The 60,948-nt window shown below is 49.2% G+C and overlaps 1 protein-coding gene across 2 annotated transcripts; it reads right to left on the bottom strand.

Annotated features, from left to right (window-relative positions):
• Positions 1 to 7,474: 7,474 nt before the first annotated feature.
• PCDH19 (protocadherin 19) lies at positions 7,475 to 60,670 on the bottom strand. 2 transcript variants are annotated; one of them, XM_062502816.1, is made up of 5 exons: positions 58,530 to 60,670; positions 55,267 to 55,594; positions 34,577 to 34,635; positions 31,004 to 31,173; positions 7,475 to 8,055 (listed from the first exon to the last, which is right to left on the bottom strand). In XM_062502816.1, the coding sequence occupies exons 1-5, from the start codon at positions 60,668 to 60,670 to the stop codon at positions 7,475 to 7,477; spliced, it is 3,279 nt and encodes a 1,092-aa protein (XP_062358800.1). The 2 variants fall into 2 exon arrangements, with proteins under 2 accessions (XP_062358800.1, XP_062358798.1); XM_062502814.1 differs by having other exon boundaries at positions 31,004 to 31,176.
• Between the last annotated feature and the right edge of the window lie 278 nt (positions 60,671 to 60,948).

Consider the following 60,948-nt stretch of genomic DNA (forward strand, 5'->3'; position numbering starts at 1 on the left):
CTGAAAACTCTTACACCAAGCTTCTCTCTTGGAGGTTTTATTATCATAATTCCTTTTTATTTTTGCCTTGGAAGACTATTCATCACCCTCAGGCAGCATAGATTGGCCTCTGCCAAGGCTGATGATCTGCTTCTGTGCTGTTTTCCCCTAAAGCACAGGACCAACTCGGTAATTCTTATGTCCTAAAGCTTTGCAAGGGAGCGGCCTGGTGTTTGACCTTCTGCTGCCATCCCAGCCACCTTCCCTTGCCCTGGCCAGGAGCACCTGCCAGCACCATGGCAGAGGCTTCTGCAGGCAGCCACCACCCTGCCCATTATTTAACTGCAATCCAGAGACAATTTTTCTTGGGAAAAGCTTTTAAGCTTGATCAGTGATGGGGTTAATATTGTTTGCCCTGTGTCTCAATTTTTTATCTGTATTAATGGAAACTGCCACTGCAGGGTTTTCCACAGCAGCACCACAGTGACGCTTTTTTGGGTTATTTTCCAGGCTGGGTTGCAGTGACTGATCACTCTGCAGCACAACAGATCTCAGCAATGTCCCCACAGAAGCTGCCCAGACACCCCCACCAGTGGCGTGGTGTCTATGCTAAGCCCAGAGTTTGTCCCCAAAGAGCCACCCATCCTGCACAGCCCATTCCATCAGCAAGGGCCGGGGAGGAGGGAGCTGAGCAGGGCTGCGTGCAGCAGCAGAGGTGAGCTCTATAATTGTGCACCTGCCTGTGTTTGTTCTGCCACGGCTCTTTGGGGACGCTCACTTACATCACATTCAGAAGGAAAGGACAACACCACAAAACAGAAAGCAGCTGCAAGTTAAACAAGTGGAAGGCCTCTGGGGCTTCTGGGGAAGTTGGACTCTGGTTCCTGCCCAAAGCAAGCAGGCAGCTGGTCCAGCACCTTCCTCACCAACACCAGACACAGGAGCAGAACCTGGACCCAGACTACAGAAAAGCAGAGCAGGGACCACCATTGCCCCTCTGGGCCTGCAACAAGCCCTTAGCAGAGCCCTGCTTCTGATAGATATTACATATATTTTTGCTCTACTTTGATTTCTCCAATTCATTTGTTCTTGTCTTTGTGGGCTTAACAGTCAGGATATACAATAAGTCATTGCTTCTTAATCCGATTTGGCTCTATTTAGATATTCCAGTTTAACATCAAATGCAATATAGATTAATGTGCAGAATAAACAGGAACGAGATCCATGTCTCTGAACCTTGCCCAGTGAGGGCTGCCTGCTTTCTTTGCTAATTTATTCCCTCACGGAGCTGGTCCTCACACTGAGCCCCTCACTGCGGCCAGAAGCACAGCAGGGTGGGGGTTCCGTACAGCACCCCTGGAAACTTTCTCCCATGGGAGAGGAAGAGCCAGCCACCAGTCCAACCCCCAGGAACCCTCTCCTAGGGAGGGTGGAGAGCTCAAGGGAACAGCGATGGAGTCTCACAGGTCCCTGGGGAGTGCAGCCCACCAGAGCTCTCCCGTTATCAGCAGTGCCACAGAGCAGCATCTGCATTCCAGCAGGATCACAGCCAGCCCTGCCTGGCCAAAGACCCCGGCCCAGGGACTCGCTGCATCCCGGGATGCTTCCATCGGCACCCAGCCAAGCACCGAGCTCCAGCACATCCCCAGGGGCCAGCAGTATTTCCAGGCAGAAGCGATCCCGCTAAAAAACGGGATAAAGCGTTCCCCCGACACAAGCGATCCCGTTTTTATCAGCAGCAGCCGCTCGGTCCCTGCCCCGGTGATGGATGCAGAGCCAGCGCCGCCGTGTCGGCACAGGAGATGCTGCGGCTCCTTGGGGTTTGCCGGGGGGACGGGGGACAGTGACAACTGGCCGGGGAGCACAGCAGGGACACGTCTCCCAGCTGACATCTCCAATCCCGCAGCCAGCGCGGCGAGCGGATGGGTCTTGGAGCGGAGGGAGGGGATTAAATCAGGAGCAAACTCGGCACACACAAGGCTCCGGCAGGTTGTGGATGGGGCTGGGATGTCACAAGAAAAATCCTCCGTCCCAGGGGCTTTCAGCCCTATCTCATCTCTCAGCCGGCCGGCAGCCCACACCTAGCCCTGGGGGGCTAGGGGGGCTCTGCACTGCCCCACCCCCCAGTGACCCCAGCACAGCCTGGGCAGCCCCCAGACACTGCCCCAGGACACCTCACCTGGGCAACTCCTCCCCACACAAGCTCAGTTCTTATCTGGCAGTCAAGTCCACGGTGCCGGCAGGGTCACAGTTCCAGCTCCTCGGGGCAGGTAGGGTCACAGCTTAGGAATGCTGCAATATCCCAGTGCCTCCCCAGACATTGGAGCTGCTCTGCTGTAGCACTGCTGCTCCCCAGACCTGCTACAAACCACCACCTCGAACAAGCACCAACCCCCCTTCCCCCAGCCTCGATTGATCTCCTTTTACCCACCTGCCAAATGACCCACTCATGAGGGAGCAAACAGGCTGCAGGTGCTGGCTGTGAACCATCACCTGTGGTCCCCGTGCCTCACACCTGTGACAAAGCTGACCCCAGGCCACACAATCAGACCCTGCTGGTTTAACGTGATGGGGCCTCACCCAGGTGTGGTTACCTGCAGCTGGCCTCTGTCCCTCTGTGTCCCTGTCAGGCAGGATGATGCTCGGCGTGCAGCTCAAGCATGTTCCCACGCCAGGGAAAGGGCTTCCCACATCACTGCTCTTGTTCAGTTCCACCTTGGTGTCACCCCGACTGAGCCACTGTGAGCAGAGACCTTGTGCTCTCATTTAGCTCTGTAGCCACAAAGTGCTCAGATGCTCCATGTGTAAACATGGTCCACGAACCACTGTTAATTCAGAGGCAGAAGATGCTCCTTGCCATCTCCTGAAAAACTACAGAAATCAAGGCTTCTCTGCCATGCCTCAGTGGAGAAGTGTGTGTTGGAGGCATTTCCTACCTGAGCTCATCATTCTCCTCTCATGTCTGCATTTCCCTTGCAGGTGAACATGGCAGTGCCAGGGATCAGCACCATGCCCAGTTTCATGGGGGCTCAGAGCCTGCCTGTCCCAGCTGATCACAGATGGGGATGGTGATGATCCCTCCTCAGCACCAGGAAAGTTCTGCCTGAGGTTTGCAGCCTCTTGGGTGCCAAAGCTGACCAGCCATGGGACAGGAACAGGGCTGGGGTGGCACCCAGCCGTGCACTGGTTTCTGCAGGAGCAGCACCTGGAGCCATCAAAGCAAACCCACTGAGGCGTATTTAACCAAACACTTACTTTCCATTTTATTCAATAATTGCTTTAATACTAAAATGCATTAGATGCTCAAAGCAGAGAAAAGAAAATCACATTTAGGTGGAAAACAAAGTTCTCATCAGATGAAAAAATCCCAATGTGGCAGGTACACCATTTGGAAACAGAATCATAATAATTTAATAAAGCTGCTTTATCATCTTCATAAAATAGACAGAATGGTGATTCTTTTTTTTTTTTCCTTTTTCCATTTTGTTGCTTACAATGATTCAATCACTGTGAAAATGTACATAACATACATATCAGCATATACAACAATTTATTCTTCATATACTCGGCAACGGAGACACCATGACGAGACGTACCACGCTCGGTCCCGCGGCCGCCGGGCTGCCGGGGGTGGCTGCTGCTGAGAGCCACTTTGGGAGGGGTGTCTGGAGCCTCTTCCCCAGCTTAGATCAGCTGAACATCAGCTGACGCCGGCGGAGGCTCCGTCTCAGTCTCAGCACAGCTCGCAGCGGGGGCGGCTGCACTTCTCCCCGGCGGGTACCACAGCTCACAGGTTGGATCAGAGATTACCCCGAGCTGCAACAGCAGCTGTAGCAACAAGACCATCATTTTTCCCCAATGACAGACAAATGTGTTTCCATTCAAAATTAGATTTTTTTTTTTTCTCTCCCCACCACCCCCCCCAACCCCCCAAGAATAATTTCAACATATTCATCAGACAGTGTGTTCTTCACAAAAGCAACTCGTTTCCTATTTGGAAAAATAAAGATTAAAAAGAAGAAAGGAATTCACTTTTGCACAAAGTGTGATCCACAGCCCACCTCCAGCTCACAACAAACAGGGAACAGCAACAACCTCAACAGACAGTGCTTGGGGGGGTGGGATTTTTCCGGCCATTACTTGTGCCCCCCCAGCCCTCCACCATCCCTCCTGGCCCAGCCCTGCAGCCTCAAGGCTGGGAAAGGCCAGGGGCTCCCAGGGGAGCAAGAAGAGCTCAGGCCCTGGCCCCCAGCCCCAAAGCTGCTCCAGATGGGGTCCTCGTCATGCTTGGGGGAGAATCGTCGGTGCTTGCTGCTCTCCTGGATAAACAGGGAAGCAGAGCAAGTCTGCCTGAAGGAAACCAACAGATCCCAGCGATTTTTCCTAAACCAAATCTGAGGACAGGTTTAAGTTATTAAAAAGCACAATAATTACATCTGGAACCCTTCCAAAAAGCCTTCCGGCCTGCCCTGCAACTCAGAACATTTTTTGCATGGCCAGTTTCGATGCAAGTAGGAGAAAAACAAGAGACTACGACTTGCCCAGGAGCCTGAACTCATGTCGAGTGACACAGAGGGACAGTGACAGGAGTACCAAAGTATTCTGGAGAGGGCCAAGGCAGCAAAACCAGGGCTGCTCTCTGGGTCTCCCCTTGGCCCTGTGCAGCAAGGCTGTACCAGGGAAGGGCCCCTTGCTCACATCCCCCACTGCAGCCTGGGTCAACCCAGAAAACTGGTGTTTAAATGATTTTCTTGGAGGCATAAGGGTTTACTGACCTCTTTAATGCCCCCTTTTAATACAGAATTATTTCACATTCTTTCTCAGCTGTGCTTTTATTCAGAGTGGCAAGGAACGTTTCCTCTGGGTAAATTAGAGAAATGTTTCTATTTTTTCTTTTTTTTTTTCCTCTCTTCCTTTTCAGTTAGCATCTATTTTTCATCCAAAGCACAAGGCTGGTGGTGGCAGCTCCGCAGGCAGGGGGCAGGAATTAAGGGCCGGTGATTTTCCAGGCAGCTGGGGATGATGATGGTGATGATGGTGATGATGGGGCACCTGGGGGGGACCCACACTCCCCACCCCTCCATGGGCCATGGGGAAGCTGGTTTCCCTCCTGGCAGAGGGGTGGGTGATGATGGGGTCACATGGAGTTGTTGCCCTCTGAAGCCAAGAGCATCTGACAGACAGGGCATTGAAGGCTCTGTCTCTCAGCAAACAGGAGAAATTTCTCCCCACAAAAAAAACCACCCAGGGCTGACAAAACCAGGTAACATCAGAATAAACTCATCTTAACAGTTACAGAACACCCAGTCACTCCAACAGCCCCGAGCCAGCCCCTCTCCTCTTTGCTTGTGTTATAATAAAACAGTCGGGCAAAAGAAAAACAGAAATAAATGACAGCAGTAACAGTACATAGGCAGGAAACACAGTGGGAACAGAAACAACACATCCCTGAAAAATGGGCTCAGAATCCAGAGGAGGGGAGAAAACCCCAGTTTGCTTTCCGGAGGAATGCAGGACATCGTGTTAATGTGTGGGATGGGAGCTGTATGAGGTAGTTATCACACCAGTGAGGGAAGCATCACAAATTTCATTTGACAACTGTTTTCTCCTGTTGATTCTTTCCCAATTCCTGGCCCTAGCAAGCGGCAGGGGGAACAGGCTGACTCTGGACCCATCTTGGACCAGCTGTGGCTTCAGGCAAGATCAGTCTGCCCTGAAGAAATAAATGGCTGGAGTTTAATTTTATTTTGAGGGTAATAACAACTGGAACTTGTTTTCTTGTTGTTTTTCATTTAAATAAATCAAGTAACAAATACTTTATCATGATATATAGACCTAGAAAGACTCTTTCTCTACAAACCACTAATTTCAACTTGCTGGTACAGCAAACATTGGCAAGAGCTATATATTTTTCCTTCCATAATCAATTTTAAATTCTAGGAAACATTACTGAGGGTAGGAAAAATCTGTTCAGTGAAGGGTTAATAATAATAGCAATAATAATAATAATCATAATCATAATAAAAATACACTAACTGAAATCCTCCAACCTTACTCATACCTCACTGAGGAATCATCACTGCAAGAGAGCAGAGAGCTGTGGAATCCCTTCCCTCTCTCCCTTCTACAAAATGGCTATTCAAGTAGCTCAATTTTCAAATCAATTTTATATGAGTAGATTTGTACCCACACAAAAAAGTCCTTAATTATGAGAAAAAATAAAGAATTGCTTTAATTTTTTCTCCATTAAGAAGGCACATTAATTGAATTAGTAGCGTTGTTACATATCACCTGTCTGCCCCTAAATTAACATCACTATTGCTCATTCCATACTTATTTATGATGCAGGGATAGAAAGAAATTGAACAGTCTCAAATCCATGCCATGATGTCATACCTACACACACACTCTTGGCATAATCATGGCTAGGAAACGCTGACTTGGAAGTGTGTGTGTCTAATTGAGAAGGTAATTTAGATCTCTTAAAATAATTCCATCTCTTTGACTTGGAAATGACTGGAGGCGATGGATATCTAAATCTGGGAACTGGAAAAAAACCAAAATATCCAACTTCTGGGAAAAAGCCTTTCCATGCATTGCCTTGAAATTATGCAAAAGAAACGAGTAAGGGGAAAAGTTCAGCACAGTGCATCCAACAATTGCAATCCAGGCAGGATTTTCCCAAAAACAACTTCCCACAATGCCCTGTCATTTTCCTGCAGGAGCCAGGGGAGGCTGCAGGCAATGGTGGGGGCTGGAAGAAGCACTTGCTCCACCAGGGTGCAAACTGCAGGTTCCCCAAAGTTTAAGTAAGATGATTGTGACTTCTTGGTTTTTTTTTTTATTCTTTTTTTTTTTTAAGCCTGAAAGCCTTTTGCCATCACTAGACATACAGTAATTTGCAATATCAAATACAATAATAGTACAGATAAGTATGTGACAGCAAAAGGATTCATAAACGCAGGGGTGTCCATAGCAAAACACCAACACCTTAAAATACAAAGAACCTTGTGCTGGGTGAATTTGAGCTGAAACTCACCCGACTGTCACTCTGAACAGTCCCACACAGGAAACAGCCGCTACTTTGTCCAGACTACAAAACCGCCGGGGTGGTTACTAAAGACGTCCGAATAAGGAATTTGCCACTCAATTCTTTCCAGGAACGGAAATTTATCTTCGTTTTGAGATATAAAAATATATAAACTCCAAGGAGGGGATACCGAGCGCTCCTGAGGACTGGGGGGGTCTGGCCTCTGCCCCCACCACCCGCCGCCTCCCGGCAAAAGCAAAACACCGGCTCTGGCCGCACACCCCTGCCGCCTGTCAGACACGTGGGATTGTCACATTAACGATAGCTTCATTTATAAACAATACATTTAGGGAAAGCTTTTAAATACAGCAATCTGTGAACCATTGGTAAGCGATAAAAACAATCTGCGCTGGGAGTCGTGCGGTCCCTCATCCATATCCTCGTCCTCCTCCTGCCGAGTGCCCCTCAGAGGACGATGTCCTTTAGTCTCCGGGCGTTGGGCGAGTCCTTTTCGCGGCGTTCCTGCAGGAGCGGGTTACCCTCCTGCCCGCCGCTCTCGCTGTCCGCGCCCCGGGGCTCTGCCTCGGTGGGCCGGGAAGGGCCACTGTTCCCAAAGGGCTCCCGTTCCCGGCAGTGCCCGGCACCGTAGGGCGCCGCCGGCTTGCCGGCCAAGGGGCTCTTCAGGTGTAGGGGCGAGGTGACGGGGCTGACGGCCTCGCAGCCATTGCCGGCCTCGCGCACGGCGCCGCTCACCTTGGGGCTGCAGGCGGCCGAGTCCACCGTTCTTTTGGCCTTGGGGTTGGCGAGCCGCTCCTCGGCCGGGGGCTCGCCGCCCTCCTTGCCGAAGGTGGCGAAGGTCCTTTTTGTGCTGCAGTCTGCGTAAGGCTCTGCATCCACCGCCGTGGCCTCGATGGACAGGGCGATGACGTTCCTGCCGTGCTCGGGGGACTTGGCCCGGCTGGGCACGGCGCCGCGGGGCATCCAGCATCTGTCCGAGTGGCCCAGGATGCGGCACTCCTCCCGGCAGTGGAAGCCCTCGCTCTGCTCTGCAGGGAGGAAACGCAAGGCATGGTGAACGGGGCAGTGCCCACACCCACCCACCCCGGGCTGGGGGACACCGCGCTGAGTTGGGTGCTGTGCTCTTCCACCCCTCCCCAGAAGAGGGGATCCTACCCCGAGCAGCAGCGACTGTACCTTATACAGCCATCGGTTTAAAGGCTCTAGAGACTGGAGTTTAATTTCCAATAGGTTGCGTGTCACCTGTCACCACCAGAACAGCAGCCTGGAGAAGGAGTGACGGCAGCAAATCCATCACAACAGGGCTGTGCATGTGTCAAGCCCTCAGAGCCAGTGGTTCCTGGGTTTAGTGACCAGTGTTAAAAGCCACCATGTTTTAAGCTTGCTTTGACGTGACATTTAAGCTCGACTTTTTGCAGAGAAGGGTAAGGAACAGAGGGAGGAAAGAAAAGGGGGAGGAAGGAAGGCTCTTTGTGGTTCTGCAGTATATGTGTGTTTTTAAACTTGTTGCTTAATCCCCACTGACCTCTCACACAACAGAAGCTTTATAAATCTCTAAGATTGTCCACTCCACCGAAGATTAAATGTGTCATTTCCAGTGCTGGGGCTTTATTCATACAGGAGCAATAAAGATTCCTTCTCCTGACTTAGGGCTGTCCTCCCAACACCACTTTACAGTGCTGAAATATGGACTGGTGGTTTAACTCTTTCCAAAGACCCTCCATGATGAGGTCCAAGAGATCCCAGGCAAGTCCAAACCCTCGTGCCCGGGGCCTGGGTGCATTCCTGCACTGTCAGTTAATCCCAGAGGACAGCACAGCTTCTCCCCCACATCGCAGATGGACAAACTGGGACTCAGGGAAGCAGCCAGGCTCAGCCAAGTGCAAAGCTGGAAATCAAATTCGGCACTTTCACCATGACCAGCCTTTGCTGAGCATGCGACCATGGCTCCTGCCGAACACTGCAGGATCCTGGCTGCTTTTCAGTCTCGGCTTTTCCTTCATTTGATAAGAGCTTGTAATTGCAGCTGGCCCTCATAAAGCACAACCTTTCCCCACGCAAAGACGTGGCTCCTTCCTGCCATAACCTGCACACACTGGGAGCAGCAGTAAAGCTCTAATGCCATTAGCCACACGAGCCCACGCTCGGCCAGGGACGCTTTGATGGATTGAAGGCGGCCAAGGTGCAGACTCAGCCTGGGTTTCCTTCCCACCCGTCTGCAAACCATTCATTCTGATGCTCTGTACATCTGTGTGCATAACCTCTGCTCCTCAGACACATTGGTATTTCCACCACATGCGAGCACTAGGGCGGCTGATAAAAATTCTCAGCACATAACACAATGCACCAAAATATGAGCAGCTTAACACTTACAGAGAATGAGTAAAAGGCAGACCGAAAAAAAAAAAAAACAAAAAGGAAAAAAACACACTAAGACAGGTTTTTAAAAAAAAAAAAAATAAAAAGAGAAGAAGCCAATTAATTTAAAAATATATGGGTAAAACATCAGCTTTTTCTCCACATCAGAGCAGCAACCCAGTGATGTGGAGCACAGGGCTGGGTGGAGAGGAGGAGGTCTGGGTTTTGGCAGCTGCCTTTACAGCAGTTTGAGAGAAGGATGCCCTGAGCCCTACACACAGAACAACCAGCACCAAGCTCTAAAAGCCCACGATCTTATACTTTGTTTCTGTTAATTTCAAGTACTTGAGCAAAACAGAAAGAAAAAAAAAAGAAAAATTGCCCAGAAAATGTTGCTGTCTCCCTATTTATCCACAGCTTAACTTCAAAAGGGTGCTACAGGCATACAAAGTTGTGTAGTCTGGCTGTGATAGCAGAGGACTTGGTGATGGCTGGAGGGGCTACAGAAATATCTTGGCTTCTCATCCCCGATGAGACACTGATTTATTGTGCTGTGTGACCTTGGGCGTGTTGCTGGAGCACACATCACTTCAGTCTCTCCACAAACATGAAAGGCTGGATCTGGGAGTGTGCTGGGCTGGCTGGTCCAGCACAGGAAGGCACAGGGGAGCTGCTTCTCCTCACCTTCCCTGCCCAGCAGCACAGCTCAGCCCCAAATCCATGGGACTGCAACAGCCAAGGCAAACCTCACCCCAGAGGGAGCACAGCCAGGTTCGTCTTGTCTTGACCCATTTATTCCAAAGTGGCACATTTTACAGCTAAAAACAATTGCAGGGTTTCCCTCATTACTGCAGGTGGATAGCCCTCAAAGCCTGGAAAGGCACCTGTGCTTTAAGAGCAGTTCATTAAAGAGCACTGGCTTCTCTGCCAGGGAGATGATGAGCTTTGGACATCAGGATGCCTGTCTAGAACCTGCAGCAGCTGAAATGCAGTGAGGAAAGGAGCTGAAAAGCATTACACTAAACTAAATTGCACTGTTTCAATCTTTTGTTTTAGGAAGGGAATGTTAAAAATCTCAAAGAGGCTGACAGGCACAGGGGCACAAGTCACCATCATCCACAGACCGGAGACAACATGCAGTTCCATGGCACATTCTGTCACTCATCTCAGCTTTGAGACCATGCCCTGCAGTCAGAAACCATCCTGCTCTCGGGGACAACACGTGTCTAGGCTGCCCAGAACAGCCTTGACCTGGCAGCAGACACAAGGACCAGCACAGAGCCCCAAGCAGCAGCCTCTTCTCCAAGGCAGAAGGGGGATGTTCAGCGACACACCCACCCACCCACCCATTACCATCTCAGCCCTGTAGCTGATACAAAATACTCTTTTAATGCCTCAAGCAAGGCCTGTTGGTACACAGAAACACCATTCCCTGCTATCCCAGATCCAAAGGAAGGCACAGCAGGGTCTGAGCCTCTCCAGTGGGTGCCCCCAGGGCAGATCCCTGCATCCTCCTGCCCCAAGCAGAGGTAAGGCAGGGAGCTGCTGGGCATGCTCCTGGCACTGCCCTTTGCAGCTCAGTCTGAGTCACCCAGCCTCGATGGCACCCAGGACAGTCATTCACGTTCACATTCCCATTACTGCACTGTTCTGTCTTGTTCTTTACTACTTTAACAATCAGAAATAGGACAACAGGAAATTCGCTTACAGCCCTAAACCTGCCCTAGTCAATACAACTGTTACTGTCTGCACTGACAAAATGTTCTTGATGCACAGAGGAAAGCCCAGGTAATAACCACCACACACACATGACATGGTGAGTGCCTGGCAGCCAAAGCAGGGGTGGAGACCACCATGGCCCAAGCACTGAGAGTGCCACAGCCCTGGGATGGAGACCACCATGGCCCAGGCTGTGACCTGGGCTGTGCTTTCTAAGGAGCTGAGGACACTGCACACACCGAGGGGATAGTTCTGTTGCCAGTCAGGCTGTGGGAGCACTCAGTGGCACCCAGGTTGCCCAGAGATGCTGAGCAGCTTGCCTGAGGGCAAGTGCCCTACATAGGAGCTGCTTTACCAGAGATGTGCAGGTCTCACTGCAGCAGTATCAGTATTTCAGCCAGACTGCCCTCACCCAACACAAATCCAGAACCTTGTTTTAGAGCACCTTAGGGTAGGGTCACTTTTAAAACACTGCCCAGGTATAAAACATCCTGGCAAAAGTATTTTCGTCAAGAGCAGTTATCCTGAAGTCAGACTTGGCAGGAAAAAATATGTCATTTACTAAACATAAGCTCTTGCATAGCAAATACAAAATAACATAAAACCCACAGCCACCTCTGGAATAAATACATTCCTCAACAAGTAAAGCAAAATCCATATTAAGCTCCAAATTTCAAATCAGAGCTCTACCTGCAACTCAGAAGACCAGCACAAAGGCAACTGCTGTGGGTCTCAGCTGCAGGAAGACCTGGTGGGAGAGAGAAAAATCGCCCATCCAGCCAAGACCCTCAGCACTTCCCAGTCCCACTGTGCAAGCTCCTGGTCAGAAGAGCAGGGACACAGGATGGACTCCTGTGGTGGTTTGTAAAGGTTTCCTGAAATGTTTACCTGCTGAGACCTGGGCAGTCTCCTTTGTATTTGACAAAGGCGAGTTGAAGTTGAGCCTGTTTTGCCTTCCTCCTAATCCTATCTCACAGCAGGAAAATTTCAAATTGCTGAACCAAAACCACTACACTAAATTGGTGTTTCTGCCAGGTTTGGAAATGAAACCAGGAAAACACCCAAAAGCCAGAGGCCAGGAGGAGGACATGTGGTGGGCACTGCAGCAAGAGCCTCCAGCTCCACCCAGCAGGGCTCTTCCCTCCTTACAGGGGAGGACTGAGGAGTGTCCATGGTGTACAAATGCTCCAGTCTCCTGTCCAACACCCACATACCTGCAGCACAGCAACCTGGAGCAGGTGCACGAGGTGCTCTCAGAGCAACTGAATTATCTCCAGTGGAACTGCAGCGCTGGCCAAAGAGACAAAGTTAAATCGTAGCAAGGTGCAAGTGCCTGGGAATGTAATATTCCTGATAAATGGCCAGACGACATGTGTTGTTATACAATCTAAGGTGCAATTTGGGCAATGACAGTAGTCCCTGGAGTTTCCATTTCCAAACAGCCACTCAGTTCAATCCAATCCATGTCAGAGCAGCTTTACTGAGGTAAGGAGAGCTCATTTGTACTATTACACAGGGAGTAAGGAAGAGGAGAGGAGGAGCTGCTTGAAAACGAAGAAAAAAAATGGGAGAAAAAGAGTGACTAGAGGAATCCCAGACTGCTGGGACCTGCACAGGGTGGGTGAGGGTTGTGCTGATTGGCCCCATCCCAAAACTTCCAGCCCTGCAGCAGTGCCAGTCACAGTATCTGTACCTGGGCAGTGTCTGTACCTTGGCAGTGCCTGTACCTGGGCAATGTCTGTACCTGAGCAGTGCCTGTACCTGGGCAGTGCCTGTACCTGGGCAGTGTCTGTACCTGGGCAGTGCCTGTACCTGGGCAGTTTCTGTACCTGGGCAGTATCCATACCTGGGCAGTGTCTGTACCTGGGCAGTGCCTGTACCTGGGCAGTTTCTGTACCTGGGCAGTTTCTGTACCTGGGCAGTGTCTGTACCTGGGCAGTTTCTGTACCTGGGCAGTGCCTGTACCTGGGCAGTGCCTGTACCTGGGCAGTTTCTGTACCTGGGCAGTGTCTGTACCTGGGCAGTGCCTGTACCTGGGCAGTTTCTGTACCTGGGCAGTGTCTGTACCTGAGCAGTGCCCGTATACCTGGGCCGTGCCACAGGTTCCCTGGTGCAGGAGCCTGGCTCTAGCTCCACATTTGGGTGTTTCTTCAGCAACCAAATGATTATACTGTAATCACGATGACACTGCTCCTGGGTACAGCAAACAGCACGATCATTAAAAAATTCATTTCAAAATCTTCCTGGAAGCTAATAAATTTTACAGCAGTTTCAGTCCTTTCTCATTGCAACAAAGAAAAGCTTAGTTCCAGACAAATTAGAAGTAAATTGATTGCCTTAGGGGAATCTATTCAAATATCACTTTTCCATGTTAGAAATCTCTTCCTGAAACAAGAAGAGGAGAACCAGGGAGAGCCAGCACGGGAGCAATGTGGAAAAGCAAATCATTAAATCTCAGTTCATGAAACTGAGGGGCGGGGGGGGATCAAACTTAAAATAAAATGCAAATGTCTCACTGGGGAGTGGGTGCAACATTTGTGACAGAATTTATGAATAATAAATATGAATAAATAGTAAACACGAAGGGATCAAACACTGTTGTGGATGTTTACTCATGGTTAGCCATCTTTCATGGACAATGCACAACTGCATTATTTAACACTCCTCTTCCAGCTACTTGGGGGTTTCTTTTCAACTCCAGCACCTTCATTTTCTCAGGAGTGTATGCACAAGTTGCAAGGCTTGTCCCCCCAGTCCCTGTGCAGCACCCAGCACCCAGTGGAGCCACACAGGAGTGGCTGCTCCCAGCTCCAGGGGCAGTGATCCACCACATTACGCTCCAGATAAAATAATAAGCTCCAGCAAAATACAAACAGTCCCCAGCCATGGTTCATCATTCGCTTGTAAATTAAGAACACTGCTCCTCTCCCTTATCTCCTCTAATAGCATAACATCAGGAAACAAGAGGTGGGGAACAGTGTATTATATTTTTGACCTATGGGCTTTACAGAGCCTTCCTCACCTTTCCTAATAAGAAATCTCCAGTCAATGAAGCAATGTAATACTGCCGTTGCTTCCCCTGCACAATGCTCAGAGGATACTAATAACCAGGGACAGTGACAAATGCTCTTTACTACAAGAAGAAGCCTTTCTTTTCCTCCCTTTCACCATTATTCGGGATTTATGCACGCTAAAAATGCTGTATTTTTAATCCTGGATTGTCTGTCCCAACACAGAAGGTCAACAGTGCTTGGACAAAACACTGGAATTATTTTAATGAAACAAGGGCTGTGATTTAGATTAATTTATTGGGCAATTGTGATAAGGCCCCATGCAGCTCATGGGCAGTGCTTCTGGAATGGTCAGCAGAGGACTCCAACTGATTAATACCAGCCAAGAGCTGGCCCATTCACCTCTCCCCTTGCTCTGCATCACCATTAATAATTCCCTCTCTTCTCCAGAACTGTTCCTGTTTCATGAATGAGGACTGAGGGACAGACAGACCTGGGTGCCTGCACAGCTGCAAGCCAGACAAAAAGGACAGCCTTGATGCAATGGATTTTCTCTAGGGATGCTGACACCTTTGGGATGAGAAGCAGGCTATGGGAAGGAGGTGATCACCAGAAGCAGAAGGAGCTGGAGTGTGGCTATGCCACACACTACAGCAGAGTCAGACCCAGAATGTATTATGGGCTGGAATGCAATTTAATGCTGGCTGCTCCCCTTTATCCAGGACCGCAGGCCAATCCCCACCTCATTCACAAGGAAAAATTAATTCCCTTTCAGAAGGCTGTGGAACACACCATTTAAACGCCAATTAATCCTTTTCCTAAGTGGTCTGTGGAGCTCATGCTGGCCCCTGAGCAGCGGGGATTTCACCTCCGAAACTCCACCACTCCTGCGTCCACCCAGGGCTCATTAGCATCCTAACTGGTGTGGGATGTGGGATCCTGGGAGAGGAGAGCACTCTGGGCTCTGATGGAGCTCTTCATCTTGATCCATTACTGCTCCACAACTCATGGGCACCACTCCCATTAATGCTTACGGCACGGGCGCAGAATACAACCCCTGACTTCATTACTGGAATTCAATTTCATTAGCACTGGATACAGAGGGATTGTCCTAAATACACTCTTCCTTATACTTTTTTCATGTTAATGCAACCATTTGAGTATATTATACCCTGCAGAGATGGAAACATTTCTATTCTGTTTAAACACATTTCCCACAATTGGGAATAAAACTTTGTGTCAGTTTATGCCTCTGACACCAGCTGCCTTCCATTTAATGGGACTTTAGTCACTAAAACAAATTAATCCAAAGGTTACTGTTCTCTACTATTGTCATAGATGAAGCAAATTCACATATTCTGTCAGGGTAAGGCAGGACCAGCCAGGCAGCCACATTCCAACAGCAGCAATAAATCAAATTATTATTCTGTCCTATTCAAAATCAGGCATCGGTCAGAAAAAAAAAAAAAAAAAAACAACTCCACAATTCTGATAAAAATCCAGCAAAGTAGGAATTGCAGTTGTGGGAGATAAGAAGCAATTCCTGGATGCCTGTACTGGGCCAACTCCTGGCCCAGCACCTGCCAGAGCACATCCCTGCCCTCTCCTCGGGGGGATCATGTCTTACTTCAACCAGCACCTCCCTTGGCCAGGACAAAACAGAACAACCCATCCTGATCCTCTTCCCGCAGGGATGGGAAGGCCAGGGTGCTGCAGGGAGGGTGCCTGTCCCCTCCTCCTGCCCCCCACCCAGCACGCTCCCCCTTCCCTGCGAGGTTTCTGGTGGCTCTACACAACAACTGAGAAATAAAGGAGCTGAGGTTATAAATGCTGATACATAATTTACTCCTATTATCAAGATTAAACACATCTTTGCATGCTTAGCATAAAACAACCGCCTTTCCCCAGATTTCTCAAGGACATGCATAAACTTCATTATTATCTAAATAATCAAAAGAATATTTCAATAGAATATTTAACTGTCTGCCTACTGGAAACTCACAGCCTTAATCTAACACTGATCCTCTGTTGTCCTTCATGTAAATATTGTTGGGACGTCAGCCAAAGCCTAGGGAAGCGAGCTTCATCTTGGTGGATGGGAATCTCTCGTGTCAGATACAGTCAGCCTGACTAATGAGACCTACAGCTTGCCAAAACCTACAGCCTCGCTGTCTGTTCCAGCCATTGAACGCGCTCAGAAACCCAGTGGCACCAGCCCAGCAGTCTACAGATCCCAATCAACTATCAATAGCTTAAGTGTAAGTGATTGTGTATGAAGTACGAGCCAAATGTGTTTCCTTTTTCAGTTTCAGGACCTTCAGTATTGTTATTGCACCAGTAATGCTTGCACAGAATTAATCGTAGACGTACCCACAAGGCAAAACATTATGAGAGGCTCTTTGTACTTCCTAAAAGTGTGCAGCTCTGAAGAGTGGAGGGAGCTGGAAGGCTTCCCAGTACAATGGGGCGTTTTCCATCATCGAGAGAGAGCTGGGGAATTTTACGCCTTTTCTTAAGAAACCAAAATGTTGGTTGCTGGCCATCTCTCATCATGACATTGACCTCTCATGCCTCCACCCTGGAGCTCAGCACTATCCCCTCCCTGGTGCTCTACTTAAGTCTTTTTCAGATGACCACGGGGGTTTTTCCATGCTGGTGGATCTTCACTCTGAAGTACAGGCATGCACCACGATTAGATGTTTGCCTGGGGGGAGGTACATCAGAAAGTCCCACAGGGAACTGGGACAGCCACAGGGACAGGTCTGCAAAAGCTGCTCTACATTGTCCAGCACCCAAGAGTGCCTGAGCCAGCACCATGACTCACAGAGACACTCCCGTTCTCTCTTACAGAGAGGGCTCAAAGCAGGCTCCAGCTCCACACCAACAAGGGACAATGGCAATGCCAGGGAAATGCCAGCTGTGAGTTACACTGGCCCCAGGGCCAACAGAAGAGGTGACAGAATTGCCAATGTCTGAGAATCAGATCCATTTAATTAGACAAAACTTCATTCTGGCAATTAAGTTTACCTTCATTAATCCAGAGGGCAGATAAACATGCATGTAAAACTACTACAAGGTCAGTAGTTAAATCTAAAACCTCATTATAAGCTTGGGGAAATGACTTTACCTGTGAGTCATGGACAATCTCAATTGCAGCAACCCAGCTGGGACCCCATCCTGACCTACCCCATCCCGTTCTGTTGGCCCCACAACAAGTGAGATGGAGAATGAGCCCTGGTGTATGGCTGGGGCTGCTGCAGAACCACAGAGAGACTGCTGAACAACAGGAATGGAAAATAACTGTATTCTCCTTGCTTGCACAAGCACCACACAAAAGCAGTCGGCTCCACAGCTCCAGCCCTCCCAGCCAAGCTGCTGCCAACCCATGGGCACCTGGGCAGTGACTCTGAGTCCTACCTGGGGGCTACACACCACTGGGATGTCCCACACACCTTTTGCTGTGGTTCCAGTGCAGAGGTGGGAGGTCCCTGCTCCCCAGGATGGGCTGTTCCAGTTCTGCCCTAGCTTCTGCCAGCAAAGTCTCCCAGGATTTCTGGTTTCCCGAGGCACATTCCTGCAGCACTGCCGCGAGGTCAGGCTGGATTGTGTTGGCTCCTGGCCCCAGTTCACAGGGCTGTCAGCTAAATTGCACCACAGCATCCTTACTCCCAGTGAGTGTGTTACAGACAGACAGAGCCCAGCTGGATTTTCAAAACCTAAGCACTTTGCAACACTGACAGGCAGGAAAAAAAACCAACCACCAACCCACAACCCTCTTAGTCTGAGCAGGCTTTATCTGGAAATACCCAAAGCTAGTCAGTGTAAGACCCCACAAAGTCATTTCTCCTGAACCACTTTCCTGACCGAACCTTTTAAGTGTCACTGGGAAATAAAGAGCGAGAGGTACCTGATTAGTTTAGTTCCCACCGCATCCTCAACACCGCCCTCCTTCAGAGGCATGCAGCAAGGCTGAAAGGACTGATGGAATTGGTGCTTTCAGACAGAGTTAGCACAAGGAGAAGAGTCAAGTTCACTACCCTGGAGTTCAGCACGGGGCTGCAGCTGCAGAGAAGACGGGGCTGAGCTGCCAGCCAGGCCCCTGTTCCACAGGGATACACCACGAATGAGTGGGTTCACCCCAAAACCAGCCTGGAATTACCCTGATTTTCCCCTTGAGCACAAGGAGGAGGATGCAGAGGGAAGGCAGGCAGCACAGTCCTGCAGCAATTCTGCTGGAGCCTCTCCACAGGGACCCACCCTGGCTGTCTGCAGCACACGGATGTAATGCTGCCTCTCTGCCACTGCACGCTCGCCTCATTGCTAAAACACTTACACATGCAGCATGCACTAGAATTAAAAAACCATTAAACCTCGGAAAGGAAAAACTTTGACAGGATGCGTAATATACTAAGTATAATTAATTAAATTGGATGAGGCACTGGGGGACCAGAGAAGAGCGGATGGAGAATGTTCTTGGAAAAGGGATGGTAATGCACTAATGTTCAGTGTGTACCATTAAAAACCAGCCTTGGAAGAGGTGAGAATGAGTGACAGGGACTTCGAGAGATGGCACCAGCCAGTTGGGCACCTTGGATGAGCAGCAAAATATAGAGATAGTGTGAAATGTGGCCAATTAGAGCCCTAAAAAAATTACAATGAGGGTGGAAAAGGCACAAGAGAGATGGAAAATCAGAAATGGCTGCAGGCTGGTAAATAGCTGTGTCCTACCAGTGATAGCCTCCTCCTGAGAGCTGTTCTCACCCACCCCACCAGGGTGATAGACACCAGACCATCTTCACCAACCAGCTCCAGGCTTCTTGGGGCTGGCACAGGAGAGAGGGGATTCATCCTGGAAAGTATCTGGCTCTCTGTGGGATTATTCTTCAGCTATCTGTAACTTCAGGTGCAGCTCCTTAGCGTGGGTAGCACCCTGCTGCATCCATCCATCCCCTCGGCAGCACCCCAGGTGGGTGGGAAGCAGCAACCAAAGATGGGGCCGGGGGGGGAGCATCAAAGGCGGCCCCAGCCAGCACAGCAGGCACAACATGATGAGACAGGCACAGTCTGGCTGTTCAGCAGGACAAAGTTTTAACAGGCTTAACAGCAGCATCAGCACTGATCATTAGGCAATTACAACTGCTGAAAGTTGACAAAGCACCAGGACCAAATGAATTATCTCCCCAAATCCTGCAGGCAGGAGCATGGAAAAGAGGAAAGTCATTGTCAACAGCCTCTGATAGCTCACTGGGTGCAGAGCAGTAACTAAAAACCAAAGGGCTGTTCATTTACTTGCTGTTTTGAGAGATTAAAGGGAAAGGCCAGGAAATGAGATCTTCAAAAATATTCTCATCACTCAGGGAGTGGTGGGAGGGAAGGTCCTGGAAACACTGATACAGCCAGGATTGCTCAGCGCCTGGGGACATCTGATTCAGAGGAAAGGACTGCATGTGTTTGGAAAGAGAAGGCAGATTTTGGCTGGGGGAGTTGGCTCCTGAATCATCCCCAGCCGTTACTTGCTCAGTTCTGCACATTCCTGCACAGCCCCGGCCAAGGGACAGTCGTGAGCTCTTCTCCAGGACGTGCCAAACCCCACTGCCCCAGGGATGTGCAGAGCTCAGCCCATGCAGGACCCCGGTGATCCCTGCTCTGCTCCCCTGCACAGCCCAGGATGCTCAGCCCTGCCACACTGAGCTTCTCGAGCACAGCCCTCCACTCTGAGTGACTAGGCACGCTTTTCCGAAAAACATGCAAATGTGATTTAAAGACTCTAAGTGATACAGAATATATCACATCCCTTGGGAACCTGTTCCAGGGGGTAATTATTCTAATTCCTAAAATCATGCATCTCATTTGCAGCTGGAATTTTCCAATGCAAACCTCCATCTCCCAAGGCTCTGTCCTGTTCACTGAATTAGGGGAGATGCTCAGCAGCAGAGATCTCTTCCCTCAGGTCACTTCTGAGCACAGGCTTAGATGACCAATGTCTCCAGCAAGGTTCAGAGCACATTCCCTGAGGATGCCATCTCTCTTGGGTCCTATTTCAAGCCCAGCTGAAAGAATCCTGGTGGATTCAAAAGGTTTTGAGTGAGATCCTAAATCTCCAGACACACGTTTGGAGGGTGAAAGCCAATTTGTTCACCTATACCCAGAAGCTCCTGAACAGTGTCCAGAATGCCAGGGGAAATGTTTGCACTGACAAGGTATCTCCTCTCCATCTGCTTGCCATAGCTTGGTGGTCCCTGCAAGGCAAGGCTGCCCAAAGAAGGGCTTGTGTGGATTTTTACAGTGAGTTAGTTTAACATACCCACCTAGTAACAACGGAGGAAGACTGACAAAGCAGAGGTCAGGCAATGAGGGAATTGCAGGTAGAATTGTTAATTTTAATTACTTGTCTTCATTAAGATGAGGTTTCTGGATCCTGCAGTGATGACTAATGGGTCAAAATATTTGCATGAGTAGATGTACTTCTGCTAAAGGGTGGAACAGACACTGATTTTTTTTATTCATTATTTTACAGGAGCTTTTGCACCACATGATGCAGAGAATCCCCAGAACCCAGCAGCGTACCAGAGGGGAGCAATCCATAGGTGCAAGATAAACATTTTTATGAGGCACAGAAGTGCCCAGAAAAAGCATGACAAGGTGGAAGTGACAAATGAGGTAAAACATGGGTTATACTCGAGTTGCTTGTGTCTCCTTGGCACTTGAATGAGTTGCAGTACAAGCAACAGGGCTACCTGTGCTCCTGACAGCACTGAAATGAAACAAAAGTTTGGAACAAGCCAAACACATTCAATTTGCCTGAATAATTTAGGCTGCTGAGTTATCATGTGCTTCATGGCCTGTCACAGAGAAAAGCTGTACTGCACAGGAAAGGTCTGTAAATCAATGCATCTGAGGGACCAAAACTCATCAGAGAGCAGCTGCAAAAGCACTGCCTGTCAGAAGAGATGCAGGACATGGAAGTCACCTGGAGAGCACTGCGAGGCACTTGGAATTCCTGGGTTCCAGGTGGGAGCCTGCCACAGGACACACAGAGGGACACCTTGCACACACAGCTCCCACTGAAATGTGCTGGTGAACAGCAGTGTCAGGGGCACAAATAACAACTAAAGGGGCTACAGGAGAGTCAGAAGGGACTTTTGACAAGGGTGTGAAGTGACAGGGCTAGGGGGAATAGCTTTAGACTCACAGGTTAGATAAGGCATTAGGAATTCTTTACTGTGAGGGTGGTGAGACCCTGGCACAGGTTGCCCAGAGAAGCTGAGGGTGCCTCATTCCTGAAAGCATTCAAAGCCAGGCTGGATGGGGCTCTGAGAAACAGAAGGTGTCCCTGCCCATAGTAGGGGGGTTGGAAGGAGATGATCCTTAAGGCCCTGTCCAACCCACTCGATGATGACGATGATGATGATGGACTGACAAACACAGAGAGTAAAATACAAATCAAAGTCCAGGGTACACACAGTAACCTTCCAGGACATACCTGAGCGTGCCTGACCCTCCTCAAAGCTATTTATACCCTCCAATAACACAGCTACTGTTCCCACAAAACACTTGCTCTGGCAGTTCCCGAATTACTACTATGCACAATTTTAACTTCAGGTTTCTCACCGAATTCCTCTTCCCACACAAGAGCTGCCCCTTTATAACTTCTCACCAATCTGTACCTAATTCAGGATTGCAGGTAGTTGAGACAGTTCCTCTCCCGGGGCAAATCCCAAGGCTCCTCACCTGTTTTGGGAGCTCTCTGCCATCTGAAGGAGCTGACTGGGAATGTGCCCAAGCAGCGCCGTGCACTGAGCTCACACCAGTTCCTCTTCTGCCTCATCTCTTCACTGAAGCCAACACTTCCAAAGCAGTCAGAGGAAATCAAGTGCTCGACCTATTTTGGTTTGCAAGAGATGAGGACACCCACCTCCCTTGGCTTCTCACAGAGATTTCCAACCGACGCTCTTCGCTCTTTCATTTTTCACATAAAGCAGTGCAGAACAACCACAAAACCTGCTCTCTCTCCAGCACCCAGCAGAGCCAAGTCTTCTCCCCAGGAAGTGCCAGAAGCTCCTTGCCTTTCACCCCCACCAGCTGCAGGTGCTCAGCACCACCTAGGACATGGCACCCTGTGTCCCTGTCCCTGCTGTGACTGTCCCCACACCCCCAGCCCTGTGCAGGGCAGCTCTGTGGTGCTTCCCCAGGGTGCAAGGGAGCATCTGTGGTGAAATCTCACCAAATGATCCAAGATAGTTTGCTCCAGCTGGGACTGATTGAATATAGCCTGGGCACCGGATGATGTGGGAAATCAGTCGTAGCAGAGCACAAATTGCATACATAGAGGTAATTACTGCAGCACAAGGTTGGTAGCACCACTACCCACATGACAGTGTATCTCAGCAATTTTCATTTCCTATTGCTTCAATTCAGAGATGGGGCTTTTCATCTCTTTTTCTCCTTTTTTTTCCCCTGTGGTTCAATTTATATTCCTTTTCCTGCAGGGACTGATGCTAACCCAGGATTTCTTTGGGATAAAGCTCTGGTTTCACTACAACCAGTCATTCCACACACCCAAATACCCCCCTATTTGTGACACTCAGATCTCCAGGCTGAGCCATCTCGACCCAGCTGCACTGCCCTGCCCCAGGTTTGACTGTCACTGCCCAAAGGTGAGGTGACACAGCCTGTCACCTGCTGCCATGTGCCAGCACCCCCAGCCAGCTGTGGTTGTTGGTAATGAAACACAACGTGCTGGTAGCCAATGAAGCCAGTTACAAAGCAAGTTGCTCTTCATACCTGAAAAAGGGTGAAATGCAATAATGAAAATGGAAGAAAAAAGTGGTTTCTGCTGCAAAATAAAAACATTAAGAGAGCTAATGCTGAGAGTGGGGAAACTGATCCCTACCATTACAGATACTCAGCAAAAATAGGGGCCACATTATGAGTACTGTGATTATACACATCGTGACTAACATAGATCTATAATAATATAAAGAACTGCTATAAAGAACTTATTTTCCAAACAGACACAGGGGTTAAATGCAGGATGGAAGGGGAAATGACTGTGCAAAGGCAACACAGAGCCAGCCAGAGCCTGGCACAGCCGGTGCTCCTGCTCCCCACATACCTGTGTGCACTGGGAGGAAAGGCTGCCAAACCTCTTAATAATTCTGTGACCCATTTAAAGCCATCTAGTCTTACATTCATATATGCTGTAAGAGAAATAAAATATAACACTCACGAGTTTTGAGTGGCAGCACTTCCCTCAAGACAGATAAAAGCTGTGAGTTCTCTTTGCTGTTTGGTGCCAATTATTACAGAGTTTTGACTTATATATTATTACATAGATCATTTAGTAAAACAACCTACATACAAACCCAGTGGTGTTTCTCCCTTCAGCAGATACCTGCAGGAACTGGAGCAGTTCAGACACTTATCCACATTCCCACATTTTGGAGATGGGTGGGCTCCTTCCCCTGCACCCAGGGGAGACACAGCCCCTGCCCTCCAGCTCTCTGCAGCCTAATTAACAGAGGTCCAAATGACTTATTGTTATCACACACAGAAATGTAACTGCACCACGTTTTGGAGGGAAAAACAACAGGCACCCAGCTCGTGGCAGCCCCTCTGGAGGTTCTGGTTCACACCTGAACCCCTGGTACCAGGGCAGGGTTTCACCCCTGCCCCTGCAGAGCTGGGGGTCACTGCACTGCTTGTGCTGATTATTCCTTTAATAAAGGGCCCTGTATTTTCCAGAGGCTGAAGAATTGATGCGGGTTGCCATGGTAAGCACACACTTTCCCATTTAGCAGAATAATAGGCAGCTTTGTATAATTCACTGATTTCAGATGATTTCTCACCCCAAGTGCAAGTCACTCAAGTTACGTAAGTCACCTGTTGTTTAGTCAATCTGGCAATTTTAATTAGAATAATTTTTATGATTCCTCTTTGCAACACTTAGAGCAGCTCTGGTACCAGAATGCCGAAATGTCTGTAAATTATACGGGCCCCAATCACATCTTTTCTTGCTGTTTTAATTACAGTAACATTGCAGCATTAATCATGTAAGCCTCTGTTAAACAAGTAACAGTCATCCTCTATCATAATTAAAAAGAAAGGCCAAGCAAACAGGAGCTCTGGAGTTTACCATATTTTCTCTGAAAATTATATTTTAACTTAAAGAGTTTCACAAACAGTAGTTTTATTTGGCTCTAATTAGTGTTGTGAAGGAAACACGGAAAGGTTAATAAGAGATGGTTAGTTTGTAATGCAAGTTTCCCGGTGCCAGCCCCAGCAGTTCAGTCTGTTTTCAGAGTCATTAACGATGTAGATTGATTACAGGAGGAGATTGGGAAGTGCTGGCTTGCTGTGTTAGCAGAAGGTTTGGTTTTATTCATATACCTTCCCTACTGTTAAATCTGATGGCCATTACCTTGACCACTTTGCCAGTCTTAACTGCTATGAGAAGGAAAGTGTTAAAGGTTTCCTTAGAAGTTACTGGCAAAGGGGGAAAAGAGGCCATGTAAGCCTTTTTTTTGACTTGTTTATAAAGCAAAAGGAAGCTGCAAACTTGCCTGAACTGTTTATTTATCTTAAAATATCTTAAAATACCTTAAAATCCAAGTATTGGGTGGTGGTTCTGGGAAAGCAGGCTTTGGAAGAGCCAGGGTTAGAACAATCCCATCTTCAGCTGAACCCTGAGACAAAGATCTTCTCTGCAAAGCTTCTCCTCGGGCTGGAGTTTAGGAACAGTTAACAAAACCAAGCAGAAAGAGAAGCTGAAATTCTCTAATCTGAAATACCTCTTCTTCATATCTCCTATAAATTGCTCTCCAGTCACCCAGCAAAAATATGGGTAAGCAATGACTGAATTTGACAAAATCTCATTAAAAAGTTCAATGAAACAGTAGAAACTCTCAAAATTTCTGGGCTGATCATTCATCCATTACAAACCTACACAACAGGGCATGGATTCAAGTTTTAATTTTCCTCTCCAAGTTGCCAAAATGTTCACATCTGGTGAGTGTTCTCTGTGCTAAGGGGGAAAAATTTGAGGATCTAAAGGCTGTAACTCCTGTGACCCTGAGTGGAGTAACTTCAGTGATGAAGATTCTGCAAGAACTATCTTTGAAGGAACCTGAAAACTGAAGGAAGAGTGCCAGGAATGTGGGATATAGGACAATGCTTCTTACGCAAACAAAGGAGGTTGCACATCTGTTTGTTATTTAGTTCTGCTAAATAACAGAAGGGGGATTGGCTTCACTTATTGCTACGGAGATGACTTCACTGTCACCCCTGCCCCCCAGCACTTTCCAGCAAGGACTTCTCCAAGCTGTGCTCAGGGTTAGTGAGAAACTAAGGGAGAGCAGCACAAGGGATGTGTTCGTGCCAACCAGCAAATCCATGCATGGATTAGAGCTCCTGACGTGCCCCTGCCCTGCCCTGCTGCGACGTGGAGCCAAAGGGAGCTCAAAGGTGGGGCCACCTCTCCCTCTGCCCAGCTCTGCCTGTCCACAGCATCCCCTGAAGAAGGAGCTGAGTTACATTCAGTGATCTCACAGAGAAGATATTCTGTCCCTCCACAATCCCAGTGAGGAAACGTCAGCAGGAGCTTGGGGAGGATGGAGAGAGCGCAGAAGAAGCATCAGTAACCTCCACACGGAGCTGACTTAGCTGCTCAACACACAATCATTTCCAAGTGTGGGAATCATGAGACAATCAACTCCTCTTCCCAAAGACCAGCTTATCCACTCGTCAGAAAAATCCTTCTCAGGGCTTCCAAAGTACTGTGAGAAGCTGATTGTTCCCTCCAAGCTGGCCACTGCAGGAGCACCACTGAGCTCACTGAGGCTGCTTTAGCACAGCAATAACACAGAAATCAGAGGAGCTGTAATAATTGACACTGCCCTGTAAAGAAAGCTTACAGCATTTATCCATCTTAAGGGATGTGCTGTCACTCACATATGAATGTTATACTTTACATCTTGTGCTGCATATATGAATACAAGAAAGTAGGTACTTTTATTAATTTGTGGAAACTTCCAGAGAAATGCAGCCTCCAAAACCCTAGAATATGTCACTTAGGTCTTTATGTACATGCAGCTCTACAGAAAGGCTTTCCTCCAGAGTGAAAGGGGGCTGTAGACAGAACGACTTCTGGAAATCAGCTTACAAAAAATCAACACTTTCTAATACCTGTGTTTGCCTCCAGTTAATACCATTAGTCATGTTCTCAATTCACAACTGAAATACACCCAGATACTATGGAGATGAGCATAAGAACCAATTGGAATATTCCAGATAAAACCTGATCCCCTAAATGATGATACCTCTGAATAATGTGGGATGCAACCAGCAAGAAAAGTTTCAGTGAATATCATGGGCCCATTTCTGCTTTACATCCAAATCTTATTTCTATACTGTGTGATAGTAGAAAGAAGACTTAACATAACTATATAAATATAACCCATTTCTATTCAAAGAACCCTTCATCTCACTGGAGTTTATGGGACTCAGACACAATTAAATCTCCCCTGTGAGCTAAGTTACACAGATGTGGATATGTATGCAGGATCAGGTCTTTCCAGATGACATTTCACGTGAACCTTTACTGCTGATCTGGCACCAGAATAGTGGAAGTGATGCTTTCAGAAGCAATTCTCTGTAGAGATTCATTACTGACCTTGCTTAAAACCCTCTCATTTTGATTTTAAAGCTTTTTCATTATTTTATGGCTGTGGTGACTATTTCTAACACTGTCCTTTTTATTATCAGTATGTGCTTATTATTTTCACATGTTCTATTTTTATTTTTATCTAAACAGTGAATCACTGCTTCATTGGAGCAACGACTTTCTTTCTATAATTGATGGCTAAAATACCGACCAGCACCGGGAATTAAGATAAGTGTGAAATCTGTTGCTTCTAACATTAAAAACTTATACTCGAAATATTTCCTTTCTGATTTCTATGCTGGCAAGAGCTCCTATGACTTACAGAGTACGAGAATGGCTCTCGCTCAAGGCAAGGTGAAAAAGGCAGTAGAATACATTTCAGCAGATCTAGGTGCTTGTGCACATCCACACAAAGAAAACAAGCCAAACCTACACAAACACTACGACTGGGAGAGGGCAAAGGGATTTAAAGAAAAAAATACCAGTATGAGGAATAACTACCTGAATCACAAAACAGAGTATCTAGCCTCAAAGATGCTAATTCAGGTCCTGAGGGATCTAATCAACCTCTTTGTTGAAGAAAAGATAAAACTTTTTGACAGCAAACGCTTTCTGATAAAATGGAATTTCCAATTACCCTGTGAAACATCTGGTCCACGCTGCCATTTCCAGGGAAAACCACACCACAGTGTGCAGGGTTGGAAAACATTTCCCGCTGAGATCTCCCCATGTTGCTGGGAGGAACAGGTGTCAGAGCTTGGAGCCTGACAGCAGAGCTCCCACAAATGTCACTATCCCACACCAGCATCCACAGGGGCAGCAGCACACACTTCAGCTCCTCCTAGAAACTAGGGCTTCCTCCAGGGCTGGACTTCCAGTCAGGATATGGAGAAAATCCAATTTCACTTGCAGTGAAATAGGCCAGGACACGGAGGGGACCCCAGGATTTAACCCCATCCTCCAGCAGACTTCTCCAGCCATCCCAAAACATCGCTGAGATCCAGCAGCCACTTGGAAACGCCCCTCTCTCAAAGGAATCTGTCTGGAAGCCGAGCTGAGGACGTGGTTAGGAAGAGAGTTTGTACATACAAACTTCCAGCAGTGCTGAGCAGCTCCACAAATAAACAAACAATTACACGGCAGCCAGGCGATCACGGAAGGTGGAACAGCACCAGTGCCCGCCTCCCTCTGCATCCCATTTGGTGGCAATTAGCAAGGGAAGGAAAACAATCCTGGGCTATAATGAACTCCAAATTGGGTACATATTAGAGCAATTAAAGCCATCTTTTCATCAGATGAATTTATAATCAATAATTAAGATCCTGAGGTAAAGAGGGACTGGGCAGAAGTCCTGCTTCCAAAATACGCAATGTGGCTGAGCTCCAGGCAGTATTTCTGATGACCTGCTGCTACCCACTAAAGCTCAACACTCTCCATGCTATGGTTTGTCATTTTTCTGGAAATCTAGGTCATTCCCAAAGGAGGAGACAGGGCTCCCGCCAGCAGGACTGGTAGCTGGTGTCACTCCCAGCCTAGAATAGCACCAGGAAAGTGAAACACCAGCAGCTCCCTGGGGCTCCCTAAGTACTGACCACTGGTACCACTGGTTTAAGCAGACAAAGGAACTTGGACCCGTCCACCCCACTTCCCTCTGCAGGAAATGCAGCATCTCAGGAGACAAAGGCTGGCCAGACAGGTCCACACTGACCACCCTGAGCCACCACAGAGGGATCATCCTCTCCTGCCCAGCGACAAGGATTTCTGCCAACCAGCGTCTGCCTTGGCAGACCCAGGGTTACCCACTGAGAAGCTAAAGACTCACAAATTACTGGGACACAGCCTAAGAGCTGGCCACTCCTGAAGGACTCGTGGTGTCTCAAGCTGAGGTCCATGGCCAGCAGAGACTGGCCACGGGGGAGCCACACCAGGCTCCCAGCCAGGAGACCATTACCATCAATGAGCAAACTCCAACAACAGCTCCCCCACCCCATTTCTCTGGGGTTACATGAGATGCAGTTTGAGCAGGGACAACAAGCAAAAGCAAAGCATGGGTACACAAGCTGCCAGGCTGCTCTTCAGACAAGGACTGTGTGTTTGGAGCACTAGTCAGCCAACAGTCCTGCACATCCTTGTCAATCAATTTCTTGTGTTTCCTTTCCACCCTGCCACTCTGCCCCAAAATCAGGTAAAAACTGCCAAGCCAAAACCATTGCTTTAATCATGTGAGAACCGGTGTTATCACCGTCATCTCTGCTTCTTGATGTTCCTGATTATTTTCTGCAGTTCCTGTTCCACAAATCAGCTCAGGCAACACTCTCTTTAACCTTTTTTTTCAGCTTCTGTGACAGTAACCACTCACTTCCCTGCCTGTGCTGCTCCTCTCATAGCTCCACCAGCACTCTGATAACTTCCCAGGGTTACCCTGAGCTCTTCTCACAGGACAGTGAGGGTCCTGCAGGACAAGAGAGCTGACTGTGGCACACCTGCCCGCAGGTGCAGCTGGATGGCAGTGCAGCATTGGCACACTGCTTTCCTTCCAAAAATAAACCAGACCCAGGAACACCAACCCCCTTGGCCACTGCAGGACTGGGAGACACAGGGTGACTTCAGAAGGCACCTTCTGGAAATACACCTGATTTTTGGGGTGTATTTTACATGCAGTGAGGAGCTCGTGCTACAGTGCACTGAACCATATTTACTTTACTGCCTCCTCCAATGAGCTCTGCCTCCAACTCAGCACCTTTAACTTATTTGCATTGCTATCGGAGCCAGCACGCAGACTTATCAGAAATGTAATCCCTGTAAAACCCTTCCTGCAGTCCATCGAGATTGGGTTTTTTGCTGAAGAAATGTGACAAAAAATTAACAGATGTTGCTCAGACCATTCACCAGGATGGGAATCAATTATGAACATTTTTGCTTCTACAGTCATCCCTTACTACAAATGTATCTGAGGAAACCCTCTCCTGATCGAAATGAAAAAGCATTTCTTTGTAACAGAAGAATAATAAATGATAGCTATCAGCCTGCATTCTCTGACACGGTGCTGGTCTGTGGAGAATTAAACTGCCACTGTACAGTTATATAAATGTTTAATTTTTTTCATCTTTGGCCACAGTAGGGTTGTCTGGAAATACATTATAGCTGCGGATGCCATCCCTCTCCAATTAGTGTGGCTGGCAGCATGGAATGTGTAGGTGACCTCTGTGTTCCCCTCCTTGTGGAGTCTTACAGGGTTAACTACGACCATTTAACAGACTCTATCAAGAATTAATACAGCGATCAGATTCTCTCCAGAAAAATCCCACACTCGGTGGCGCAGATGGCAAGAACTCTCTCTCCCCCGTTTGACTCTTTTATGACAGCACAACAAAGGCTTTTAATGATGTTTACCATGAATTGAATTAAACAGCTGAAGACCAGTTCATAATCACAGCATTTTGTTTTCATATCCTTAAGTCTTTTAGCAGTGGGGCTTCCATTTGAGCCTCAGCTACAGCTTATCTCAAGATATAGCCAAGTGCCCCGAGGCTCCCCCGCTCCCGAGCACCAAACCGCACTCAGGCTCCTTAATTGAAAAAGACAGGATGTTTGCATAGGATGTTTGCATCCCTCAGACATTAAAAGCGACATTCATGCCCCAGTACAAACGACACTTGGGCTCAGCTGAACTCCTCTGACTTCCTTCCTCTAGCGAATACCAGCTTGATTTCAGAGCAGGACTTTATCCCTGTGCACGGGGATGGTAAGAGCTGAAAGCTGCCACCTATGCAGGAGAAAAGATGCAAACCCTCACGCGCTGGCTGGAGCTAATCCCTTGTGGGATGCCTGACTAATTGCCTACATGCTCTGCTGACCTCTGGGAAAGTTGCCTGCGAGTCCCAGAGCTGGGACAGAATCTCTGGGAAGGGCACGCACCACCGGTGCTCTGGAGGGTCCTGGGGACAGCACCTCTAATTCCTGCCCCAATCCAACTCCAGCACTCACTCACTGCCGGGCAGATGCTCAGGGCCTTGGGTTTTCTGCCTGTGAACAGAGGCTAATCCCAATTGCTCGCTTACCTGACAGGCATGGTGTGAAGATTACTTCATATCTACCCAGCACACCGATGATGTACAGCGTTATCCCCAGCAAGCACTAAGCACCCTCATTGCACACCCACCAGGGCAGCACCAGATGGGGATGTGGGGGGCAGCGGGCACCCCCCAGGGCACAGTAGTGGCTCACCTTGCTCGGGGCCCTGGGACCCCATGGAGGGGACGCTGGTGTTCAGCACGTCGTTGACGGCCGTGTCGCAGTAGAGGCCCCTCTGCACGTCATGCTCGCTGTCTGTCTGGTCACTCTCCTCATGGCCACTGTCCTTCAGACTGTTCCCCTCCAAGTCCTTGAACGTGGAGCTGCTGGGGAAACACAGCTGTCACCTACTGGGTGGGAAAAGGTGGCCCCGACACCCCGCAGCACTGCAGCCACACCTCAGGGATGGGGGTCCCTGCCTTCCCCAGTGATAATGGCCAGGCATGGAGAGCTGGGGCAGTGAGTGTGGAGGGAACACTCCCTGACTGCCACCTCTGCACCCCAAAACACAGCATCCAGCCTGCACCACCCCCAGGCTGTTCCTGCTCCTGGGTGTGGTGGCAGTCTTGGGTACCCTCAGGCTGCCGTGGGTCTTATGGAAGCTCAGAGTGAAGCAGGATGTGAAATAAAATTTTAAAAATATACATTAAGTGAGCTGTTTCTACAACTTGGCTCTTCCAAGTTGTACTACCTCGTATTAAAGTTACACAAGATCTAAACCCCGTTTTTTTAGGTTATAAGCCAAATCTTAATCACTTAAAGCTTAGAAACAAAAATCTTCCTCGAAACAGGAATGTCTTTTAATCATGATGATGCATTCTTATTTTTAAAAATAAACCAGTGATTCTGGGTCCAAGTTCATGCAGCTTTAAGGAAATCTGATACACAGCCGAACATCCTTGACAGCTTCAGCAAGCACAGCCACTGCTGGGAGGACCAAGGACCGAGCTGCTCCCAGATTTCCCCCAAGGGCTGAGCAGCCCTAACACACCATGGAACGCACCCCCAGGCCGGAGGGATGGAAGAAGGGCGGTTTCTATGAAGGCAGCCTGAGAGAGCTGGGACTGCTCATCCTGGACAATGTTCTGGGAAGACCTTAGAGTCCCTTCCAGCTCCTAAAGGGGATTTACAAAAAGGAGCAACTTTTTACATGGGGAAATAGTGATAGGACACACAAAGAAGAGAGAGAGAGTGATTTTTACACAGGCAGATAGTGATAGGACAAGGAGGAATGGTTTTAAACTGGAAGAAGAGAGATGAGGTTTAGATGTTAGAAAGAAATTCTTTCCTGTGAGAGTGATGAGGCCCTGGCACAGGTTGCCAAGAGAAGCTGTGGCTGCCCCATCCCTCGAAGTGTCCAAGGCCAGGCTGGACAGGGCTTGGAGCACCCTGGGATAGTGGAAAGTGTCCCTGCTCATGGCAGGGGGTAGGAACTGGGTGATCTTTAAGGTCCCTTCCAACCCAAACCAGTCAGTGATTCCATGAAGAGCTGCATTTCTGGCTGCATTTGGGACCACAACACCCTGAGAAGGGCTGTGCCCCAGGACGCTGTGAGCAGCAGCAACACCTTGAGACACACCTGCCCCAGGTGGCACAGCCTTCAGGGTGTCCCTGGGGACACCCACCCTGTGCTCCTTACACGCCCAGCCTTGGCATAGGAAACCTGCACTCATTGGGAGGATCCACCTGCACCCACTTCTCCAAACTTTCCCACTGGCTGATTTGGAGTGAAACGTCAGTGAAAGACTCAGCCTGGGCTTCAAAGCCCCAAAGAGCTGGAGATTTTCATTACTTTGAAAAGCCCTTTTGTGTCTCCACGGAAACCAAGCAGACCACCTACCATCTGATGCTCTGCAAAAGCACATGAGGGGGGAGCTCTGAAATACATATAAACTGGTAAACCTTCAAACATTACCTTTTAAATAAAGATGTCCCTATTGAAGCCACCGACTTTGATTCCAGGTGACATCAAAGATTTTTAAGTTAAGAAAGCACTACAAATCTACAATTCATTTGTGTGCATGTAGATGAGCAAGAGAGGCAGGCAGACAACACAGGAAAAGTACAAATAGATTAATTAAGTGCTGGATTTGAGAAGATTCACTCACCAAAGATAGCAGAGCTACAACATCTACATAAAGGCAAAGGATGAAAATGATGCCACAGTATGTTACAGAAAATATTTTTTGTTCTCAGATGTCTGCACAGCATTCCTGGCACCCGTTGTACTTAAGACACAAGACAAAGGCAGAAAGCAAAGGGAACCGCTGTCCTACACGGAGCTGCTGCTCATAATGCGCAGGCAGCCCGTGCTACAAGGCATTTATCTTCCCTGCAGTGAGCCAGGCCGTAATGCAGCAGCTACACGACGTGTTTCCACACTGACACTTCTCTAAAGGATGGGCAGGTCTGGGGGAACCGGCGGCAGCAGCATTTCCCAAACAACAAAGCTCGGAGCGAGCCCCGCTGCAGCAGGCGGCAGCGCTGTTTGCCTTTATCTTAGGTGAGAACAAGGAAAGATTAATAGATTTGGGGTTTTTTCAGTGTGCCTGAAGACTCTCTGGCGAGGAGCAGCGTGGCACAGGCCAGCCAACTCTCACAGTCACATTAGCATGGTTAGACACCACGAGCCACGCAGGCAAATCCACCTGCCCTTCGCCAGCTGAACCCGCAGCTCCAACAACACGCTCGCAGCTCCCTGACTGCTCAGGGTTTTAACATGTAAACAAATGGGATCTCAGCCAGCCAGATAATTGGATATTTTTACTGCTCAGATCAGATCTCAACAGCTCATGGCTGGCTTCTGCTCTAAGTAAAGCCCTTGGTTCAGTGATGGCTTCTGCAGAGTCACAGAGCACAACCATGCTGGGCATGGGCACGGGCACAGACACGGGCATGGCTTGCTCCCTACACACCTTGGCTGGGCCCTGGGGAGAGGAGAGACGTGGGCAAGGAGCTGCTGGCCTCATCCTGCACCCTCATCCTGTGAAGGGAGAAGCCCTGCAGCCCCTGGTGAGGAGTATTGATCATGCTGGTCAAGCCCATCCTGACCCTGAGGTGATGCTCAGCTCTGGATTAACACAGCCCAAGGGGTTCAGCTGGGTAACCCCCACATGAAACCCCCAGAGACATTCCCTCACCACTGCTAGGCTCTGAGGATAGCAGCATTTCACCCAAAGGGTTCCATGCCCCAAGGGTAAGTGCCAGGTTGCAGTTGAACTGATCGTTTCCTTTTACACATGGAAAAAAGCAGCCTAGCAAAGTGCTGTTTGCCTTGGCATTCAAACTAAAACAGTGAGCTAAAACCATGAGCTCCATGCAACCCAATTACCTGCCCCCAAACAACTTGTTGGGTTTTATTTTTTTATTTTCCCTGGCTCACATGGCAGGGAGATCTCACCACCCAAATCTATGCTTTTATTCCTGTGCATTCAAATGGAATAAACTCCTAGAATTTGAAAGTTGTCAGGGTAACAGCACTCTACCTCACTTACTGCACCTTCCCAGCATGAAGAAGCCAAAGAGAAGGAAAAAAAGATTTCCTTTATTGCAAATCATGAGCAATGGGACTTAATGGGAAGTAAGTACTGTTTTAAAATCAAATTATTACTCTTGAAAAGTTTTGCATATTAAAATAAGCAAGTGGTATATAACACAGTATGAAAGAACATTAAACCCTTGGGATTTGGCTGGGCAAAGCCAAGCCCTCCAAGCAAGCCTACGTACCTTTTTATTAAATGAGCTCTGCTGTTCACGTAGTTGGAATCAAAGGAGTAGTTTTCAGTCTGGAAGGAGGAAAAGAAAACGGAGATGGTTACAAGTCTGATTTCTCCATGACTGGGAAGAGTCAGGTTTGCAGGGCCAGGATGAAAGCCTGAGAGAAGGAAGGAGCATCCCATGATGGCACAGTGAGCAGGACAGAGCCAAGTATGGAAAACTCCAGTACCTGTCAGTCTTTCCACCAACTTTCATCAAAAAAAAAAAAAAAGAAAAAAAAAATGGCTGGCTGGTGACCACAGAACAATTTGCAGAGAAGAAACAATGTGACTATGCTCTGTTACAAAACTAATTGCTTTTAATTCCCTGATGGACTCAGTTCTGTGTGTGTCAATTTGACTGAAAGTTCAAAAGGTATTTTTCTTATTAGTGTATAATTAACATGTTAAAATATTTATTGCATGGATATGTAAATGCCAGCAAGGTAATCCCCTGCCAGAGAATTTAATGCAGGCACTTTTCTTTGTTTTACATAATTTCATTTGCAGAGACAGTGGGCTCTATTATTAATAAAAAAGCAAACAATGGGTGACATGCTTGAAAGTTGGAGGGGAGTAAAAGGAGAGAAAAGTCAAAGGAGTTGTTATTTGCAAGCAAAACCCACTAACTCTGCATTTGAAATGCTGTCTTTTAACCTCAGATTACACAGCCCTGAGGTTCTAGTGCCGGCAGCAGGTAAGGAACTGAAAAAAATAACCAGAAGGTAGGGGAAAGAGCAGGGGACAAAACACAGACCATAGTGAGAGCATCAGGGGGCAAGGTGGTAGGAGCTGTGTGGTGGGACCTGGAGGGAACTGTGCACTGGGATGTAGTGGCAGGTGCATGGTAGGATGTGATGGAACATGCATGGGGAACCACAGGGGTGGAACATAGTGGGATCTGCACAGCCTGGCCAGGATCCTTCCTGCACTTCAGGGACCCCTGAGGATCTTGTACAAGTCAGGCACTCCAGTCCACCTGTCCATCCACCCAAAGTCCCCCCAGACCTGCAGGGATCCCAGCTGGGCTCCCACCAGCACCACCCCAGCCCTGCGGATGTTCCTTGCCTCCTGAGCAGCAGAAGGAGCAGTCTTTGCTCTGCTGCCCTTCCTCAGGACAGCAGCAGCACCCTCCCAGGACAGGAATGGAAACATCCACCTGCCCCACAGCCCTGTCCTGCCCGTTCTCCTTTCCACAGAGCTGCTCTGGGATACTATGGCCTGTTTTTATGGCAATTATGAACGCAGTAAAAATAAATGCATGCATCTTTAATGTCTCAATAAATAAAGGAAAGCAGAGTCTGCTGCTAACGTAATCACAATGGCAGGATGCAGGGAGCGGGCCACTGCAGCAGAGCCAAATGTGAAATCCAATCGTACCCCAGCAGAGGTTACACAGCTCTGCCAAGATAATAAAGCACAGGCAGCCTCCGTTAAGTGTAACCTTTTCTGAAATACAGCACAATATCTAATTTACCAAACAGGAACCTCCCAGAGAGAAACATGCAAGGAGCAGCGAGCCGGGGGAGTTGGCCTAGCACTCAGCACAGCTCGGTTATTACTTTCACACAGTAATTACTGCTGGAGAGTCACGCTGGAGATTTACTGCACAAACCACTGGTCCCTGCAGTTCCTGCATCCGTGGTCCTGCCGGATGACTCTGATGCTTAGAACTCGGGAGCAAACAGACACGTGGATTTTCAAAGCATATGATGTCCAAGAACCTAAATACCACAGAAAATACCTGACCCTGTGTTTGTCCATCAGTCCTGGTGCTGCCATCCCAAGGGGGTAGATCCACCCCACAGCATTCCCCCTAAGCAGCCTCACAGAAGCCCCCAGCCCTGCAAACAAGCTGAGAGCAGCCAAGCAATGGAGGGCAGAAAGGATGGGAGCCAGTTTTGGCACAATCCTTACAGAGTGGGGAGCCCCCTCTACCACCCAGCCCTGGCAGATGTGGGAACAGCTCCCACAAGCCCAGAGCCTCAGCTGGTTCCATCCCTGCATCCCCAGCCCCACCACCATGCCCAGGAGCAGGGAGAACCCACGCACCCACCACTGCCTCCATCACCTCCATCCCTTCATGTGCCCAGCTCAGCCCTGGGAGAACCAACAACAGCTGGGTGAGAGGATGCAGACAGCAAATTTCAATATATACAGGTACATTGAAGAGCTTTAAAAAACTCAGAGCATGGACACTGCAGGTTCAGGGGCCAAGGAATACCCAAGGTCATCCACAGGGAAAGACTGACCACTGCCACCAAAATCCTGCAGGTTGAGGAGATACTACATGTGCTGCCACCAAACTCTCACAGCCCAGACACAGACCTGGCACCAAATCCCCCTCAAACAAACATCACTGGGAACTTTGCTATTGATTTCAAACCAAAAAACAAAGACCATATCCTGGCTCAACTCATTCAACAATGAGCAAATTCCCTGTGATTTATGTTCCATGGACTGCAGTAATGTCCTTCCCGTGCATTCCCTGCTCCATCCCCCTCTCAGGTTGCTCTGCACCACGCCACTGATGAAAGTCCCACATCCACACAGAACAAGAGGGTTCCTGAGGGGTTGGACACAGCATCCGTTCCCAGGCTTGGAATTCCCCCACCACTGGACACAGCACAAGTAGGGATAATTACTTCCAGATTTCAGACAAGACAAGGAGTGACACGGTCACAAGGATAGCAAATCCTCCTCCCTGGGTTTGCACCCTCAGAGGTGAGAGCTGCCTGTGCTGCCCACACTGGCACAAGGGTGGGCTGCCCATCCTTCCTGTACCAGCACAGTCCCTCCAGCCCAGTTTCTTTACTTAGCCACATATTATCTGTCAAGGTTATCTCCATGCAGACTAGGGAATCAAAACAGAAAAATAAAAAATAAATGAGATTTTTCACAGAGAAGGGTTGCTTTACAGCTTGCATTATTCAATCAAATTTCACTTGATTTAATTCTAGTTCATCATGCAAGGTGCAACCACTTACAAACAGAGGCAAAATGATGGGAAAGGAGAGCGTCTTCGACATGTCAACATTTTAATTGGGAAAGGATCCGCTCCCTCTCTTAATGAGACCCAAAGAACAAAGTCAAAGCACAAAAAAGAGGGAAAAGGTAAGGCTGGCTGGCACCGATGAAAGTGTGCTCTTCATCAAGTGCATCACTGAGAGGCTGGCCCTCATCTTCTTCATTATTTTGGCAAAAGCAAATGAACTGTCACTTTCTCACTAATCAGCATCACTCCTGTAGAAATCAAAGGGGAGCCCAGCCCCAAGTCCAGCCTCTCCTTTCTATGTTCAGAGCCAGGCACAGCGAGGACCTCCCAAGCACGCCGCCAACTCTTATCTCCTGTTCCTTGTAACTGAAGAAAGATGCTCACACTTGTCATGATCAGCCCCACAGCCTCTGTGCCATGAATAAACAACTGGAAAACACTGAATAACACCTTGCGCAAAGTCTGTGGCCTCAGCCTGCATTTCTCTTGGAGGAGAGAAACCCTGCTGTCCTTTGGGCTCAGGATTTGCTTTCCATATCCAGATGTGTTGGTGTCAATGCCATCAAAAAGAGACCTGGCTTGGCATACAGCTTGCCAGTGTTTGCCTAATTTGAAAAATGCTTGTAACCACTGCCTTAGCAACACAAATATAAATATAACAACAGACACACTCCGAATCGAGCAATCAGGAGGGAAATATTAAATTTTTTGTCTTTCCCCTAGCGGCTGCTTTTGGTTGAGGACTGCCAATTCCATTAAATTAAAAATTTAAAAAAAGAAAGTATGTACAAACATCAGTACAACTCTTCTTGACCTGGATATCGATGGGGCGACTTCCCCGACAGCAGAAGGTCTGTTAGCAACAGGGCACTGCTCTGACGACTGCTCAGTCCCTGCCTTAGAAACAGAAATAAACCCTGGCAGATCCAAAGCAGTTTAAGAGGAGCTAATGCAAGTGCCAGCAGAAAGGTCAGTGGGCTGCAGCAACTCCAGGCACGAACAGCACTGAGAACTGCTGGAGAAACAGAGGATGCTGGCTGGGGTCAGTCCTCCAGGTGGGAGGGATGTGTCCCATCAGGCTGGGATCAGCATGTCCCTGCAGCCTGCTGCCCTCTGGGCAGGTGCCTGGCATCTGGGTCTTTATCTCTCTTCCCTCTTTTCAGCAATTTCAAATGTGGGGTATTTTTCAAAGCAAAACTCCACAGAGGTGAAAATCCCACTTTCTCCACTGCATGTGGATCCCAAGGAAGGGTTTGGTTCCTCAGTCCACACATCAGCCCCCAGCAAAGTCCAGAGTTGTTTGGAGCTGGACCCATCTCTCCCTGATGGAAGTGACAGGTATCCATCCATCTGCCAGCCTCTGCCTCAGAAGATGGCTTTGAAGTATCTCAACGCAGGCGTTTTTTTGCCCTTCTTCTCACTTCAGGGTGAAAACATTTCTATCTTTCCACAAATTATTGTAAACCTGCTGCAGCCTCCTGCCAAAGCATGTAGGGACTCTTCATAAAATCAGCTTCATAAAAATGACACATTTAGCACCACTTTTTCAGGGTTATCCCTTGAGCCTTTTTTCCCCCTATGTGCCTTGTTAATAAAGCTTGCATGTCACCCTTTATTATTAAAAAACAAAGCGGACCTTTCTCCAAGGCTGCAATGTGCATCTCTCCTTTTGGGTTTCACAAAATCCTCCAGAAACATGTGACGGCTCCTCATCCTCTGTATCAAGCTGTACATCTCCACCTGGAGCACCAGCCTCCTGACCTTCCCTCTGTGCTGCAGGCATCACTGAGGACCAGAGAAATGGCAAATTGTTCCCAAAAATCCACTGGACCTCCCTGGTGGGAAGGGTAGGGCTTGTAAGACTGCTCCTCCTGGTCCTTCTGTATCCTCAGTCCTTTTCTCCATGGGCCACTCAATCACAGGCTCCAGCATCTGCAATAAAACTGATGCTGCCTATTAGGAGATCTCACCAGCATTTAATTCTTATGGTTTGAATTATATTGTGGGTGATATGGAATTCAGGCAAATTAAATAAGAACGCTCCAGCTGCACTTGGGAAACACTGAAAATGTGAAAGTAGGGACCAGGTCAAGCGAAGTACACATCAGCAAGGAGGGAAAGTCATTATCATTTAGCAAGCTGCTTATTTAGCCCATGGGAAATAAGGAAGCGGTCTGAGACTCCTTCCCAAAGGGAGTAGGTGCAGTAGGAAACCCCAAGGAACACTGGAATGGAGCCCCACAGCCCAAGAGGAACAGCCAGGCTGGTGCTGATGCTCTCACACCCAGCAACACGGCTGGTCTCCCTCTGCACATCTGCAGGAGACTCATCAGACCCAGCACAGGGCTGGGATCGAATCACAAAGGACGTCAGGAGAGATTTTCCCCCTTTGTGTGTGTCGGCACAGTAATTAGCCCGTGCTACCGGCCCTGAGGAGGACAACACTGCCTCAGAGTGTGGGTCAGGGGCCAGGACCCGTGACCAGGTGCAGTGCCTGACCCACTTGAGGAGCTCTGCTGCTCCTCTCCCTGCTGCCACCAGCTCTGCTCTGGCACCGATGGCACCTGCAGCATCCACGCTGTGCACAGATGTCAAACACACCCTGCCTCCCTATTTCCCACCTCCTGACTGTCTCATACTGGCACCTCCTGGCATGCCACAGGTTGGAGAGCAGCAGCAGCCCGAAGCTTTGGGTTAAACACCACTGCAAACTCCACCCAAGTAGTTGCTGGGGCTTCCACCATGGGGGAAAATCAGCAAACGCTGACAGAGTGAGGGGAGTGACACCCAGGTCACACCGAGGAACCACCACCCTGTCCCCTAACAGCCAAGCTGTGCTGTGGCTCTGAGAGCCCCGCAGGGTCAGCACCTTTGGAAAGGACCCATCTGGCCACTGGTGTCCATCAGTAGCTCCACTCCATGGGCACTGGAGCACAGGCCAGGGGAGGGGGCAGAGAACCAGAGCCTCTAACTCACAACAGACCCAGGCAAGACAGAGGGAAAACAAGAAGAAATTCAGCTCTTAAAGAGTATCTCAGAGTCAGTCACCTGAACAGCTGAAAGGACCTGACCTCTGGCATCTCCCTCTGCAGCCTCTCCCCACACCCAGCTCACTGACAGAGCCTCTCATACAGGAGACTGCAAACTGTGAACCACCAACGTAGCGTCTCTGAAAAAGTAAGTGCATTTAGGATCTCATATTGATGTTTTATAATTAGATGTAATACAGCAGATCATTTTCCTGCGCTTGATCAATGAAACCAGGGTTGGGTTTGGGGTTAGGCTGTTTTGCAGACACTGATTGCTGCCTGAGCCTACTGGAGCAGTGCCTCGCTCACTTCAGCAGGAACGAGCAGAGACAAGGATGTGCAAACACAGCATCCATTTAGATTTACTCTCCCTGAAATATAAACAGAATATTTATTTCTGGCCTTTTAAGCAGTAATTCCAAATTTAATGAGGTACAATGAACATTCCTCAGAGCCAGACTCTATGGCTACTTAACACCACCACCAAACCTCTAATTACTATTGCAGCTTAAATAAAGGGCATTTTGTTATGATGGACATTATTAAACACTGAAGGAACTGAGTCCAGCCTCCATTTTCTTTTGATGAAATAAAAAGCATTGCAGAGAAATCACTGGGAGAGTTCATCCTTTAGCATCAGTCCTCTCATCAGACTAAGCAGTAGTATCAAGCCAGACTGTATTACAGTGCAAGCATCCCACTAATCCACGCTGAACTCTTGTCACCTCCTCAAATAAATACAGGCTTTGCCATTTTTTGTTTGAAAATGGATGGGAGGAAAGAGAAAAGTTGCTGCTGAGATGTGATTTTGAAAAAAATAAAGGTGTAGGATTAAAAACCCAGATTGAATCCAGGAGCAGCAACACACAACAAAGCCAAAATTACACCACACAAAGCCACAAACTGTCACCAGGTTGGATTTGTCAACAGATCAGAAATCTACAGTATGGTTATGAAGAGCAAAAATACAATCCTAAACCACCTGCCTTACATTGACATGGTATCTATAACCCCAAAGATTTTTGGGGGGACGTGGCACAGGGGTCCTTCCATTGGAACCATCAAAGCAGATACCTGCCTGGCACCACCCCTCAAAATCTATTGAAAAGCAAAATACTGACCCAAAAGTGAGGCAGGATTTCTAGGGAGAAGCACAGACATGTTCTCACCTAGACCAAGAGCAGCCAGGAGGCTGGTGATGCTCTAGTGCTTCCCACCCAGTGCTTCACCCCTGGCTGGGACAGGAGGGATTTGGGGGCATCAGGGGCAATGCCTCCCTCCCACGTGCCCACTGCTGGGCAGGGGGCTGAGCTTGCCAGCCAGCCCCCTGGGGCACAGCCTTCTGCACAGGGCTCCTGCCAAGGACAACTCCCTGCAGGGATGTAACAGCCAATAAACCTAATGGAAGGGGCTTCTCCCATTACCTGTACCTGGGACTTTCAGATGTGCAATGGATCCACACATGCAGCTCCCAGCACAGACTACACCCCTCCCTAAGCAGTGTGAGAAACAATCTGGATCTAATCAGCAGGCCCAGGGTGATGGGGCATGACTTACAGATTTGTTAAAAAAACCTTTCAGAATTGTCCTTTCCCTGCCTCATGCCATTAGGAATGAAAACAAATATAACAGAAGAACTTTTTTTAAAATGTTCCCATCTCTAGGGCTAAATAAAACTCCCTGTCATTCACCTTCTGGAGTGGCAGGTCAGACCAATACGTTCTGTAGGCAACAGGAGAAATCACAGATTTGTCACTGCAGAAAGAAGAAGGGGGGGGAGGGGGGGGAAAGGAAAAAAAGAAGAACCAAAAATCAAAAATCATTGCAGCTGAGTTAAAAATAGGGAAGATATGAGACGCTGCTGCCAGCTCGGCACATCAGAGCGATGGGATGCCCGAGCTGCACCCCGAGCATGCACGAGCCCTGTGGCACTCAGGGGCCACAGGGACCTTGGCCCCATTTTCCCATCTTCCAGCGCAAACCAAATTTCCTACGATTTTTGAGCAAGCAGTCAGAGCTTCCCAACCTACACACTCTCCAATCTTCTTCCCATCGCTTCACGAGAGGCCAGGTCTGGTCCCAGGTGTGCCCCTGAGCATCCAGACCCAGCCCTGGAGTGGGAAACCTGTGCACCAGCAGCTCCTGCCTGGCTTCAGCTCCAATCCTCCTCCACTGGCAGATAATCAAAGCAAGACAAACACTGTCCTGCACACTCATGGTGTTATCATTCACACTGTTTATCTGGAATTGCATGGGAAGGCTTGCAATCAGGATAGCCTCAGGCAGCTCCCACTCGAAGCCTCGAGGGGATTTTGCTCACAACAAAACTCTTTATCGAAACCAGTTTTTCCCCGATTTAAAGCTTTTTCCCCGACTTGGGCAGGAAAACGCAGCTCTGCAGCCCACAGAATTACCCTGCAGCCATGGGACTTGCAGCAAATCTGAGCAGCACTGGCCTTCCTCCCAGTGCCATCGCTGGGGAGTGGATGTGAAGCCTGGCTCTGCTCTGCTCAGCCCCTCCCAGAACCCACTGCCTCCCCAAGGCGCCACCGGCTCCAGCATCCCTGGGGACACACCAGCACCCTCTGCACAGCCCTTCCTCCCCTCTGAGCCACGCTACCAGCTCTGGGGCAGCAGGAACTGAGGAATTCCAGCCTGGAGGAGCCTGTGTTCTCCCAGAACAAACTGTAGGGGAAAGAATGACAATAAAGCTCTCAGCAGATTAGGGGATCTCAGCCTGGCACTAGCTGAGATGCCCTCTTCCATCACCACACTGCCCTCTCCCCTGCCCACAGCCACCCCACGTTATTAACAGCCTGGTAAACACAGCCCATTGCTTATTACAAAGATGCCAAAACCTTACTACTTCTTGTTCCTTCCAGTTAATGTACCATAGCCGAGGATAAATTGCTATTACAAGGAACTAAAAATAAAAATGTTTCAGAGGCCATAATTGGCTTGTCTTGTTGGGCTTTTTAAGGAGCCAAAGTACCAGTTCCAGGCTATTAGCCCTAAGGTTGTAGCAGAATAGTATAAAATATTTCTTCATTAAAACCCTACCTTCTCCATAGAGGTATTTTTCTTTAGGTTTTTTCCCCCTTTCCTTCTTTCATTTTTTTATTCTTCCTTCTTTATTATTATTATTATTATTTTCTTTTTAAAAGACACACGTTATCAAATGAGCTTTAGTTAAAAGAGGGCTTCGAAAGCCCAGAGGTGATATAAATAGATAGAGCTCAGTGCAGCTGGAGAACCAGCCAGAGCCTTCACTCATCTATTCAGGTCATTTTTCTACGAAACTTATGTAATATTCCTCAGTTGCATCCATAATCTTGGGTCATTTTTAATAACCAGCACCAAATCTTGCAGTCCTTGGGGAGACAGTGCTCTGTGCTGGAAAGCACCCAGCCCATTGCTGTGGGACAGGACCATCACCATCACAGGCTGCAAGCCACAAGGCCACCAAGGGTGCCCAGGGTGCTCACTGAAATGGGGACTATGGTTTGTTTGTTGTTTTTTTTCCTTTTGAGGCCTTTTGATGCTATTTGGTTATTAAGAGCTTTAGCTACCACCATTCCTCAGTATCAGCAACAAGCACAACAGTCATGGCTTTGTTTTTGGAGAGGACAAGGAGTTGGATTCCATGATCCTTGTGGGTCTCTTTCAACTCAGGATCTTCTATGATTCTCTGAAAAGCAAACGCATTTATTCAGCAAAGCCCTCCTTTCAGAAGCAGCAGATGCTCAGCTGAGCGAGGACGCAGCGCTTTGGCACCTGCGGTCCCGATGGTCACGATGCATCAGCAAAACAGCTACAATTCATGGTCACAACTTTCAAATTGGCTGTAAGTCCTTGTGGAGCCTGCTCCGACTGACAGGAGCACCTTGGGACTGCCCTCAGCACTGGCAGGGAGCCGGGCGTGGCAGAGACCTCTGCATGACAAGGGCTCGGTGCAGCACAGCATCACAATAAATAATGATAATATCAGTAAGGACGATGATCAGTTTCTTGGTAATACGGCCCAGGAGGGGAAGCACAGCAGAAAAATTACAGCAGAGCCTCTAACCCCCTGCTTTTTCTCAAAGACAAGGTTGGATGACACGTTTCTTCGTGAAACAACAACCCAACAAGTATTTACTACTTTTATTTGGTGATGTGAAGGTTGCTACTAAAAGAAGACTATTTCTGTTAGGTACAATTGCTATTTTTTGATCGTGTCTCAGCAATACCTAGTTTAAAAAGGGCAAAACAACAGTTATTAATTACCCTAATTAACCCAATTCATAAGACACATTTGTGTGGCTGTCATGACAACTGCTTTGACTAACTTGCCAAGAATAGCTTAGCTGTCCATTCAAATAAATCCCTGATAATTACTAGTCTAGTTTACTGGGCTTCTGTGATAATAATAATTAGTGCTACTGTACAAAAGGTCACGCTAAACAGTTTATGAATGATGCATTTCGCATGGTGATTACATGAGTCACGCAGCATCCAGCAAACGGACACAGCCTCATCTCCAACATGGAGAGCTGTGCTTAGATGGCAGCCTGTGGCTGCTCTGCCTGAAGACAGCGTGGCAGGATGAGAGGGAGACAAAAAACACCCATGAGTTGAACTGGGCCACGACAGCCACCAACCTCCCTCCTCAAGTGCTGCAGTGGCCAGCTGGCCACCACAGGAGATGGTCCTCTAACAGAGGCACTGGGAGACACCAAACAGCTTCCAAGCCTGTTCATCCAAAAACCTGTCACATGTTGGTATCTCACCTCACCATTTCCTCATTTCCTTCGCTGTCAAGGACAGATGATCATGGATCACCTGTCTGGTTTCAGCATGCTTTCATTAGGTTTAGGATCAATGACCAAAGAGATCACCAAAGGCAACGTGAGCTTGTGGTGCACAGTCCCAGCCCTCTCTGTGTTCCCTTTGGCAGGAAGAAGTCCTCCCACTTGCAGTTTGGGTGTCTCCACAACCAGCTGCAGCTCCAGCACACGCTGCAATGAGGGGCTGTCCTGCAGGCAGCAGGCACTGCTCAGCCCAGCACCGTTCTTCCTGAGGCTGCTGCTGGCTGCAGAAGGAGCTACCTCCTTCAGGACCTATGAAATCACTCCATTTAGAATAAATTCTGACTAAATACCACATATGGTCCTTATTGTCCATCCCTTGTTACCTATCACAGAGGCACCTGCACATGAACAGGGTCTCAGTTGGCAAATATTTGGCTGCTAGGGCCCCCTCCTCCCTCCCTGCCACCTGAACTTGCAATTATTCTTATTGATTGACTTTAGGAGAGCACCATGCACATGCCTCGAGCTGCCGCGCGCCGAGCAAACAAGGGAACAGCGCCGGGCTGTGCTGTAATCATTACCAGGGCGAGCAATTGCCCTGTCACACATGGCAGGTTATGGCTTCAGACTGGAGGCAGCAAGGCCAGATGAGCGCTTAAAACGTCGTTACAGTGTGAAAAGCGAGGATGTAGAAATGACACCTCCTTTCCCAACAAATCTGTTCTCTGAGCATCTCCCAGCTCCCTGAAGAATTCATCTCATTAAGGCTGAAGAGCCAACAGAGCCCTTGGAGGGGGGACATGGGCTTGTATCCCCTCTGCATGGCAAAACAAGCTCTGATGGGGAAGTCTTAGAATGGGGAAAGATGGATTTGAAGTCCCAGAAGGATTTCAGTGCTGGACCCTGAGCCTGGGCTGAGCCCAGGCTCGCCTGCACATCCCCCCCATCTGTAGCCAGAAGATGAGGTGCTTTTATCAGACCAAAAGGAGAAATTAGGGAAGCCTGACGCCAAGCAGAACATTCCCCAGTTTTCCCAAGTGAAGTTTGCAGCTCAGTTCAATATGTTAGTGCCTAATGAAGGTTTCCCCCATACTCTGCAGGGGACAATCATTCTCCTCCTAATGAGGATGTGTTAATGGCATATTAATGCTGACAACAACTAAGTGCAGAGAACAAGAGATGAACATACTCCAAAATTCATCTATTTTTTTTTTTCCCAAACAAAGAAACCCATCGTGTGGCTGAGCAAGCCCCAGCCCAGAAGGAGCCTGTGGCTCCCACAGTGATGCTGCCAGCTCTGGGCCAGGGGCTCACCACGGGACATAGAGCTTTGCTCCCTCACCCACCCAATCCCCATAATTACAGGGAGAGCTCTCAGCCCAAGGGTGGTATTACCCCTCGACACAGCCACTCTGGGGGAGAACAAGGAGGCAGAGGAAGAGCTCACAAATTCCTGAGAAGTGTTTCAGGGGGCAGACAGGTTCGGGTGCTCTAACTGAGCCAGCAGCCGTGAGGATTTGTTTCCTGAAAGCTGGGTCCCTGCCAGAGCATCCAGATGTGAATCTGAATATGAAAAGTCCAGGAGGGAGCAGGTGACAGAGGCGCAGGCGCAGCTCCGAGCCCCATCCTGGTGCTGGCATCCCAGCCCATCTGGGTTTGTCTCAGCAAGTTTCCATAAGCTCTCAGGCATGGAAAAGAACACACATAATGGGTGTTTTCCTGTTTTTTCATGTCCGCTTGTGAAAACAGCTCCCCAAACCCTCACAGCTCCCCAAAACCAGCATCAGTCTGCCTGCAGCATGTGCCCACCTCCAGGCACTGCAGGGAAGAGGAAATCTAATTCCCTAACTGCCCAACTTCCATGTGCTCCCACCATCACTTACATTTACATTTCCAGATCGATAATCGATGCTAGAATCAATAACAGGGAATTTAGCTACATTATAAAAACAGTAAAATCAGCCAATACTGAGAAATGACTATTGAGTCCTGTGTTTTCTGTACTCACTTAGTCTAATAATGGTGAATGATATTTTCCAAGTACATTATTCAGCAATAAAACCACCGAATTATTTGATCTCCTTCTAACCTTTATGAATCTAAGCACTCTTTTTGACCCAGATTGAATGAGGCAACATCTGCAGAGCCTTTCACAAAATTGTACTCAGTGTGCACTATTGTAGGTCTGCTGCCAAAGATAAATGTTATTATTTTAAAGCCATCATCCTTCAAATAGATGAGCAAACACACTGCATTAGCATAGCCTGCAGAGCTCGAGCACGGGTGAGAAAATGCCAGAGGGGTTTCACTGAATGGAATTTTACATACCTGACTTAGGATGGGTTAATGCAATCCACCAACACGGGAATTTTAAAACTTGCCCTGTGGCATACACCTGCCATTACAAACGATGGCATAATCCTACAAGCTCCAGATCCCCGTGAGAAACGTGAAGGATTCACACCCAGACCTCAACAGGGTGTTGGGATGAGGACCTCATCTGCAGGGCTCCAACACACTTTGACCTACAGGGTTTATCAGTGACCTGCCTGCCCTGGGTGGAGCAGTGCTGGTGTCACCTGTGGGTGCTCAGGTTTCCATCAGAGGGTGCAGGAAGTGCAGTCCCTGTCACACACCTGCCTGCTGTGTGACACACACCAGCTGTGCTCCAGCCTTCACCAGACTACGAGAACTCCCTGTAATTCCGTGTTAAACAGGGACACACTTCAAGGCTCAGCACTGATCACTTGCCCAGCTGACATAAGCCATTACTTCCCTCCAAATTTAGACAAGGAACTAGTGGGAGACACTGAAGCAGAGATGTTGGGCTGTCTTCTCCAGCAAACCCTCCAACAGGTGTCAGGGACAAGCTCTGCCCCGGCAGGAACAGTGAAAGTGGGAGCTGCCAACAGCCTCAGTGTCCCTTTGCCTAGCCCTGGGTGATGCTCTCCTGGGGACTGTGGGGACTGGCAGAGTAGGGTGCCCCAGGGACAAATCCTAGCACAGCCCAGCCAGGGCAGCACTGCCTGCAGAGCACCCCAGCCATCGCCAATTCAGAGCACGCTCTAATTTGAATTATAATTACACTTATAAGTACACAGATTACAACTATTTATGCTACAAATAAGACCATCCTGTATTTTAATTAACAGAAAATGATTGGAACTCAACTATAGCCTCTACTGGGAACAATATCTAATAATTCATTGAAGCAAGGCCATGCCAGCCCCACAAGCAGCCTGGCAGGAGAAGGAGGAGTGGGCAGGGCTCAGGGTCCCACGCATGTGAGCTCCCACACAAGAGCAGGAGCTGCTGCCAGAGCGGGCAAGGAGTCAGGAGAGAGGGCTCCCGGGAGAGATGGAGAGCTCATCCTGGAGAGCCTGCAGGCACACCCCGGGGATGGAAGCAGGCAGGGCACAATGCTCTGCCCTTGCTGGCTGGGAATTAAGGAATTAAGGAAAGACCCGAGCAGGGCACAGTCAGTGAGGGCAGGAGCCCAAGGACCTGGAAGGGCACCTGGCTGAGGAGCTTCTCTGGCTCAAAGCCCTCAGGAGGGACTTCAGGAAATGGCAGCTGGAAAATACAGCTCTTCCACCCAGCCAAGCAGATGCACACAAGGTTATTCAAAGGCTATTGCACTTGGCCTCAAAGATGCCTCTGCATGAGCATGTGCTCTATGTAAAAGAAACAAGAGGGAGAAACCACAGAGTTCAAATCACTCGATAAAACACAAATTCACTTGGATACTGCTGTAAAAAAGTGCATAAAGCACCATGCAAGACTACCCTTTCGATGACATTGTAAAAAAAAACTTACTAGAAATCTTTCCCAATTTAAGAGATAATTCTTATCTGCCATGTAAATATAGTTGCAAAAGCTTTTTACATAGACTTCACAAGTTATGCATTAGAAATATGCATCAGAAATTCAAATTTTCCAAGAGGAAATATTTAAGGAAGCTACCAACCCAAACCATCCTATGATTCTATGAAAACAAGAGGAGCCTCTCCACTTCCAGTAAAAATGAACCATAAAACCCAAAGCAGTAGCATAAAAACAAATGAGATGTATCTGATTATATGACATATTATATACTCACATAATTAGGTGCAATATGTAATAATTCTATACACACTTTTTGTATGCATAGGGATACAAGTGTGAACATGGCAGCATTAGGTGAATGCTTCAACCTGATGATCTTAGAGGTCTTCCCCAATCTAAATGACTTAGTGATTCTATGAAGTATATCACAAATACAAGATATAACACAGTATGTAATATATAACAACATGATCATATCCATGGGAGCACTCAGGTCTTGCTGTTAAATACAAGCAGCTACTGCCACACCAGCCTTAATCCTCCATGAACCCTTGGAGCAAATCCATGACTATGACCCTACCATGGGCTAGAAAACCCTTGGAAAGCCCAAAAGCTGCCAGGATGGGGTGGCAGCTCCAAATTACCAACACAAAACATGTGTTGTTTACTGGGGAACTCGGCAATGTTCAGCTCTTAGTTGAACTCAAATGCCTTTTCCAACCTAAATGATTTGATGATCTTAAGCAAAGCCCAAGAGTGTTGAGCTAAGGACTTGTCTAAAACCCAGGGGCCGTGGCATGGTTAAACTTGAATGGGAGCTGATGTATTTATCTCCATTGCAGGGTATTCCAGTGAATTTCTCCATACAACAGCCTGAAGAGATTACATTAAGACATGTAAAATTTGGTTAGGCTGACCTCAGAATGGAATAAAGAACTGCTGATTTCCATAATGCCAGCCTCCCATGCTCAGACAGGTCAGGGAACCCACGGTGATACACAAAACACTTTGGGAGTAGTTAATCTGAGAGATCTGCTGGGATTTGGAGTGAGCAGGGACAGCAGACAGAGGTTTGGGGGTCCCACCCCCCCAGCTCTGGTCCCTGGCAATGCAGAGTGATGCTGGCTGCCTAGGCAGGGGCCAGGAGCCATCCCCAGGGAGGGGATGAGCAGTGGATGTCTAAAGCTGAGAGCATCAGTCCGGTTTGGGGGGCTCTGTAGGATGAAGGCTGGGGCTGGCTCCAGGCAGGGCAGGGCAGGAGCAGAGCTGTGACCTGCGCTTACCCAGCACGGTGCACATCAGTCGCAGGCACAAAAAAATGCTGAGTTACAGTGACCTCCCAAGGAGAAAACAAGACTGGCAACGCTGCCTGCGAACTCAGCCTTCCCGCTAGTGGAACATCATCCCTGGTAATGCTTTAATTATTATCACTCCCGAAAATAAGCTTCAATTCATCAGCCTGGCCTGTCTCAACACCGCAAACTTTCTCCGAGGTGGAAATCCTTTCCTTTTTTTCCCTTTTCCCCTGCTCTACACGCAGTATTACTCAGAAGCAAGCCAAATCCCTTCCAATTATATATCATGACGTTTCCCCAGCGCTGCACTAAAGCGAGGCCCTTCACTTCTAAATGGCATGGTTTATAACAAATTGTCTGTTATACCAGACAGAAACTGATTTCCTCAAACCCAGCATATTAAAGTGAGTACATTCATTCTGGTTGTAACACACAAAATGTGATTATAACAGACACTTTGGGGGCTTTTTAAGGCTAGAGGAGAAGAGGAGGATAAGCTGGAGGGGAAGAAAGAATTGACAAGTAGAGAAATGACAGAGAAAGAGAAACAGCTACGCTGATTTCATTTCTTACAAAACAAAACTCTTTGTGTGTTGTAGAAATGTGCTTTAGTTAACACCGCCAGATAGCCAAAGCAAAAGCTGCCGGTGCTGCCTGAAACGAAAATTGCTCTATTGTGCTTAGAAAACCATTTCCCACAGTGAGGAGAACGCTTTCCAGGTAGTACAAAGCAGATCTGAAACCAACGGGGCCTCATCCTGCAACTGCTGCTCTCTCAAATAATCCCTGCAGGCACGAGGAGCCCCAACCAAATCAGTGTGAGTGAGGATTATGCGGGAGTGTATCAAGGTTGGGGGATTAGACCAGGATTATCACTAAAACCAGTAATTCCCCATCTTACTGATGGTGGCCATCGGCTCGGGAGGCCGTGGATGGCCATGGCCCCCCCAGCGCTGGCCACGGCTCTGGGAGCTGCTGGCTCTGTGGGTCCCCAGAGGACTCTGGTCTTGTTGGATCAGAGCCTGCTCCCCCACCTTGACCTTCTCCTCCAGTGGGCCCTACCAAAGCAGCAGCACAGCAGACCTGATCCACACTCTGCTTACAGTGTAATGCCAGCACTGCCACTTCCCTTCCCAACGCTGCCACCACGGAGCCATCCCGGATCCCCAGACCGAGCAAGTCAACAACTCCTGCTCATTCCACCTCAGGACACCTCAAACAGGACTCTCCTGCTCCCATGTCACAGTTCCTCACCTCTCGCATGCCGGGTCCTGCCTTGGACTGGCCACCACGGTGGCCCCAGGGGACACCTGGGGACAGAGTGAGCTGCTGTCCCCGGGGTGTTTCCCCTCCTGGAGCAGCAAACGAACATCATCTCCCAAAGCAGTGCAAATCTGGGATGTGAAATTGCCTCTGAAACACAGATACAGCCATCACACACATACTGTTTACTTTTTAAACCACCAAGTCAAAATCCAGGCATGTAAGTGCTACCCATGGGTGGTTACTCCACATGCAAGTCATGTCCCTTGGAGCCTAAAAGGCTCAGCATTCAGACCAGTTTCCACACCACCCCAATGCAACACGCATTTTTATCAAGGAAGCTGCCTAATGGCTCCTATTAATTTTGATTTTTAATCTCCTGGTACAACTCCCAGCAATATACATGCAAAACCTGACAACAAGCCCTTTTGGTTTCAAAGCTGACTTCTCCAGCTCAGAAGGAAGATAAAAAAGAGCTCTTGGCAGCAGCGAAGCCTCTGAGCAGCAATGCCCTTGCAGATCCAACATGTCCCACTCTCCCTGCTGCAAAACAAGTCCAAACACTAGCAGGGGCCAAGCCTCCCACTACGAGCCACCATCACCAGAGCTGCTCACAAACACTTCCTGCCATCCCTGCCTGCAGCCACAGGGATGCCGAGAGGCTCTGGGCAGCATTCCCGAGTGGTACCCATGGGGAGCACTGATTCCCAGCAGGGCCAGAACATCCCAGGATATGCCCCCAGGATATCCCCCACTGCCTCCCGATGCTCTCTTGGCAGCTGTGCCCTGGCACCAGCAGAGGTGATGGCCAAGCCCAGCCCCACCCAAAGAGAAAAGCTTTATAAGGGTGGTCTCAAGCTTCTTTTGCATCCTCAGAGTGGGGCTGCAGCCCCCACAGACACCACTCTTTAATCCTTTCCGGATCACCAGGGAAAGATGAGAAGCACCAACAAACCCAATTATTCCCAGCCCCGAGACCTGCCACCGCACTAGAAGAAACATTTCCTGAAGCTCCACAAACAAGCCATCCTCGGGGACTTTTATTTCAAGGCTCCTGACTGTTAAAGTAAATGAGGCTCACGTTAAAGACCGGCTACATCACAAAGCCACTGCTGCTGGGGCAGCACGTTGTCTGCAGAGGCAATCGCTCACCCCCAGCCACAACCACCATATGCCAAGTGACACTGCCAGTGACACATTTACCTCGTATTTTATCTGTTATCAACCCATGCTTTGCCTTCCCATCAGGGAAAGTCACTCCTAGGTGGAGCAGCAATGATATCTCCCCGATGCTGACACCTCATAAAGCCTCCTGGGGGAAACAACAGCGGCTTCATCACTGGAAGTGATTCAAACCAGCCCAGACAAAGAGCCACTGGAAGCACTGCAGGGAATGGTTTGGCTCTGTAAACTCTGGGCAGGCACTGTGTTTATTAAATCCTCACCACCCTGAGCTGTGCCAATAGCACCCTGCACAGCCCCAGCATGACACCACAGCAGTGACGGGTTGCAGGGAGTGCAGGGCTGCCATGCTCCTCCACGGAAACAACTTCTGTGGAGTTTCTGTGTCACCTTGTGTGCCAGGACAGGGCTGTCACTCAAGCACCATGAACCATGTCACTCTCTGGGGCCAATAGGGTTTTTAGAAGCCAATAGAACCCACACTACCTGCAACAGCTGGAAGCATAACACTGGGGTTCTGCCAAATAACATACACATTCCCACCCAAAACTAAACTTCCAAACAGCTTCCAGTTGGGATCCCTCTGGCCCATACCCCAACCCCGCCCTTTTGTTCAAAAGCACCTCCAGAGAACGAGCAGATCCCTGCCAGGATGTGTTACCCTTGCATGGTCCCTCGGCAAGACGGCGAGCTGCCTGCTGCCCTCCTGCCAGCTCCCAGGGCTGCTGGGGACACGTTCCACTGACACCCCTGCCATTCATTAGAGGAGACAAACTTCCTTCTCCAGGCAAGCTACCAGCTCTTCATGGTGCATCTCACCTACACAAGTGATGGGAAAATGGGGCTGGAGCCACAGGGGGAAACAAGCATCCTGCCTCCCTCACAAGAGCGTGAACAAGGCAGGGAAATCTCTGGAGGGCACACTCTATGAGACCCCGGCCCAGCTGTTGCAACAAAGAGAAGCACAGGCAGCACTGCCTTCTGCATGCAGCTGCCTGTTAACTTTATCAGCTGAGTTACAATGTTCCTGATGGTACTTCCACCCTCCCTGGCACCTGAGACCTCCCACTGCCAGCATGCACTTCTGGATAATGCCAGCATGTGATGGATTTTGTGACTGGTGGCAGTGAATCACAGGCTGACAGGATGCTCCACTGCTCCAGTGCCCATAGCAAGGCATCAGCCAGAGATGCACTCCAGAATCCTCTCCAAAAGACACTGCTCCAGGCAGACAGGAACTCCTCAGGGACCACTGCCCGCAGCATGCCAACAGCAGTGGTCATTCGTAGGGGCCAGCACTGATACACAGCCTCTCAGAGCTGGTTCTGCCTCAGTGGAAGTCAAACACCAGGGTTCAGTGAGCATTCTGCCAATACAACCTCAGCAGGACTAGGCACCCAGCACCAGCCCTCTCCAGCAGCCCTACAGAGGGCTGGGCTCGGATCTCTGCAGCACCAGGATGAGTTTGAAGCAGCTCCAATGCCTTCAGCAGCAGCATTTTGCATTTACACCAGCACACTGAACAGAAAACAGAGTGAGCCATAAATATTTCAGCTGCTTTTTCAGCTTTGTTACTCTGTTCAAAGCAGGAAACATGACAAACCTTTGATTGTTTTGCTTAAAACCAAACAATAATTCAAAGAGAGACAAACAAGCAACACTAAATGATGCCTGTGATGTACAGGAAAGCCAAAGAATTAGAAGAAACTGATGAGGATGGTGTGGATCAGAGCAGTCCCTTTCCCTGCCTTTGGCAGGTACCACACACCCCTCCAATGGCAGCCAGGGTCCTGCACAGTGAAGAGACATCACTGGGCCAGGTGTGCAGGTGGTCACACTGGGGCATACTGCACTGTCTGCATCCCCAGCACAGTCCACTGCCTCCAGAGTATCAAGCACCAACACCCCTTCCAGCCTCTAAAAAAAAACTTCTGAAGACAAGTGCCTCCTCCCTTGAGCACACTCAGAATCCACCTGCAAAGCAGCCAGCTCCAGCCTTCTGCACAGGTGGAGGCAGCCTGGCCTGGCCCATCCCCACCTGGGCACATCTGAGGATCTCTGCAGTGTCTGGGGATGAAACATCCACCCATGGCCACACATCAGGGCTGCCCCAGAACGTACAGGTGTGGGTGAGTGCCAGGTGCTCCCCCCTGTCCATCCTTCAACACTGCCTCCCCCTGGGGTATCCAGCACACAGAAACCACCCAGGTGTCTCTGCCCAGCACACAGAAGGTAGCAGTGCCTGTACCCCTCTCCTGGCCCCGAGCCCTGCCCAAACCCACCTCTGGCAGTGGCATGCCGTTGATGATGAGGTCGGGCTGCTGGGGGCTCTGTCCCGTGAAGGTGTGGTGGTAGATGTGGTTGGAGCCGGCGTTCCTGCTGTTCTGGCTCTCCACGTTGAGGAAGGTGCTCTCGGAGCGGCGGCAGCCCAGCGGCAGGGTCTGCTGGTGGTAGTCGAAGTAGTTGAGGGAGGAAGTGAGAGAGGAGCAGCTCACAACGTTCATTTTGTCCGTCTCCTCCACGTCCCGCGGCACCAGGCGGATATCGTTCTTGCTGATCTTCTTCTTCTTGCTTGATTTCTTCTGATGTCCATAGGAGTACTCCGCAATTCTGGGGAACAGAGAGAAAATGAGAAGCTGAGAGCATCCTAAACCCTGCCCTGCTAAATACCCATGCAGAAACCCAGAGGGCTTGGCCCCCATCTCCTGTAGCCCTCTTAGTCATGCACGTTACGTCATGGTTTGGGGCTGGTGACACGACACGGGCTTTAGCTTATTTTCATATGTATAATGTTTTCAGGTCGAATATGTTAAAAAAAAAAAAAAAAGGAAGGAAGAATGTTTCTGTTTTGGTCTAGTGTATGTAATTGCTGATATTTAGTTACTAGAAGTAAAGTCCAGCCTGCAGAAGAGAAAAATGGACACATTAAAATCCATGGACTGAAAAGGGTACCTGCATTCATTTCCATGCATAATAAGGATTTTAAAAGTGATTTAATTTGGTCCCCATAATGAAAATTCAAAACGAATAGCAGATTTTTTTTCCAGTTTATTTTCCATAGCAGTAAATAAAGCAGACCCAGAAGCAATCCTAGCTGGCAAGCTCAATTCTCTCACACTCCAAAGGCTGTTTGTTTATTAATGCTTTATCTAAATTGCTGGTGTTTTGACTGTCTCCTGATCATACCTGATCTCTTCTCCAATTGAATTCCATTCCTCCCTCACCCTGACACGCACATCTGCTGGGAAATGCTTTCACCTTCTAGAAATCAGAGAACAACAACCGTGTGTTTTGCAAAGAAAAATGATCCTTCTTGACCTTTTTATTTTACTGCAAGCTTGTTTTTCTCTGCCTTTCCTTCCCTCTTCGCTTCCCACCTGCCAAAAGAATCAACTGATGAAGTGCCTTGTTTGCCTTTCGCAAAACGCCAGAGGAAAAAAGTTACTGCAAAACACCACCCAAGCAAATAGTGACAAATCATTTGCACCTTGCCTTAGTTGGGTCTGCTTGGCTCAGAGTGACTGTGGCTCATCTTCCCACAGTGAGCACCACAACAGTCCCTGCCATGAAATTGTACACACACAGCACTGGGCAACTCGGTATTTCCTAGGGAAGCACACCAAATTCTATGCAGAGTCAGAAACATACATTTGAAAGCCAGGATTTTGCTCCTCTTCTTGTTATGATAACAGCATTAAAAAAAAAAAAAAATCCAATAGCTGCAACAAAAATAATGGGATGAATAAACAATACAGTTTATCTGGAAAGGCAAATCTTGGACAAATATTCTTGCTCCAGAAAGCTAATTGCCTGACCATGAAAATGCCACTAAGTCGTACAGCCCGCATATGTGCCTCATAAATTAACACGTTTTTTGAAGGCTCTCCAGCAGCTCTTGTGAAGAATCTCTAAAACAAGGCACTGCAAAGCCTAGAGGCGTGGGGAGAGGGTGCCCCATGGTCACTGCCGCTGCTGAGCCTGCCTGGTGCTTCCCCAGCTCTGCAGCTGACTCCTGCTCAGAGACACACTGCTAACACCCCCGAGTGTGCAAATAAATCAGAGCAAGGCAGGGATTTCTGTTGTGCCAACAATCTATATGCTGGTGACTCGTCTAACAATGCTTGATGAAGCTTTAATTGTTTTGTTTACCTAAATGTTTAAGTTTGGCAAGGCGAGAGCCCAATTATTTCCTGCAGGCATTCATTTTGCTGTCCTTTCTCTATTGACCAATTATTTAATTAAAGCGCACTTCATTAATCCCCAAGCCGTCACAGTAAACCCAGGGTTTATACGTATCTGAGAAGCTCTTAGGGGCACCACCACAACATGATTTTTATCCATTCAGGTCCTATCCTCCTTTAATGGGCCGAGCTGGCAAGAAATCTGGTCTATGAGCTTTCACTTGGAACTAGGCATCCCATAATACAGCACAGACCGACCTTTATTTGCAGATGATTTTTCCCCCATCGAGCAAAAAGGCTTATATATGCACTTTACGCTGTGAAAACGGGGTACAATGCCCCGACTCTCCGGCATTATTTCTGCGTAAATAAAACTTTAAAGACCGCACATCCCCCCGCGCCGCTGAATTGCCAGGGGCGAGCGTGCGTTTCCAAGGTAGAGCAAAATTAATTTCCATCCCTCCTCTCTGAAACGACTCGGTGCCGAAGGAATGGAGAAGTCATGGCTATTTCACCAGTAACAGGATTAAACCATTTATGAGGCATTGCAGCTGCTCTTTTATGGCATCTGATTGATATTCATGTGTGGTTAGCATTTGTCTCCTAACTTGTGTAACACAGAGAATAGTAAAAGAGAGACAATAATCGCCAGGCTGTTACATATTCAGGGGACTGGATTTCCCCTATCAGCCTTTCAGCGGCTCCAGGCTCGGGGCTGACCTCCCCTCCGGCATTTCGGACCGCGGAGCGCTCATCCAAGCCAGGGCAGAACCACAGCGCTGCCAAAATCCTCGCTGGCCCCATCGCTGCCAGCCATGCTCTCCGGGGAGGTTCTGCCGCTGCTCCCCGCGGATGGCCCGCGGATGGCCAGCGTGGCGAGGAGCCGCCGAGGGCACACAATAGCTCCTTTGAAGGGCCAGCGAGGCTCAGCGATGGCACCGCACCGTCTGCTGCGAGGATGCTGAGGTGGCCAGGGGGGCTTTCCACCCGTTCGCCAGCCTGGGGAGCTGTGCTGGGGACGGGGGGATGCCCACGGGAACCAGCCATGCCCCTGCAAAACCGTTCTTGTAAAACCCTTCTTCCCCGCTTATTTGCCATGGAGCACGGAAAATCAGGGATGCTGCAACAGATTGTCGAGCCGCACGATTAAGTCGGTTCGTTACTCTGCTCTCCTCGCAGAGAGCAATTTCTTAAAGCTTTGCAAGAAATTTTCTTACGGGGGCAGGAACCTCATTCCTGTTCCTAAGGCAAATCCACCCCTCTTCACCACCCTCAAGTATACAGCAGCAAATGCAAAAGTAACTGCGATGGCAAAAATCAAAACAGACCCGCAGGTGCACGTAAACAAAGGTATCTTTCTTTACCTGCAGTTGTAGGTCCTGATTTCCTTGTTATCCCTTTTGCACTTGACTGCCACAAAGATCATGGTGACAAAAAGAATGGCTGCAATAGACCCCAGGGCAATAATGAAAATCAAGGAGAGGTTAACAGATCCTATGGATTCCTGGGCATCCAGGGCTGGAGACAGGTATATCAAAATCAAGGCAGAAGCCGAGAGAGAGGTTTTCCCATGGTCATGAGCCACCACGATGAGCTCATAGGCTGTTTTGGCGTTCTCCCCAAAGGCTCTGGTGGTCCTTATCTCTCCATTGACCTGGTCGATCTCAAAAAATCCTCTGTCACCTTCCACCATTTCATAGGAAAGTCTGCCATTTTCACCCTCATCATAGTCATCTGCCTTGACCACTGTCACCAAGTAGCCAACCCCCGCGTTCCTGGGGATGTACACCTCCGCCGTCCCATTGACCAGCGGCGGGGCCGTGATCACCGGCGTGTTGTCATTGACATCCAGGACGATCACCCTGACTGTGGCATTGCTCTGCAGAGAGGGATTACCCCCATCTTTTGCCAAGACCTTGAACTCAAAGGCCTTTGTCTGTTCATGATTGAAGGACCTCAAAGCATAGATATCTCCAGAGTTGGGATTGATGGAGACATAGGTGAAAACAGGCATGTCCCTGACCTGGGAGGGAACAATCTGGTAGGACACGCTGCCATTGAGGCCCAGGTCAGGGTCCCTGGCTGACACCGAGAGGAGGTAGGCCCCTGGGGTGTTATTCTCCTGCACGATGACTTGGTAATAAGGCTTGGAGAAGTGGGGATGGTTGTCATTCTCATCGGTGATCTTGACGGTGAAGGATTTGGTGGCCTGCAGGGAAGGGATGCCATTATCCCTAGCCTGGATGGTGAGGTTGTACTGGTCCCTCTGCTCCCGGTCCAGCCGCCCATCCACCAGGATGGTGGAGAAGCTCTCATACTCCTGGAGTCGAAAAGGCACATTGCCCAGGAGCTTGCACTGCACGCGCCCGTTGGCCCCGGAGTCGCGATCCGAGACACGCACCAGGGCGATGACGTACCCCAGCGGGGCGTTCTCGCTCACCTCCACCAGCTCGCTGTTAACAGAGAGCAGGTTGATGAGGGGCGGGTTGTCGTTGGCATCCTGGACACTAATGGTCACTTTGCAATGGGCGGGGATGGAGTTAGGCCCCAAGTCCTTGGCCTGCACATCCAGCTCGTAGACATGACCCTCCTCATAGTCAATGGCACCGCTCACCGTGATGAGGCCGCTCTGGGGGTCGATTTGGAAGAGCTCCCGGGCCCGCTCAGAGACGTAGCTGTGGAAGGAGTAGAGGACCTGGCCGTTGGTGCCCTCGTCCGGGTCAGAGGCATTGAGGCGGATGACCGGTGTCCCCGGAGGAGCATTTTCAGGCACGCTGACGGTGTAGGCTGGTTCCTCAAAGAGCGGGTTGTTGTCATTGGAGTCAATGACACGGATGCTGAGCTCCACCGTGCCAAAGTTGGGCGGGTCACCACCATCCAGCGCCGTGATCACATAGCTGTAGTGGGACTGCGTCTCACGGTCCAGGCTCTTCTCCACCACCAGCTCAGCAAAACGGGACCCGTCACCCCGTGTCTTGGTCTCCAGCCCAAAGAGGTCATTGGGGGTGATCTCATAGCTCTGCACACCAAAGCTGCCCGAGTCCGGGTCATAGGCACTCTCCAGTGGCACCCGGGTGCCAGGGCTGGCTGTCTCTGAGATCTCCAGCTCGATTTGGTCGGTGGGAAAGCTGGGTGCGTTGTCGTTCAGGTCCTTGATCTCCAGCTTGATCACGCAGATCTCCATGGAGCTGGACATCACCTCCAGCGAGATTACACACTTGGGGCTCTGCCGGCATAGCAGGTCCCTGTCGATTTTCTGCTTGGTCACCAGCAGCCCGGACCCGGGGCTGATGTCCACCAAGTGGGGGGCCGAGTTGGAGACCACCCGGAAGGCGGCGGGCTGCCGGGGGTCCAGCACGAAACCGGCGTCCCGGGCGTCCTTGGCGACGTTGGCGATCACCGTGCCGGCCCGCTGCTCCTCCTCCACCGAGTACTTGAGGTTGACGAGGGCCCCGGCGCCGGCCCAAAGCAAAGCGGCCCCGAGCAGCGCCGGGAGAGCCCCCATGGCCGCGCCGCCCCCTCCGCCCGCCGCACCGCGCCCCGACGGCCGCCGGCCGAGCGCCTCAGGGGTCCGCCGCGCTCATGCGGGCAGCGCCCGCCCGGCTGCCCCGGCGGCGGGCGGGCGGCTGCGGGCACCGGAGCCGCGGTCCCCCGCGCACACTCCAACGCCGTCCGCTCAGGCGCTCCGTGCCGGCGGCGCCGCGGAAGGGCCGGGCATGGCGAGCGGTTGCGGGAGCAGAAGCGGGATGCTGAGGCGAAGCGAGAAGCGAGGAGCCGAGCCGA

This window comes from Cinclus cinclus, chromosome 15 (genome assembly GCF_963662255.1).
Source record: "Cinclus cinclus chromosome 15, bCinCin1.1, whole genome shotgun sequence".
Taxonomy (NCBI): Eukaryota; Metazoa; Chordata; class Aves; order Passeriformes; family Cinclidae; genus Cinclus; species Cinclus cinclus.

Bases quoted from the DNA above. Each gene is read 5' to 3' on its own strand.
- PCDH19 (XM_062502814.1), bottom strand. From the start codon at position 60,670: ATGGGGGCTCTCCCGGCGCTGCTCGGGGCCGCTTTGCTTTGGGCCGGC. The intron at 55,595-58,529 runs GTAAAGAAAGAT...TCTGTTCCCCAG, and splicing joins ATCAGGACCTACAACTGCAG to AATTGCGGAGTACTCCTATG. The intron at 8,056-31,003 runs GTGAGCCACTAC...TCCTCCCTGCAG, and splicing joins GTCCCAGGGCCCCGAGCAAG to AGCAGAGCGAGGGCTTCCAC.